Source organism: Chiloscyllium plagiosum, unplaced genomic scaffold, assembly GCF_037043375.1.
Source record: "Chiloscyllium plagiosum isolate Xiang-an unplaced genomic scaffold, Cpla_swu_hap1 HiC_scaffold_7, whole genome shotgun sequence".
Taxonomy (NCBI): Eukaryota; Metazoa; Chordata; class Chondrichthyes; order Orectolobiformes; family Hemiscylliidae; genus Chiloscyllium; species Chiloscyllium plagiosum.
Window position 1 is genome coordinate 108,380,037 of NW_028270145.1, and position 72,089 is coordinate 108,452,125.

The following is a 72,089-nucleotide window of genomic DNA, read 5'->3' on the forward strand; positions in this document are numbered from 1 at the left end:
AGGTGGGACCTGAAGGGGAGGAGGCAGTGTTTTTGGTGGACACGGGAGCGGCACGGTCATCCCTAAGTTTTAGACCTACTGGTGTTAAATTGACCAATAAGAATCTCAGGGTTTCTGGAGTAAAAGGCGAAGAATTCTTAGTGCCTATTTTTGAGCCAACGCTAATTAGAGTAAATAATGAGGAAGTGACAGGACAATTATTGTATATTCCCGACATTGGAAGTAATCTATTAGGTAGGGATTTGATTATCTTGTTAGACTTAAAAATTGGGGTGGAAAATAGTGCAGTGACCGTAAAGATGGCCATGTTAACACCTAGCGATGAAAAACAAATCAGCCCTGATGTATGGGCAAGACCGGGTAATACAGGGCATCTAACTATTACTCCGATGGTAATTACGTTGATTCAGGAGAATAAGACAGTTCGGGTTAGACAATACCCCATCTTACTGGAAGGTCGTAAAGATCTGCAACCAGTTATAGATTCTTTGTTAAAAACCGGATTGTTAGAACCCTGTATGTCACCCTTTAATACCCCAATACTGCCTGTCCACAAACCAAACGGAACCTATCGATTAGTGCAGGATCTCAGAGCATTGAACCGATTGGTTCGAACACGACACCCAGTAGTCCCCAATCTGTACACTTTGCTAGGCAAGATACCGTGTGACCTCTGCTGGTTTAGTGTAATACATTTAAAGGATGCATTCTGGGCCTGCCCTCTGGCTCCAGAAAGCTGTGACATGTTTGCCTTTGAGTGGGAAAACCCATACACTGGTAGAAAGCAACAATTCCGATGGACAGTACTTCCCAGGGATTCACAGAATCACCTAATCTATTTAGGCAAGTACTGGAACAGGTCCTGGAACAACTTGAGATGCCTAAAGGGAATCACTGTTACAATATGTGGACGACCTACTTGTGTCAGGATGAAAGAGAGATGACGTGAGCTTGGCCACCAATAGGCTGTTTAATTTCCTAGGGCAACAAGGTTTAAGAGTATCTAGGAATAAATTGCAATACGTAGAGAAAGAAGTGAAATATTTAGGGCACCTTGTTAGCGAGGGTACTAGGCGAATTAACCCCGAGAGAATTAAAGGGATAGTAGAACTACCCCTCCCGACCACCAAACGAGAATTACAGAAGTTCTTGGGGCTAGTGGGCTATTGTAGATTATGGATAGAAGGAGACGCCCAGAAAACGAAAGGGTTATATTATAAATTGTCAGAATCTGAACATGAAAGACTACACTGGACAGAAGAGGAAAAGGAAGGGTTACATGAGTTAAAGCGTAGTTTAATACTAGCTCCGGTGCTGGCCCTTCCTTCCCTCGAGAAACCATTTCACCTTTTAGTGACAGTAAATGATGGAGCAGCCTTAGGAGTGTTAACCCAGAAGGGAGCAGGAAGGAGGCAGCCCATAGCCTTCCTGTCCAAGATCTTGGATCCTGTCTCGAGGGGATGGCCTGAATGTACACAGGCAGTGGCAGCCATTGCCATACTGGTAGAGGACAGCCGTAAACTTACTTCTGGAGGGGCGCTAGTCGTTAGTACCCCCCATCAAGTTAGAACTGTGTTAAACCAAAAGGCAGGGACATGGTTGACAGACTCACGAATCTTGAAATACGAAGCCATCCTGATGGAGAGAGATGAACTCGTGTTAGCAACAGATACCTGTCTAAACCCAGCTACCTTCTTATGGAAGGGAGAACCTGTGGACAAATGAGAATTAGAACATGACTGTTTAGATATCATTAAGTATCAGACTAAGTTTAGACCAGATCTAAAAGATATTCCCTTGCATGATGGGGACAGACTGTTTATAGACGGGTCATCAAGAGTGGTACAAGGAAAAAGACACAATGGATATGCAGTAGTTGATGGTAACAAGAACCAAACAGTTGAGGCTGACCGGTTGCCTAACACATGGTCGGCCCAAACTTGTGAGTTGTATGCATTAAACGAAGCTTTAAAACAACTAGAAAATCAGGATGGGACAATTTACACTGACTCTAAGTATGCCTATGGGGTGGTCCATACCTTCGGAAAAATATGGCAAGATCGTGGACTAATCAATAGACGGGGAAAGGAATTAGTACACGAAGAGTTAATAGGACAAGTGTTGACAAGTTTGGAATTACCACGAGAAATAGCAATAGTTCATGTACTGGGGAACACTCTAGAAGCAAGAGGAAATAGGCTAGCAGACGAAGCTGCCAAAGAGGCAGCTATGAACCTTACAGTAACAAAAATACAGGTTCTCACACCCTTAGTGGAGTCTCCTTCCATGAACCCCGTGTACACGAAGGAAGAGGAAAAAGAATTCGAGGAGATAGGAGCCACTAAGACAAGTGAAGGAAGATGGAATCTCCTGGATGGGAGGGAAATGTTGAGTAAACCAGTCATGAGAAACATTCTAAATACCCTGCACCAAGGCAGTCATTGGGGCTCTCAATGACATAGTGTGACATAGTGTTAAGGAAGTACGGATGTAAAGGGATATGCACATTAGCCACGCAGGTATGCTCAGGATGCCCGATTTGCCAAAAGATTAATAAAAAGGTAACAAGAGGAGGCCAAAAAGGTGGAAGGAATCCCGGGGTAAGACCTTTTCAGAGCATACAGGTCGACTTTACAGAATTACCACCAGTAGGGAAACAAAAGTACTCATTAGTCATAGTAGACCACTTAACCGGGTGGGTGGAAGCTTTCCCAATGTCTTCAGCTACCTCAAAAGGAGTAGTGAAAACCCTCCTTGAACATATCATCCCACGATATGGAATAGTGGAAACTATAGATTCAGACCAAGGTACCCACTTTACTTCTAAGATCTTACAAAGGGGTAATAGCAGGATTAGAAATTTTGTGGGAATTCCATACTCCTTGGCACCCACCCTCCTCTGGACAGGTGGAAAGAATGAATCAAACCTTAAAGAAGCAATTATCAAAGTTAGTCCTAGAGACTTGATTACCATGGACTAAATGCTTACCTATTGCACTATTACGCATTCGGACGGCCCCGAGGCGTGATATTGGACTTTCTCCTTATGAAATTATGTTTGGGCTGCCATTCCTGGGAGGGAAGGGACAGTACCCACGGCCGAGTTTAATGACAAGTTTTTGAAAAACTATATTGTGGCACTTGGCTCTTCATTATCTGTTCTTAGGAATAAAGGCCTTTTGGTACAGACACCACCACTCGGGTTTGCAGTACATCGGATACGACCAGGTGATTGGTCCTGATAAAGACCTGGAAGGATACCAAACTACACCCGAGCTGGGAGGGACCATTCTTAACTCTCCTGACTACCGAAACAGCCATCCAAACTGCAGAAAAAGGGTGGAGTCATCACACTCATGTTAAGGGCCCCGTGGACGCTCCTTCCCCTTCGGCAGAGAGGCAAGCTCATCCTACAGACAACCCTCTGAAAGTCAAGCTGAGCAGGAAGACCGGACTGAAATAAGAGACTTTTAATAGTTGCTGCCATTGATTTTAAAATTTGCTGCTACTGATTGTAAGGGTTGCATGGACTCACTTCTCCCAGACGACTACAAAAGGGGGGAAGTTGGGAAGGAAGGTGGACAGAGGTAAGAGATGGATGGGTATTGGTATAGTGTTGTAATGATAGTCATACTGACGGTTCAAGGAGATGGGAAAAATCATTTTACTTCCCTATGCCAACATTATGCTGAACAAAAGGGACTTACCGACTGTTGGGTCTGTGCAGAGGTCCCTCACCATGGCGAATCAGGGATCTCCATCTCGGTAATACCACTTACCAGAAGCGAAGTTTATGATGCCCAACAATTTGACTGGGGCTCAACTAATACAAGGTGGAGATCCGAAAGGGATAATTATAATTTTGAGGGATGGTTCCCTCGACCCGCCCCTAAAACCCTGGGTCCTATTAATGGACTTAGCGTTCATCTGCCAACAGGAACAGTAAACGCCACTTGTTTCTGTAATCAGAATGATACTGCCCCCTTCCAGTTAGGAAAATCATCTTGCGTCTACACTAACTGAGCCACGGCCACGAACATTCCCCCATTATTAAACAGGACCTATTGGATATGCGGGTCCAAGGTATATCCCTATATGCCGGGCGAAAAGTATGTATGGAGTGGCGGTTGCACCGGCAGTAAATGTTGGGACAATCCAGTAAAAACTCAGACATTACCCACAGAAACAAAAAAGCTGGAGTGGCTGCTGTTACCCCGCTTATATACCCCCCCCCCCCCACCCCCACCAACTCCGGATAAAAAAACATGACACCCTGAAAAAGGAAAAGGGAATAAGCCGTAAAGTCTGAGCGGTCTCTGAATGGGACCGTTTCTGGTGGACATTATTCCCAAATTACGGCACTTCTAGGGCGGGGAGAGAAATACAGAAACTGGCAGCAGCCCTTAAAATATTGGTTAATGATACCGCTGACTCATTTAGAGAAACTGAGTCCCAAATAGTGGCCATAACCACCAAAACGATGGCCACGAGACTAACAGCATTACAGAATCGAATGGCTTTAGACTATATCTTGGCCGAAAAAGGGGGAACCTGTGCTTTAATCAGTAAAGAATGCTGCATTTTTATCCCAGACACCTCTTTCACGGTGGAAGAAAAGGCAGAGATAATAAGGAAAAAGATAAAAGATGTAAGAGAAATTAGGGATGAACTTCAGAAAGATAAAGGAACAGGATGGGGATGGGGTGACTGGGGACTGATGGGTTGGGAAAAGTGGTTAGTCAATCTAGCTATCTATGGATTATTGATATTAGTGGGTCTGGTCGTAGGGTTCAATGTCCTCAAGTGGATAATGAGCCGACTGATGATGTCCCTTGGGGAGGGGACTCAAGTACATCATCAGATGCTTTTACAATCAACAAGTGATGTGCAACAGAGGGAAAGTCAAAGAGACGAAAGGGGTAACGTGATACCGTGTATAAGATTGTGAACCTCTGCACCTTAGGGTGTAAAGAGGGCAGAAACTGCAAAAACAACAAGTTGCAAAAGAAAAGAAATGGGGGAGTTGTGAGAAATGGGGAAGGGTGTTGTTCTCGCAGGTGTAACAAAAAGGGTAGTGATCATAAGTTTAAGCATAGCACTGACAAACAAGTATAGAGGGCAGCTGCAGGCAAAGATCAGATTAGCAAACTGCTGGGAAAAACGAGTTTGGGCAGGCAGAAAAGCAGAACAATAGAAAACACTAGCACAGCAAGTGTTAATATAGTTACAAAACGGTTGCAGCCAACGGCCCAAGGAGATAGAAGTAGAATCTAATCAAGATAAGGAGAAGTCACGTAGGGGCAGTCAGGTCACAAGTTAGGCAGAGAACTAGGGTGATTGGGTAATGTAGGAGTCGGGAGAGGTTACCTCACGCAGCTCAAAGGTATAACTGTATACTTGCTTCAATGCTCATTGCTCATTTGCTTTAGCATTTGATGCCCTTTCTTGCAAGATCATAAAATAAATTGTCTTGTTTCCAGTTTTTGGTGGTCTTGGCTAATTTTGTTAAGTTTGTTTCTAACAAAAGGGTTTTTACAAATACATTACAGACAAAAGGGTAACTAGGAAGAGAATAGGGCCCCCTCAAAGATCAGGCAAACGTGAGGACTGCAGATGCTGGAAATCAGAGTCTAGATTAGAGTGTACAAATTTAAAAATCACACAACACCAGGTTATAGTCCAACAGGTTTAATTGGAAGCACACTAGCTTTCAGAGCGTCGCTCCTTCATCAGTTTAGATTAGAGTGATGCTGGAAAAGCACAGCAGGTCAGGAAGCATCCGAGGAGCAGGAAAATCGATGTTTCGGGCAAACGCCCTTCATCAGGAATGAAGGCAGGGAGCCTCTGGGGTGGAGAGGTAAATGGGAGGGGGGTAGAGGTGGGGAGAAGGTAGCTAAGAGTACAATAGGTGGAAGGGGCTGGGGTTGGAGGTGATAGGTCAGAGAGGAGGGTGGAGGAAGGTAGCAAAGAGTACAGTAGGTGAATGGGGGTGGGGATGGAGGTGATAGATCAGAGAGGAGGGTGGAGGAAGGTAGCAAAGAGTACAGTAGGTGAATGGGGGTGGGGATGGAGGTGATAGATCAGAGAGGAGGGTGGGGGGAAGTAGCAAAGAGTACAGTAGGTGAATGGGGATGGAGGTGATAGGTCATGTGGAGGGTGGAGTAGATAGGTAGGACAGGTCATGGGGACAGTGCCGAGCTGGAAGGTTGGAACGGGGGTAAGGTGGGGGGAGGGGAAATGGGGCATAGTTGAAGAGCTTCAGGACAGAGGAGATGACCTGGGGGTTGCAGTGAGAGAGAGACTCACTGAGATTCTTGTGGAGAGAGGAGGAGAACTTCTTCAAGGTCGGCATCCTTGCAAGAGGATTCGCAGTAAGGTTAAAATCAACTAGGTAAAAGTGATGACTGCAGATGTTGGAAATCAGAGTCTAGACTAGAGTACTCAAAGATCAGCAAGGCTGCCTTTGTGTGGAGCCACAGGAGATGGGGGAGCTACTAAACAAGTATTTTGCATCAGTATTTACTATGGAAAAGGACATGAAAGATATAGAATGTAGGGAAATAGATGGTGACATCTTGCAAAATGTCGATGTTACAGAGGAGGACGTGCTGGGTGTCTTAAAACACAAAAAAGTGGATAAATCCCCAGGACCTGATCGTGTGTACCCTAGAATTCAGTGGGAAGCCAGGGAAGTGATTGCTGGGCCTCTTGCTGAGATATTTGTATCATCGATAGTCACAGGTGAGGTGCCGGAAGACTGGAGGTTGGCAAACGTGGTGCCACTGTTTAAGAAGGGAGGTAAGGACAAGCCAGGGAACTATTGACAGGTGAGCCTGACATCAGTTGTGGGCAAGTTGTTGGAGGAAATCCTGAGGGACAGGATGTACATATATTTGGAAAGTCAAGGACTGATTAAGGATAGTCAACATGGCATTGTGCGTGGGAAGTCATGTCTCACAAACTTGATTGAGTTTTTTGAAGTAACAAAGAGGATTGATGAGGGCAGAGCAGTAGATGTGATCTATATGGACTTTAGTAAGGCATTCGACAAGGTTCCCCACGGAAGACTGGTTAGTAAGGTTAGATCTCATCGAATACAGGGAGAACTAGCCATTTGGATACAGAACTGGCTCAAAGGTAGAAGACAGAGGGTGATGGTGGAGGGTTGTTTTTCAGACTGGAGGCCTGTGACCAGTGGAGTGCCACAAGGATCGGTGCTGGGTCCACTACTTTTTGTCATTTATATAAATGATTTGGATGCGAGCATAAGATGTACAGTTAGTAAGTTTGCAGATGACACCAAAATTGGAGGTGTTGTGGACAGTGAAGAAGGTTACCTCAGATTATGACTTGATCAGATTGGCCAATGGTCTGAGGAGTGGCAGATGGAGTTTAATTTAGAAAAATGCGAGGTGCTGCATTTTGCGAAAGCAAATCTTAGCAGGACTTATACACTTAATGGTAAGGTCCTAGGGAGTGTTGCTGATCAAAGAGACCTTGGAGTGCAGGTTCATAGCTCCTTGAAAGTAGAGTCGCAGGTAGATAGGATAATGAAGAAGGTGTTTGGCATACTTTCCTTTATTGGTCAGAGTATTGAGTACAGGAGTTGGGAGGTCATGTTGCGGCTGTATAGGACATTGGTTTGGCCACTTTTGGAATACTGCATGGAATTCTGGTCTCCTTCCTATCGGAAGGATGTTGTGAAACTTGAAAGGGTTCAGAAAAGATTTACAAAGATGTTGCCAGGGTTGGAGGATTTGAGCTATAGGGAGAGGTTGAATAGGCTGGGGCTGTTTTCCCTGGAGCGTCGGAGGCTAAGGGGTGACCTTTTAGAGGTTTACAAAATTATGAGGGGCTTGGGTAGGGTAATTAGGCAAAGTCTTTTCCCTGGGGTTGGGGAGTCCAGAACTAGAGGGCATAGGTTTAGGGTGAAAGGGGAAAGATAAAAGAGACCTAAGGGGTAACATTTTCATGCAGAGGGTGTTGCGTGTATGGAATGAGCTGCCAGAGGATGTGGTGGAGGCTGGTACAATTGTAACTTTTAAGAGGCATTTGGATGGGTATATGAATAGGAAGGGTTTAGAGGGATATGGGCCGGGTGCTGGAAGTTGGGACTAGATTGGGTTGGGATATCTGGCTGGCATGGATAGGTTGGACTGAAGGGTCTGTTTCCGTGCTGTACATCTCTATGACTCTATGACACTAGTTGGTATAAAGTCAGAAGTCACATGACACTGGGTTATAAGTCCAACAGTTTTTTTTGAAATCACAAGCTTTCAAAGCGCTGCTCCTTCATCAGGTGAAATTTTACAAAACACCGAAAGGTGAAAATTTTCACCTGAAGAAGGGGCAGCACTCTGAAAACTTGTGATTTCAAACAAACCTGTTGGACTATATCTGGTGTTGTGTGACTTCTGACTTTGTCCACCCCAGTCCAACATGGGCACCTCCACATCATCACGAGTTGGTGTGTCAGTAACTCGGGATCACAGCTTCAAGTTTGGCAACAAGAGAGCTCGGAGTGAGATGAGGAGAAACGTCTTTACTCAGAGAGTTGTTCGAATTTAAAATGCATTGTGTGGGAGAGTGCTGGAGGTCGATTCTATCGGAGGATTGAAGAGAGAGCTGGATATGTATTAAAAGGGATGAATTCAGAGGGCTGGACAGTGGACTAGCTGGTTAGCTTTTTCAGGAACCGGTACAGACACGATGGATCGAATGGCCACCTTCTGTATTGGAAAATGTTATAATTCTATAAGCAGGACATTACATCTGACTTTAAATCCTGCCAGTTCTATTCCAGAGTAATTCTTCTCGACCAATTATCACAAAAAATGATTATCTTTTATGGCAAAATTTTAAATTTTTCTCCAGATGGAATCTGTCTTGGTTAAAACTTGCAGAAAGGCCTTGTTCAAGATCATCTGAATGCACCAGTTTTGTCCGTGTTAGTTCATAGTGCCCCAGCTGGGAAACAGCTTCACCAAGAGACCGTGGTTTCGCTTTTATTCTGATACCTCCCCCATCCCGGAGGGGTACAAAGTTAAAAATCACACAATACCAAGTTATAGTCCAACAGGTTTAATTGGAAGCACACTAGCTTTTGGAGCGACGCTCCTTCATCAGGTGATAGTGGAGGGCTCAATCCTAACACACAGAATTTATAGCAAAAATTTACAGTGTGATGTAACTGAAATTATACATTGAAGAATTGATTGTCTGTTAAGCCTTTCATCTGTTAGAATACAGTGATAGTTTCACTTCTTTCATGTGTAAATCACAAAACCTTTTTTTTTAAAAGTTGCATTCTCGGGTTAGCTGTTAACAATGGTGATAGCTAGACAATATGTTGAAGGTGTTGGCCCCCCTCTGTTCTCTGTCTATGCCATGATGTTTAGATTGATTCTAATCTAAAAAGTGAGATCTGGGCATCCTTGCCTGCAACGTAGGCCTGGTACATTGGGGAAACCGAGCAAAGGCTACGACAACGGATGAATGGGCACCGCACAACAATCAACAGGCAGGAGGGTTCCCTCCCAGTCGGGAAAAAATTCAGTGGTCCAGGATCTTCAGCCTCGGACCTTCGGGTGACCATCCTCCAAGGTGGACTTCGGGACAGGCAGCAGAGGAAAGTGGCCGAGCAGAGGCTGATAGCTAAGTTTGATACCCATAGGGAGGGCCTCAACAGGGACCTTGGGTTCATGTCACATTACAGGTGACCATCATTGCACTACACACACACACACTCTAACACACACACACAGGCACTCCTTTTCACACATACAGATGGACACACATACACACAGGTTGGACTATTACCTGGTGTTGTGTGATTTTTAACTTTGTACACCCCAGTTCAACACCGGAATCTCCGAATCCCGGAGGGGGAAAGCCATTTGTTCGCATCCTGCTCACAATCCGGATTGAGGAACCTCACCCTCCCTGTCCCTGCAACATCGCGAATCAATGCACAGATTTCCCAGCGGCTGCAGGGGCTCTCCCCCGGGCTCTCTCTCTCTCTGTCCCCCACACCCCCCCCCCCCCCCCCCCACTCGGAGATGGGGCTCTCTCTCTCTCCCCCCCCCTCCCCACCGGAGGTGGGGCTCTCTCTCCCCCCCCCCCCCCGGAGATGGGGCTCTCTCTCTCTTCCCCCCCCCCTCCCCCCCGGAGATGGGGCTCTCTCTCCCCCCCCCCCCCCCCCCGGAGGTGGGGCTCTCTCTCTCCCCCCCCCCGTGGATAGGGTTCTTCCGCCCCGAGATGGGGCTGCTCCAGGTTTTAGGTTTGACTCTCTCTCTCTCTGCTCTCACCGCCCCTGGGGATCGGTGAGTAAACTGTCCGAGAGACTTCACTCAGGTTTGGAAGCAGTTCTGTCCTAACCCTCCCCTCCCCTCCCTCTAATCCTCCCCTCCCCTCCCTCTAATCCTCCCCTCCCCTCCCTCTAATCCTCTTCTCCCCTCCCCTCCCTCTAATCCTCCCCTCCCCTCCCTCTAATCCTCCCCTCCCCTCCCTCTAATCCTCCCCTCTCCTCCCTCTAATCCTCCCCTCCCCTCCCTCTAATCCTCCCCTCCCTCCCCAATCCTCCTCTCCCCTCCCCTCCCTCTAATCCCCCCCTCCCCTCCCTCTAATCCTCCCCTGTCCTCCCTCTAATCCTCCCCTCCCCTCCCTCTAATCCTCCCCTCCCTCCCCAATCCTCCTCTCCCCTCCCCTCCCTCTAATCTTCCCCTCCCCTCCCTCTAATCCTCCACCTCCCCTCCCTCCAATCCTTTCCCTCCGCCCCTCATCCTCCTATCCCCTCTCCCTAATCATCCCCTCCTCTCCCTCTAACCCCAGTCTCCCTTCTTTCTATTTATTCCTCCCTTCTCTCTATTTAATCCTCCCTTTCTCATCCTCCCCCTCCGTAATTCTCTCTTCCCTCCTCCCCCCATCTCCTCTCTCTTTCCCTTCCTCCCCTCCCTCATGTTTACCCACTCCCCTTCCTTCTAGTCTTCTTTCTCTCCCTGTCTTACTGTGTCTACCTCTCTTTCTGAATCTTCCCTATCACCTCTTCCTCCAGCGGTCTCCCCCTCTCCCATTCTGAGTTCTCCAGCATCACATTGTTCAATGTTGGCTGGAGGTAGATGTTTCAATCCCTCTCACTTTTTAGTTTTGGCCTTTTGTCTTTTTCTTTAGGATATGGAGGTGCTCGTGTTGGACTGGGGTGGACAAAGTCAGAAGTCACATGACACCAGGTCATAGTCCAACAGCTTTATTTGAAATCACAAACTTGCAAAACGATGTTCCTTTGTCGGGTGAAGTGAATTGACTTCATGTGATGAAATAGTAGTGCTCCAAAAGCTTGTGATTTCAAATTCTTTTTTTCAGTTATTTCTCTGTCCAATCTCTTTTTTAGTTTATCTGCACAGCTCCTCACTCTATTTCCCCATAGGTTGACATACAATACGTTGATCTCTGTCACCTCTCTCTCGCTCTCTCTCTCACTCTCTCCATTTCGCTCGCCCTCATTCTCTCCAATAACTCTCCCTCACTCTTTCCATTCTTTCTCTCCATTACTCTTCATTCTCTCTTGATTCTCAGTCTCAATTTCTCTCTCACTCATTCTCTCCATTCTCTCTCTGTCTCTATCTCTCTTTCCCTTACTCTCTCAATTCTCTCCCTCTCTCCTTTCCATTTTCTTTCCATTTTCCTCTCTCTCTAGTTCTCCCTCCCTCACCATTGGGTGAGAAGGTCTTCTATCGAGAGGATACATTCCGCTCTGGCTCCGAGTTCAGGGATCAGGGTTCTCCTGTGGTCATATCCACCTGCATTAGGATACAAGTTGGTGAGGACTTCAAATTCCCACAGAGTATGAGCACATCCCAGTTTTTTGCTTTACTCTGTAGAGCTGTTAGTCAGTACACTTAAGAGTTGGTGACACCTGGTTGAGGTGCCCTTAATTTTCTCTGGCCTGTTAAAATCACAGGAGAGTGAGTCCTGTTATTGTACACTTTGTGATACCTTGCTCTGGTGGACAGGATCTGGGTCTTAAAGTTTATTTTCAAAGATGTGATTATATCTGAGAGAGAACTCACCAGCCAATGAAAAGCCAAGCAGACGTTCATACTACCATTTTCCATTTAATGCTATATCACCTGATGTCCCAACAGCTCTCCCTAAGGGCATTGTGGGTCAGCCTACAGCACATGGACTGTAGCGGTTCAAGAAGGCAGCTCACTCCCACCTTCGTGCAGGAGAATCAATGTTTCGGGCATAAGCCCTTCATCAGGAATGTGCATATTGACCAATTAAGTATTTTTGAAGTGTAGTGACTGTTATAATGATCACTTTCCATTAAGTGTGTTACTAATGTTGAAATGAAGGGCTTCCTGATGTACTCGGTCACCACACAATTGATTATGGACACAGAGAGATGCACAGATTTCTCTGCTTCCTGGAAAACCAGGGTTGACAATCAGGTTAGAGATTACAAACTTCAAATACTCTTCTCCTTTGTTGACTGAAGGTTGAGCTTGAATATTGAAGACTATGGTGAATCTCATCATCTCTGTGTCTTTTATTCACGGACAGAATGAGGGTGTCACTGGCTGGGTCAGTATTTATTGCCTGCCCCGAGTTGCCCCCTTGAGAAGATGGTGGTGAGCTACCTTCCTGAACTGCTGTAGTCCATGTGCTGTGGGTTGACCCGCAATGCTATTAGGGAGGGAATTCCAGGATTTTGACTGAAGAAACGGTGATATGTTTCCAAGTAAGAATGGGGAGTTGCTTGGAGAAGAACTGGAAAGTGGTGGTGTTCCCATGTATCTGCTGCCCTTGTTCTTCCAGATGGAGGTGGTCATGGTTGTAGAGGTAGTGAATTTCTGAATGTATCTTGTAGTTAGTACCCACTGCTGCTAATGAGTGTCATTGTGGATGTTTGTGGATGTGGTGCCAATCAAGCGGGCTGCTTTGTCCTGGATGGTGTCAAGCTGTTTGAGTGTTGTTGGAGCTGCACCCATCCAGGCAAGTGGGGAGTATTCCATCACACCCCTGACTTGTGTCTTGTACATGGTGAAGAATGAGGAAGTGAATTACTCACTGCAGGGTTCCTGGCCTCTAACCTGCTCTTGTAGCACTCTATTCCTGATCAATGGCGGCCCCAGGATGTTGAGATGTCTTCATCAAGAGGAGGCTCCCAAGATATGGAACAATTTCCCAGGGTGTTGTACTGTTCCTTAACCTTACATCTGTGCCCCTTTGTCATTGAACCCTCTATTAAGTAGAAAATGTACTCCTGTTGATCCTAACGTTTTAGACCTCAATCTGGATCTCCTCAGTCTTCTGTGCACCAAGGTGAACAACCCCAGCCTATCTGCTCTCTCTTCATAGCTGAATCACTCGAGCTTAGTGCAGAGGAGATTCACCAGGATGTTGCCTATCTCTAGTGCAATCACATCCTTCCTATAGTGTGGCGATCAGAACTCCACACAGTAATTGAATTGTGGCCAGACTAATGCTCAGTAGAGTTCCATAACAAATTCCCAAATTTCTTACTCTATGCCGTGACCAGTAAAAGCAATAAATAAGTTATCAGAATCAATTATTGAGGCGATATCAGGTGCTATGTCTTAAAGAATGCTGTAGGTAACATTGGAGCTCCATTGCTTTTGCTAATTCAATGGGTGTGGGCATTACTGGTGGGGACATCTCCTGTCCCTTGAACTGAATGACTTACCAAGCCATTTCAGAGCCAACCAGGTTAGTATGAATCAGGAATCATAGAATCCCTGCAATGTGGGGGCAGGCTACTTGGCCCATCGAGTCTACAACAACCCTCCGAAGAGCATCCCAAAAAAGATCCAGCCCCTAACCTGCCCCAGTAACCCCACATAACCCATGACTAAACCCTCCCCCTCCTCCAACTTACATAGTCCTAGACACTTTGGGGCAATTTTGCATGATCAACCCACTAGCAGCTCAGTGGTTAGCACTGCTGCCTCACAGCGCTACCATGATGCCAAGGGGTCTGAGTAGTCTGGCAGTCATTTCCAAGATGTCTTTGATGTAGGGTTTCTGAATGTGTTTGTGAATGAACCCAACTGCCTGGCACTGTGAGGCAGCAGTGCTAACCATTGTGCTATCATGTGGAGCTTAGAATCGGACAACAAACTTTCTTCCCTCAAGAGCATCCATGATCTTGATGGATTTACACAACAGTTCACCATTTAGCTCGGTTTTAACTCAAGATTTCGCCATTTAATTCATATTTTACCAAAATGGGATTTGAACTCACATCCCCATCTGCTGTGCCATCGGCCCCCTTTAAGTTCCAAGTAGATGAAAGCATAGCTATCAGTTGTGCAGCGATGAAAAGACATTGGCCTTCAACATTAACTTGGTAGTAGGGTTGTTACAATGGGTGACTTAAACTTTCCCAATATTGATTGGAACCTCCTTCGAGCAGAAGATTTGAATGGAGCTGTTTTTGTAAGGTGTGTTCAGGAGGGTTTCCTAACTCAGTATGTTGACAGGCCGACGAGGGGAGAGGCCATTCTAGACTTGGTACTCGGAAACGAGCCGGGGCAGGTATCAGATCTTGTGGTGGGAGAGCATTTTAGTGATAGTGACCACAACTGCCTCACATTCTACATAGCTATGGAGAAGGAGAGGATTAGGCAAAATGGGAGGATATTTAATTGGGGAAGAGGAAACTATGATGCAATTAGACATGAGTTAGGAAGCATGGATTGGGAGCAATTGTTCCATGGTAAAGGCACTATAGACATGTGGAGACTGTTTAAGGAACAGTTGTTGCGAGTGATGAATAAATATGTCCCTCTAAGACAGCAAGAAGGGGTAAGATAAAGGAACCTTGGATGACGAGAGCGGTGGAGCGTCTCGTCAAAAGGAAGATGGTAGCTTACATAAGGTGAAGGAAGCTAGGGTCTAGCTCAGCTCTAGAGGATTACAGGCAGGTGAGGAAGGAGCTCAAGAATGGTCTGAGGAGAGCCAGGAGGGGGCACGAGAAAGGCTTGGGAGAACACAAAGGCATTTTACACTTATGTGAGGAATAAGAGAATGATCAAAGAAAGAATAGGGCCGATCAGGGATAGCATAGGGAACTTGTATGTGGAGTCTGAGGAGGTAGGGGAAGCCCTAAATGAGTTTTTTGCTTCTGTCTTTACGAAAGAAATGAACTTTGTAGTGAATGAAACCTTTGAAGAGTGTGCATGCTGAGATGGATAGAGATAGAGGAAGCTGATGTGCTGAAAATTTTGTCAAACATTAAAATTGACAAGTCGCCAGGCCTGGACAAGATTTGTCCTCGGCTGCTTTGGGAAACGAGAAATGCGATTGCTTCGCCACTTGCGAAGATCTTTGCATCCTCGCTCTCCACTGCAGTCATACCTGAGGACTGGAGAGAGGCAAATGTAATTCCTCTCTTCAAGAAAGGAAATAGGGAAATCCCCGGCAATTACAGACCAGTAAGTCTCACGTCTGTCATCTGCAAGGTGTTAGAAAGGATTCTGAGGCATAGGATTTATGACCATCTGGAAGAGCATGGCTTGATTAAATGCAGTCAACACGACTTTGTGAGGGGCAGGTCATGCCTCACAAACCTTATTGAGTTCTTTGAGGATGTGACTAGAAAGGTTGATGAGGGTCGAACTGTGGATGTGGTGTATATGGACTTCAGCAAGGCATTTGATAAGGTTCCCCATCGTAGGCTCGTTCAGAAGGTCAGGAGGAATGGGATACAGGGGAACTTAGTTGTCTGGATACAGAATTGGCTGGTCAACAGAAGACAGCGAGTTATAGTAGAAGGAAAATATTCTGCCTGGAAGTCATTGGTGAGTGGTGTTCCACAGGGCTCTGTCCTTGGGCCTCTACTGTTTGTAATTTTTATTAATGACTTGGATGAGGGGATTGAAGGATGGGTCAGCAAGTTTGCAGACGACACAAAGGTTGGAGGTGTCATTGACAGTATAGACGGCTGTTGTAGGCTGCAGCGGGACATTGACAGGATGCAGAGATGGGCTGAGAGGTGGCAGATGGAGTTCAACCTGGATAAATGCGAGGTGATGCATTTTGGAAGGTCGAATTTGAAAACTGAGTACAGGATTAAGGATAGGATTCTTGGCAGTGTGGAGGAACAGAGGGATCTTGGTGTGCAGGTACATAGATCCCGTAAAATGGTCACCCATGTGGACAGGTTTGTTAAGAAAGCATATGGTGTTTTGGCTTTCATTAACAGGGGGATTGAGTTTAAGAGTTATGAGATCTTGTTGCAGCTCTATAAAACTTTGGTTAGACCGCACTTGGAATACTGCGTCCAGTTCTGGTCGCTCTATTATAGGAAAGATGTGGACGCTTTGGAGAGGGTTCAGAGGAGGTTTACCAGGATGCTGCCTGGAATAGAGGGCTTATCTTATAAAAGAGAGGTTGACTGAGCTCGGACTTTTTTCATTGGAGATAAGGAGGAGAGGGGACCTAATTAAGGTATACAAGATAATGAGAGGCATAGATAGAGATGATAGCCAGAGACTTTTTCCCAGGGCAGAAATGGCTAATACGAGAGGTCATAGTTTTAAGCTGGTTGGAGGAAAGTATAGAGGGGATGTCAGAGGCGGGTTCTTTGCACAGAGAGTTGCGAGAGCATGGAATGCGTTGTCAGCAGCAGTTGTGGAAGCGAGGTTATTAGGGACATTTAAGAGACTGCTAGACGTGCATATGGTCACAGAAATTTGAGGGTTCGTACATTAGGTTTACCTTACATGAGGATCAGTGGTCGGCACAACATCGTGGGCTGAAGGGCCTGTTCTGTGCTGTACTGTTCTATGTTCTATGTTCTCTCTCCACGGAGTAGTGCTTCCCAAATATTGTCACACTGCAACCCCAGCTCAAACCTTGAATATGGTCCAGACCCTTTGGTAAAAACGGAGAGGTGGGATGGGTGGGGAAGTGAGAACCTAAGGGAGCAAGGGGGACTCTCGGTCCACAGTGGCCATTGCTGCCTCAGAATTCACAGCATCAACCCTTCAGCTAATTACTCCGCTTGGGGACCTGATCCCAACTCTGGCGAGTTGAGTCATTAGAGTCTCACAGCATGAAAACAGTTCTACCAGTCCATGCCCAGCATGTCCCCAAACCAAACTAGTCCCACCTGCCTGTGTTTGGCCCATATCCCTTCATGCCTTTCCTATTCATGTAGTTACTTTTTAAACGTTGTAACTGTACCTGCATCTATCACTTCCTCTGGTGGCTCATTCCACACACAAACCACTCTCTGTGTAAAAAAGGTTGCCCCCTCATTTCCCTTTTAAATCTTTCTCCTCTCACCTTCAAAATATATCCCCTCGTTTTGAACTCCCCCACCCGAGGGAAAAGGCCATTACCTATGCCCCTCATGATTTTATAAACCTCTCTCAGGTCACCCCTCACCCTCCTACAACCCAGTGAAAAAAGCCCTGGCCTTTCCGGTCTACTTTGTACATCTCAAACCTTCACTTCCGGCAACATCCGGAAAATCTTTTCTCAACCCTCCCCAGTTTAATAATATCCTTCATATAACTGTGCGACCAGAACCGGACACAGTATTCCAGAAGGAGCCTTACCAACATCCTGTATAACCTCAACATGACATCCCAACTCATATACTCAAAGGTCTGAGCAATGAAGACAAGTGTGCTAAATGCATTTTTAACCATCCTGCCTACATGCAATGCAACATTAAAAGAATTATGTTCCTGAACCCCTAGGTCTTCCTGTTCTGCAATATTACTCAGGACTCTGTCATTAACTGTAGATGTCGTGTCCTTGCAGCACCTCACATTTACCCAAATTAAACTCCATCTGCCACTCCTCAGCCCATTGACGCAACTGATCAAGACCTCTTTGGAATCTTATAGACCCTTCTTCACTGTCCACTATACCATCAATTTTGGTGTCATCTGCAAACGTTCTAACCATGCTTCCTAAATTCTCATCCAAATTGTTTATATAAATGACAAACAAAAGTCGATCCAGAGCCAATCCCTGCAGAACATCACTGGTCACAGAGTCTCCAGTCCACCAACAACACGCCACCACCACCCTCTGTGATAGATCTGCTGAGTAATTGCAGTGTTTACTGGTTTAAAACTCAAGGAGACAGCTTTGGAGGATCAGTGAAAGTTCAGGGGGTTGGCGATTTCCTAAATTAGGAGGCACAAAGGACTTGGAATCAACAGCGAGAAACATAGATCTGAAGCATTGTAGGACTGAGCACCAGTGTCAGCCAGCAAGCACAGGTGGGTGAACAGGACGTGATATGGGTTACTTTAATGAATTAACATTGCACTGTTAGTTCAAGGATGATTGTTTCATTCTTTTGTGGAATACAGGTGTCACTGTCACATCCAGCATTTGTTGCCCCATCCCTGAACTGAGAGGCTTACTTGATCACTCCAGTGGGTAGTTAAGGGTCAGCTGTCGATCTGGAGCTACGTATAGGCCAGAATTTTTTTTCCTAAAGGGCATTTATGCAGAAGGTGGATTTTCTTTGGGAAAGCAACTCTTAGCAGGATTTATACACTTACTGGTAATGTCCGAGGGAGTGTTGCTGAACAAAGAGACCTTGGAGTGCAGGTTCATAGCTCCTTGAAAGTGGAGTCGCAGGTAGATAGGATAGTGAAGAAGGTATTTGGTATGCTTTCCTTTATTGGTCAGAGTATTGAGTACAGGAGTTGGGAGGTCATGTTGCACCTGTACAGGACATTGGTTAGGCCTCTGTTGGAATATTGCGTGCAATCCCGGTCTCCTTCCTATCGGAAAGATGTTGCGAAACTTGAAAGGGTTCAGATAAGATTTACAAGGATGTTGCCAGGGTTGGAGGATTTGAGCTATAGGGAGAGGCTGAACAGGCTGGGGCTGTTTTCCCTGGAGCATCGGAGGCTGAGGGATGACCTTATAGAGGTTTACAAAATTATGAGGGGCATGGATAGGGTAAATAGGCAAAGTCTTTCCCCTGGGTTCGGGGAGTCCAGAACTAGAGGGCATAGGTTTAGGGTGAGAGGGGAAAGATATAAAAGAGACCTACGGGGCAACTTTTTCACACAGAGGGTGGTACGTGTATGGAATGAGCTGCCAGAGGAAGTGGTGGAGGCTGGTAGAATTGCAACATTTAAGAGGCATTTGGATGGGTATATGAATAGGAAGGGTTTGGAGGGATATGGGCCGGGTGCTGGCAGGTGGGACTAGATTGGGTTGGGATATCTAGTCGGCATGGATGGGTTGGACTGAAGGGTCTGTTTCCGTGCTGTACATCTCTATGATTCTATCACTGAGACTCTCATTATCTTAATCGATGGAGTTTAAGTTCTACCAGCTGCCGTGATGGGGTTTGAACCCATGCCCCCCACAACATTAACCCAGGCCATTGCCTGGAGGAAAAATGCCTCATCTTTGATCTTGGGACCCTCTAACCACACGGGATCAATGTGAATTTCACCAGTTTCCTCATCTCCCCTTCCCCCACCTTATCCCAGATCCAACCCTCCCACTCGGCACCACCCTCTTGAACTGTCCTACCCGTCCGTCTTTCTTCCCACCTATCTGCTCCACCCTCCCCACTGACCTATCACCATCAAACCCACCTCCATCTACCTATCGCATTCCCAGCTACCTTCCACCCCCCTCCCCCACAGTCCCACTCCCTCCCATTTATCTCTCTGCCTCTTGGGCACCTCCAACCCCATTTCTGATGAAGAGCTCATGCTCAAAACGTCGACTCTCCTGCTCCTTGGATGCTGCCTGACTGGCTTTTCCAGCGCCACACTTTTTGACTTTGGACTAACCAGAACGACCATGGTGTCACAAAGCCACCAGTAAGTTGTCTGTTCCTCTCACCCTTATCCCTCTCTGGAAGGATTGCCCTCCTGGGTTCTCGGCTTGTTTTCAGTTGCCTGCGTTTGTCTATTTCTGAGGACACAGGCAGCTAAAGCAAGTCTGGAAAGCGTGAGGGAAGGTCACTGGAGCCTGACGGAAACCCTACACCAGCGATGCATGGTAACAGTGAGGCAGCCGCACCCAGCGAGAGGGGCAGGGACAGCGCACCCGGCAGTGGGATGCAAGGCTTCAGGTAGGGGGTTGGTAGATTATGAATTGCCTGGAAAGTGTGCAGAATTACCATTCAGGGTGCAGAGAAGAATGCAAGAAATTGCATTTATTAGATTAGATTACATTACAGTGTGGAAACAGGCCCTTCGGCCCAACAAGTTCACACCGACCCGCTGAATCGCAACCCACCCATACCCCTACATTTACCCCTTACCTAACACTACAGGCAATTTAGCATGGCCAATTCCGGGAACAGTGATTAGCACTGCTGCCTCACAGCGCCAGAGACCCGGGTTCAATTCCCGCCTCAGGTGACTGTCTGTGTGGAGTTTGCACGTTCTCCCCGTATCTGTGTGGGTTTCCTCCGGGTGCTCCAGTTTCCTCCCACAGTCCGAAAATGTGCAGGTCAGGTGAGGGGTAAACGTAGGGGTATGGTGGGTTGTGCTTCGGCGGGGCAGTGTGGACTTGTTGGGCCGAAGGGCCTGTTTCCACACTGTAATGTAATCTAATCACACAATCAAGAGGCTAGATGACTCTTCAAGAACCTATTCACCTCTGCCTTAAGAATGTAATGCCCCCTTCTTTGCTACTCTCTTGACCAAGACTCTGAGAGAACAGATTTTCCTCACCTCACTCTTGAGCTTTTAGTTTTAAACTGGGTCCCTCCAGTTCCTGTCATTCCCCTTTAGGTAGGATGTAGTACTGAAGACAGTTCCCGGAAGGTTGACTGTATTAATTACAGAGATGAAAGGCTTGTCTTATGAGGAGAGATTGAGCATTTTCGGTCTATACTTGCTCGAGTTCAGAAAGGTGAGAAGAGATTTAATTGACGTATTCAGATGCGAAAGGGAATGGACAAACTAGATATTGAGCAGAGCAATCTAGTAGAATGAGAGATCACAGTTTTAGGATAAGGGGTTGCAGATTTCCATCAGAGATGAGGAGAAATTACTTCTCTCAAGGTGTTGTGAATTTGTGGGATTCACTTCCTAACCCTAACTCTAACCCTTTCCATAGCACTCTTTCACCAGTGATAGTTCTTATATTTATTTCTTCTCCTTTTGCCCTTTGAATATTTAGTGATCATGGGATGTTATTAGTGTCTTCTAGTGCAAAGACTGATGCAAAATATTTAATTGACCCCCTTTGCCATTTCCTAGCTCCCCATTATGATTTTCCTAACCTTATTCTGTAAGGGACTAATGTTCACTTTGGCTCCTCGCTTCCTATTGGTACATTTAAAGAAGCTCTTGCTCACGGTTTGAATGTTACTTGCAAGTGTACACTCAAGGTTCATTTTCATCCCCTCTGTTATTTATTTTCATTTTCTTTTGTTGTTTCTTAAAACTTTCCCAGTGCCCTGGCTTGCAACTAATATGGGCCACATTTTTGTTTTGCTTTAAATCTGATGCTATCCTTAACTTGCTTGGTTAACCATGGTTGGCTTATCCCCTTCCTAGAATCCTACTTGTTCACTGGAATATGTCTTCGCTATGGGACATGAACTATTTTCTTAAAAGTTTCCCATTGTCCTTCTGCATCTTTGCTGCTAAACTCCTTTCCCTACAGCACAGTATGCTCCAGCCAGCTCCATCCTAAAATTTTTATCATCGCCCTCATTTAAGCTATGGTTCCAACACCAGGTCCTCCCCCTCAAACTGAAAGCTACCATATTATGTCTCTGTTTCCTGCTGGATCTTTAACTCTGAGATAAATTATTAAATCTGCCTCAATAGATTAGATTCCCTACAGCATGGAAACAGGCCCTTCAGCCCAACAAGTCCACACTGACCCTCAGAAGAGTAACCCATCCAGACCCATTTCCCTCTGACTAATGCACCTAACACTATGGGCAATGTATCATGGCTAATTCACCTGACCTGCACATCTTTGGACTGTGGGAGGAAACCCACACAGACACAGACATTTGCCCAAGGCTGGAATTGAACCTGGGACCCTGGTGCTGTGAGACAGCAGTCCTAACCACTGAGCCAATACACATCACTGGCCTCCAGCCACCCTGATACTCACAGTTATAAAGCAAACCATATTTTGTTTTGCTGTTTGTAATGTATGATTTAGAGTCATAGCGTCATACAGCATGGAAACAGACCCTTTGGTCCAACCAGTCTATGCTGAACATAATCCCAAACTAAACTAGGCCCATCTGCCTGCTCCTGGCCCATATCCCTTCAAACCCTTTCCTATTCATGTGTTTACCTGAGTATCTTTTAAACATTGTAACAGTCTCCACGTCCACCACTTCCTCAGGAAGTTCATTCCACATACGAACCATCCTCTGCGCAAAAACATTTGCCCCTCATGTTTTTTTTTAAATCTCTCTCCTCCCACTTTAAAGATATCCCCTCTAGTGTTGAAATCCACTATCCTAGGGAAAAGACACCTTGGATTAACCCTATCTATACCCTTCATGATTTTATAAACCTCTACAAGGTCACCTCTCAATCTCCTACACTCCAGTGAGAAACGTCCCAGCCTTTCCTTATAACTCAAACCTTCCACACCTCGCAGCATCTTGGTAAATCTCTTCTGAACCCGCTCTATCTTAATAATATCCTTCCTATAACTGGATGACCAGAACTGGACACAGCACTCCAAAAGCACCCTCGCTAATGTTCTATATACAACCTCATCAAGATTTCCCTACCTCTCTACTCTTGTTCTGTTTTCAAATTTTGTTTGTTGTTTCTCCCTGCAGACTTTCAGCGCGTTGACTTTTTTTGTCAGCGCCTCGACATTTTTTGAAAAAAAAGGTCACTGTTGGCACCATGTCATGTTTCCTTGTGTTAAATGGATGAGGTTTGTTTGAGGAGCTCATGCTGGTTTATTTATAGATAAAACTGGGGTAAACCACAGTTACATCCAAACTCTGGGATGCTGCACCATAGAGTGACTGTGGCCTCTGGTTATGTGATGACATCCTGGACTTTTGCTTATTTGTATGTTGGGCTCTTAAAGTGACACCCTTCTTTGTCGGTAACGCTATAACCAAGATCCAATAAAGCTTCAGTAAAACATTTTTACTTTTGTGATCCTTTCAGCTTGCAATAAATGACAACATTCCTTCCTAATCACTGCTGTAGCTTCATATTAACTTTTTGGGATTCCTGTGCCAAGACAGTCCTAATGTACCACCAAGTGCAAGTTCTTGCACTGTCAGTTTTTTATTCTAAAAAATCTTTATTTTAACGTATTTCCTAATCAACCTGTACAGTGATATTGTGACATTTCTCGAACAGGTGGATGGGCAAAACGTGTCAGCACAGGCTTGGAGGACCGAAGGGCCTGTTTCTGTGCTGTATTGTTCTTTGGGATTTGAATCCAGGCCTCTTGGCTCAAAGGTAGGGATACTACCACTGCACCATAATAACCCTCTTTCTATACTGTTCGCTGTTAGTGATCTTGTTGATAGCTCTGTAAGATTATTAGACTATCTTGTCCAAACCTTTACCACTCAATCAATGCCATCACATCAGATTAATCGATCATTTAGTTCCCTGTCCATGGTGAGCTCAGTGGTGGCTGCTTCAGATTCATTAGCTGTGAATACGTTGGCACTTGCTGCTATCATGAATTGATAAATACAAAGCTTTCCTTTAATAGCAACCTATTCTATGAGGTCCTGTCCTGAGACTGTAAAGGGAATGATTTACCTTAAAGTTTTCTCATCATCCTCCCCAATATATTCAGTCTGACTGGGACACACTGGGGAACAGCAGCACAGTAATAATGTCACGATAGGTAATAATCTGGAGTCTCAAACTAATGAGATGTGAGTTCAGATTGCACTGGGCTGAAGGAATTTGAATGCAATGGATTCTGGAATAAAATTCCATTTTGAAACCATAGATTGGTGTAAAAGTCCTCCTGGCTCCTTCAGGATAGGAAACCATCAGCTGTATCCCAGTCTGATGTAGGTACAAGTTCAGTGTGGTTCGTCTTTAGCTTCAGTTTCAGATTATTCTAATGCTCTGGGTGTAAGAAGTGCCATAGTGTTGTTCAAGTTACAGCATGTTAAAGGGCAGATTGAATTGAAGTGAGAGGATTTGTTAGAATAAATAAAGAGAAACTATTTCCACCAGCAACAGGGTTGCTGAGCAGAAAAAAAAGATTTCAGGTGATTGGCAAAACAGCTAGATGAGGAGAAATATTTTATGTTGTGAATTATTGTGATTCACAATGCGCTGCCTAAAAGGGTGGTGAAAGTAGAAACATAGAAAATAGGTGCAGGAGTAGGCCATTCGGCCCTTCGAGGTAAAAACAAGGACTGCAGATGCTGGAAACCAGAGTCTAGATTAGAATGGTGCTGGGAAAGCACAGCAGGTCAGACAGCATCCGAGGAGCAGGAAAATCGATGTTTCAGGCAAAAGCCCTTCGAGCCAGCACCACCATTCAATATGATCATGGAATCTCAATATCCCCTTGATCCCATTAGCCACAAGGGCCATGTCCAGCTCCCTCTTGAATCTATCTAATGAACTGACCCCCAACAGAGAGATTTCCACAGGTTCACAACTCCTCGAGTGAAGACATTTTTCCTCATCTCAGTCCTGAATGGCTTACCCCTTATTTAATAACACTCAAAAGGGGTTTAGATCTATGGTTAAAAGGAAGAACGTTGTAGTACAATGGGTAAGACGTGTATTCTGTGTCATTCTGTGACCTACCTCACCTAATGTGAAACGTACAGCTGTGTATCATTCAGCATCTTCTTTATCAATGGAATCTCCCCCCCCGCCCCAGCCAGAGTGGTTCAGCTGCCTACTTCAACAAGGTGGGTCAGATAGGCACAGGTGGGTGCTGGGCCCAGTGGGGAATGGAAACTCACCCTTCATTTGTTGTGTTTGTTCAGCTGCAGCACAGGGGGCTCCTACTGTGCCTGCCTTTAAGTTCATCAGTGTATTGTGCACAGTACACAATCCCATTCAGATCAGCTCGGCTTCTGTGAAAACCCCTTGGCGTTTAGTTTCATCGAATAGTTTGGGTTCATTTATTTATTTACTTCAAAAGGAAAACCCCAGGACCAATATCCTGTTGTCAGCTTTAAAATTATAGGTATTGTTGCAATAATTCATCAACTTGCTGCCTTGTTCTTACACTGTGTCCAAGTGCAGTCACGTTTGGTTCAATTCTAGTACCATAATGAATTTGACTTGAAATTGACAAAACTGTATGGGTAAACACCATGAAAAATAAAAGGCTGCCTGAGTCTATTTTTACAATATACACAAAGCATGTCTGCAGCTGTTCCCTGACAGACACCAGCTCAATACAGAAAAAAAATCTGCAAGAGAAACTGATTCTCATTCAGATAAAGGGGATGCTTTGTTTTGATTTTGTCTGTGTGTGTGTGTGTGACTTTCAACCAATGACTGAAACAGAACAGAGCAGGACAGGATGGTCAGGGTGTGGGCGAGGGGCACAGAAATGCAGTGAAATTGGAATAGGAGGTGAGTGCGGCACCAGTTTTGCGGCAGAAGACAAGCTCCATACTTTCCAGTATTGCAAGTGAGCAGCTTGTCTCTAATCTGCTAAACTGCTGGATTCATACAGATGTACAGACCAGAAATAGACCCTTCCACCCAAACTATCCATGTCAGCCAGATATCCCAAATAAATCTAAATAAATAAATTTGCCAGTATTTGGTCTGTATCCCTCTAAACCCTTTCTATTCATGTACCCATCCAGATGCATCTTAAATGGTGTAATCGTACCCACCTCTATCACTTCCTGTGGCAGCTCATTCTCTGTGTAAAACGTTGCCCCTTTAGGTTCCTTTTAAATCTTCCTCTTCTCACGTTAAACCTACGCCCTCTAGTTTTGGACTGTCCTACCCTGGGAAAAAAAAAGACATTGGCTATTCACCCTAACCATGCCCCTCATGATTTGATAAATTTCTATAAGTCGCCCCTCAGCCTCCGACAGTCCAGAAAAAATAACTCCAGCCTATTCAGCCTCTTCTTATGCCTCAAAGTTTCCAATCTGGAAACATCCTTGTCAATCTTTTCTGCACCCTTTTAAGTTTAACATTTGTGGGTCCTGTTTTTTCACCTACCCCAAGTGAATGCCTGAAATACGTCATTATTATCTTTGTGGCTGAGCGCAGGTTAATGTTTTCACTTTGGTAGTGTATTAATGGGCCGCACGGTGGCTCAGTGGTTAGCACTGCAGCCTCACAGTGCCAGGTTCAATTCTCACCTCGGGTGACTGTCTGTGTGCAGTTTGCACATTCTCCCTGTGTCTGCGAGGGTTTCCTCCGGGTGCTCCGGTTTCCTCCTGCAGGCCAGGTGAATTGGCCATGTTAAATTGCGCATAGTGTTAGGTGCTTTAGTCAGAGGGAAATAGGTCTGGGTGGGTTACTCTTTGGAGGTTCGGTGTGGACTTTTTGGGCTGAAGGGCCTGTCCCCACACTGTAGGGAATATTTGAATAAATAACTGGATGAATTTCAGCAAAACCTGGTACATTGACACAGTATGGCATAAGGATGAACTGATCCTTCCTGGAATGATAGTCAATCAGATTGGGTCTGTACCTTAGAAGAATGAGAGGTAGAGATAATCTTATTGAAATATATTAGCCCCTGAAGGGATTTGATTGTGTGGATTCCTGGTGTGAGGAAGTCTGTACTCAGTTATGAACTGCAGCAGTTCAAGAAGGGATGGACAAAAAATGTCCATGTGTGAATGAAAAGAAGCTGAGGTGAGGAGGAGAAAGATTGACCGAGGAGCACGTGAATGAGTGATTTATAAAAGATAATGTTAATTCATGGATTCAGTGCAACAAATCGTACTGTTTTTAACTTTGAGAGTAACATCTTGAAATAAGTGGGTCACAAACAAACTAAATGTGATGATTCTGAGGAACCAAAGGTGATACAAAGAAGAGAGTTAATGAGAAGGTGAAAAAGATATCCCAGCATTAAAGGCAGTCAGAGAAGGTTCACAAGACTAATCCCAAGGATGGAGGGACCTTCTTATTAGGAAAGATTGAAAAGGTTAGTCCTGTTCTCAGGCAAAAATTAGGACTGAAGATCAGAGTCAAGATTAGAGTGGTGCTGGAAAAGCACAGCAGGTCAGGCAGAATCCAAGAAGCAGGAAAATTGACGTTTCAGGCAAAAGCCTTTTATCAAGGGCTTTTGCCAAAAATGTTGATTTTCTTGCTCCTCGGATCTGCCTGACCTGCTGTGCTTTTCCAGCACCACTCTAATCTTAGCCCTGTTCTCACTGGAGTTTAGTGGAATGGGAGAATACAAGATTCTTAGGGGACCTAGCAGGGTAGATGTGGAAAAAAGTTGCTTCCCCTATGGGACAGTCTAGGCCTAGAGGACATGATCTCAGAATAAGAGGTTGCACATTTATGGCAGAATTTCTTTATTCAGAGGGTAATGAATCTGTAGAATTTTTACTGGAAACAAAAAATGCTGGAGATCACAGCAGGTCAAGCAGCATCCCTGGAGAGAGAGCAAACAAACGTATTGAGTCTAGATAACGGTGGCACAGTGGTTAGCACTGCTGCCTCACAGCGCCAGAGACCCGGGTTCAATTCCTGCCTCAGGCGACCGTCTGTGTGGAGTTTGCCCATTCTCCCCGTGTCTGTGTGGGTTTCCTCTCTCAGTCCAAAAATGTGCAGGTTAGGTGAATTGGCCATGCTAAATTGCCTGTAGTGTTAGGTGAAGGGGTAAATGTAGGGGAATGGATCTGGGTGGTTTGCGCTTCGGCGGGTCGGTGTGGACTTGTTGGGCCGAAGGGCCTGGTTCCACACTGTAACTAATCTAATAACTCTTGATCAGAGCTGTGGATTTTTCTACTGCAGAAGGACGTTGAAGCCGAGATAGATAGATATGTAATCGGTTTGAGAACCAAGGATTATGAGTTGGAGTGGAGTTGAAGATTATAAAATCAGCTGTGATTTCATTGAATGTGAAGCAGACTCGATGGGCTGAATGGCCTGCTCCTACATTTTATCATGAACAAAGGGATGTTTGAAAAGCATAAGTAAAGCAAGCTGACGTTGTCAGAGGAGGACCGCAAAAAGATATTTAAAATTTAAAAATCCAACTTGTCTGCAAATTTATCATTAAAAAGTGTAACATTGAAGTGCGAGTAAAAATTCCCAAAAGGCGTAGATAATGATTTACAGAAATGTACAGAGTGGGAATGCCTATAGGCATTCCTCATTTCAGGCTGAAGAAAAGACCGTCAGAAAACTCAATGTCCTTCAGAAAATTAAACAGGTAACATCCTGAATTAATTCAAATCAAATTGGGAGATGAAAGGGAATAATTAGATAAATCGACAAGGTAGAAAGGGCAGGATCTGCTGGGATACATTCAAGAATCTTGGGGGAAATTGGAAAGGAAAATGGCCGTGGAACTGAGCATCGGAAATACATTGAGGTGCCTCAGAATGGAACATATTATATCGGGCGGGAGTTACATCGTTTGTACTTCCTAAATCTTCCAATTTCAAATATTTTGCCCTTTAGCTGTACACCCAATCAGGAATTTACATCGTAAAAATTAAGTTTCGTACAACGGCGTTGAATGAAACATGCTATGTGAGGGCTAGTTAATTTCTATTCCCCCCTCACTTCCCTCCAAGGCCCCAAGGGATCCTTCCATATCTGTCAGAAATTCACCTGCACCTCCACACACATCATTTACTGCATCCCGCTGCATCCGATGTGACCTCCTATACATTGGGGAGACAGGCCACCTACTTGCGGAACGTTTCACAGAACACCTCTGGGACACCTGCACCAACCAACCCAACTGCCCCATGTCTGAATGCTTTAACTCCCCCTCCCACTCCCACTCCACCAAGGACACGCAGGTCCTTAGCCTCCTCCATCGCCAGACCATGGCAACACGACGCCTTGGAGGAAGAGCACCTCATCTTCTGCCTAGGAACCCTCCAACCACAAGGGATGACTGTAGATTTCTCCAGCTTCCTCATTTTCCCCTCCCCCCACCTTTTCTCAGTCCCAATCCTCAGACTCAGCACTGCCTTCCTAACATGCAATCTTCTTCCTGACCTCCCCGCCCCCACGCCCTCTCCGGCCTATCACCCTCACCTTGACCTCCTTCCATCTATGGTATTCCCAACGCCCCTTCCTCAAGTCCCTCCTCCCTACCTTTTATCTTAGCCTGCTTGGCACACTTTCCTCATTCCTGAAGAAGGGCTTATGCCCGAAACGTCGATTCTCCTGTTCCTTGGATGCTGCCTGACCTGCTGCGCTTTTCCAGCAACACATTTTTAAGCTCTGATCTCCAGCATCTGCAGTCCTCACTTTCTCCTAGTTAATTTCTATTGCCCATTTTAAAAATGTTGTCAATAAACTGTATTTTGGGAAGTAAACATAAATTATAACCTTGTTCTTCTGTCTCTGCAGATATTCTGTTTTGTTTCAGATTTCCAGTACCGACAACATTTTGATTTTGCATCAAGCTGGTGTTAAATGTGTTAAACTAGCGAAGAGGGAGCAGGCTAACAGACCAGTGCTGTCGAGACTCATATTGGTCTCCAAACACTACATTTTTCCTTTCCCCAAGAGAATAAAATAACTAGAAAAGTGTTACTACAAAGGCTAGAAGGGAGAGGTTATCGATGGTTCGATTCCCTGAAACGTGGGCTACCGACTGCAATGCATTAGACACTGAACACACCCGTGAGCTGCAAAACGGTGAGGCGTCATCTAAATGCAAGCTTTCCTTCCGTTCCAGGGTCAATGCACGTCGGCATCCAGATTATCCTGCCATTTTCATTCTCGTTTCATTTTGTACAGTGCAAACTCAACTTTGAAGGGAAGCCTTTTTGTTAGTAACCCTATCAGGGATAGGGGAGAACTGCCCTCACAGAAAGTGAATGTTAACTGTTCAATTGGAACTGCCCCTGGATACTTATCCCAGAAGATCAGAAAAAAATAGGGAGTGGGGCAGGCTATTCGGCCCTTCCAGCCTATTCTAACATTCATTAGGATCGTGCCTGTCTTTAATATCCCATTTGCAATAAATGCGAAACCACAGAACTGGAAATCAGAAATAAAACCAGGAATTGCTGGAAAAACTCAGCAGGTCTGGCAGCATCTGTGCGGAATTAACATTTCGGGCCGAGTGGCCGTTCTGGAGAAGGGTCAGACCAGCTGGCTTTTTCCAGCAATTTCTGTTTCTCTTCCACAAATAATTATTTTACTGTTTCAGAGATAAATCCAGAGCGTGCTGCCAGGGAGATCTCAAACAATACCACACCAAGCAATCAATTTATAAAGAAATATTGATCGGAAAAGATAACAGTTTTGCGATTACAAATCATTATTAATTTCGTGTAAACCAACGGTCTGCTGCACACCTGACAAAATAAAACCTCACAGGGTACGTGGAAATGTTTCCAAAAACAACAGAGTTAACTAAATAATGCTGAGATGTACACAGCACGTAGGGTGGTGGTAAAATTAATAAGGACCCTATTTCCTGGACATTGTAATGTCCTAACGGTCTGTGCCCTGTGCAAACCGCAATATTTGAGCATCACACAAAACAGCTTGTTTGTAAAATCGAAATATTTGCGGCGGGTTTAGTTACTGAACGAAAGAAAATGAAATTACTGAAATGATTTTCTGTTCTTCCTATTTTGGAGTAGCTTCCTAACAGGAGCTACAAATCTTCTCAAAACTCGCTAATAAGAGTTTGAATAAAATTGACTGAAATTAATAATTATGTAATTATACAGAGCACCACCGCTAACAAGAGATAAGATTCATTCAGAAGCCTTTTTTTATTATTAAACCATTGTTTGAGAAGATTTAAATTGTTTAGATTTAATTGAGCTTCTGTCTGGAATTGACTCCCGGTGAACGGACGCTGGGAGGGAAACGGGCGAAATGGAAACGAAAGGTTATGCCAACAGGCCCGCAGAATGGAGGGTGGAAGTTAGTGCGATCGGGGAAAGGATCTCTCCCACCATTCACCGGAGTGAAGACGATTTGTTTTAATTTGATATCCGCCCCTGTCGCTTCAAGACAAGGGGAACCCGTCCCGAATGAGACGCCAGTTGCTGAAGTGTAAGGCTAGACTGAGATATCAGAATTAAATACATTCTTCTGACGGTATTTCCGTTTGCAATTGGAATTCATTGCGGTATACTCCCGAGAAGTAGGTGAGACAAACGACAGCGGGATATGTGGCTGCTATTATCTAAGCATTTAAGTAATCGTTAGGACGCACAATTGCTGAAAAGATTTTGGTCCTACACTCGTCGGGACAATTTGCAAAAACGACTGAAGTGAAACAGCATGCGGCAGTATTTCAGACCTATCCATTGGGCTGCTTTATGAAATTGTCCCTGGGCAACTCTGTCTTGCTGTACCTGTTTAAAGATAAACAAAACGTGCATTTACGTGGCGCCCATTCCGTGTTAAAAATGGCTAACATTAAAGTAGTTCACTGGAGCGCTACCAAACGAATTCTGACACCAAAGACACACATGGAGGAGAGGTAACCGCAAGGCAATAAGGTAGGCTTTGAGGGAGTGCCTCACAGAAGAGAATTTCAGAGTTCAGGGAGACTTGCCAGTATTGGAGAGATTAAAATCCAGGGTTAAAGGTATAGTAAGTCCCACATTAGATGGTCCTGTTATACACCGTCCGCGAGTGAGTGAATTGGATTCAGTCTGTTGTCATCCTCCTTGGACAGTCTGGAAAGTAGTTAGCAGTGACAGGCTCTATTTTCAGCCAGGAGGTTACTTTTGTTAGAACATCAATTTACTGGACCTTGTTAGATTGTGGGGATTATTGAAGTCAGTCTAATAACTGACATCAACTTTGGTGTCATTTCAGTAGGCGGGCATCTTGAGAGAAAACAGAACCATTCATAACACTCACAAACAGAATGGTCAAACATTTGATGAGTTTACAAACATTGAAAACGTACCTAAATCATGGGGTCAGGAGTCGGCCACTCAGCCCTTCAATCATGCTCCACTTGATTAAATTGTTGCCTGCAGGCAGCGCAATCCCATTGAGCTCCTGAGAAAGGGTCACCGGACCTGAAATGTTAACCCCGATTCCTGCTCACAGATGCTGCTAACCATTTAGGAGGGGGAGTCTCAGGCCTTGCACCCTCCTTTCAGGTGAAGAGGAACATTCAGAATTCCTTCCTTAAACTGTAAAAATTCAGAAGGGAGACATGTTGTTGAAGTCCCCTCCCCCACACCCGGGAGTTTAAATTGTTGTGGCCGTTTGAAATTTGGTTATCTTGAGTTTGTCCTGATATACGCCTGACAACTTACCTCTCTCTTCAGATGGATTCAAAGCCTCCACTGCTCAGTGACAATTTTAAAGTGATGTCGCATTGTTTCTGACCTCCCCTACAAGATGAAATCTTTTTTTCTACACCCACCGCTCTCAACTCTTTTGAACACAAGCAAGCACACAAGCAAGTTTACTCCTCGATTCCCTAGAGTCAAGTGAAGATAAACTAAATGTACAAAACAATTTGAGCCACTAAGCAGAAAAGGATTGCTTCAAACGCGGCTGTTATTTTTGCAGTTGGCCAGATCCATTAACTGGTGATCAATGTTAATCATTGTATCTAATTTGTACCAAATTATACTTCAACTGCAGCCCACTTCAGTGCAGTAGGATACATAGACCTGGTGCCAGTATTTAGCCCGGGGGAATGTTTCAGACTTCAGTTTTCAATTGCACACATTTCCAGGATTTTCACAGAAACTTTTGGGAATAAAATGCTGTCACATTTCCTGAAAACGTGAACTCACTTGTCTTACGGTTATGGCGTAAACAGCTGTTAACGTGCATTGACGTATTACCCCATAAGTAAGTCAGTCTCCCGGGATCGCTATCAGAGAGAATGTTGGTACGGAGCTGCACACTGGGATATTGAAGGTTAAGAGGTATATCTAGAATCCACAGAGTGTGGAAATAGGCCATTTGGCCTAACAAGTCCATACCGAAGAGCCCTAATTTATGATGTACCTAATTTACACATTCCTGAGCATTGTGGTTAATCCATCACCTTTGGGAGGAAACCCACATAGACAGTCACCCGAGGGTGGGATTGAACCCGGGTCCCTGGCGCTGTGAGGTAGTAGTACTAACCACTGAGCCATCTGGTTCTAGTAAGGAAACCAGCCGTGGCCACTATTGTAAAGGAGAATCGCCGAAGGTTCCAGGTGGAGGGTGGATGGGACTGTTTGGAGGCAGGACGTGGAGAGATTAAGGAGACGGAGAGGCAGTAATGATCATGGGGGGATTAGAGCAGGAGACTGAGAGGTTAAATTTTGAACCATGGCTGACCAGCAGAGAGTGAGCCCAGAGATGCCGAGTGTATCGGACTTAAAACCGTTTGGACAGGGTTAAGAAAACTTTGGATGATCTGAAACTTAGGGAGGTAAAAACAATGACTGCAGATGTTGCCTGAACTGCTGTGCTCTTCCAGCACCACTAATCCATGAAAGTTATGGAGGGTAACCGAATGTGACCTGGTAACTTGTTACCTGTCCTTAATTGCCCTCGAACTGAGTGGCTCGCTCGGGCCATTGCAGAGGGGATTTAAGAGTCAACCACATTGCTGTGGGGTCAGGAGTCACATGTAGGCCAGCCCAGGTAAGGATGGCTGATGAGTGAAGCTATGCTGGGAACCAGATTCTGGATTAGTGGTGCTGGAAGAGCACAGCAGTTCAGGCAGCATCCAAGGAGCAGCGAAATCGACGTTTCGGGTAAAAGCCCTTCATCAGGAATCAACCAAGTGACACTTTCACCACCACTGGGACTAATTATTCCAGTTTTAGAATCTAAACAGCTGGGGGGTGGGATTTGAACTTGTTTTGCTGTAATGCATTGGGTCCCTGGAATCCAGTGAGATTGGGCGCCACCTTTCTAAATGGACAAAGTTAAAGATCACACAACACCAGGTTATAGTCCAACAGGTGTAATTGGAAGCGCTAGCTTTCGGAGCACTGTGACAACCCCCTGATGAAGGAGCAGCGCTTCGAAAGCTAGTGCTTCCAAATAAACCTGTTGGACTATAACCTGGTGTTGTGTGATTTTTAACTTTTAACTTGACCATGCTGATTGGCCTAGTGGGTAAGTGGTAGTTGGGTTTACTCCCCAAGAGGGTGAGGTTTTTTTTCCCCCATTTTAAACCAGTGAAGGAGCAGCCGGGAGTGGGAGGAACAAGTGAACAGCTCCCGAAGTTTTTGGAGGAGCTGATTATTTCCAGAGGGTACATCTGGTTTATTTGCCCTGACCGTCAGGCCCTCGTAATCAAGAGGTGAGCTGAAGTAAGTCCGTACCTTTCTGGCTCATTTGCCTTTGGATCTTGGTTTGTTTCCCCAGGTTCAGGGACCCGGAATAGAGTCAATATTGGGAGGGAGAAGCCGGGACACGCGAGGCTGTTGACTGAGTGTTTTTACCAGCGGGAAGTGCAACCGTGCTTAAACGCCACACTTCAGAGCTCCATAGAAACCGGGCCAGGCCAACGAGAGTTTTATTAAAACGCGATGGAGTTTTGATAAGGGTTTAATTCTTCACTCGAGCCGAGTGATTGGGACTGGAGATTTTATTGCCGAGCCCGTCTCGCTGACAATGTTAAATTGCCGTTTTAATTAAAGCGAGCAGCGCCTCCGAATCTTTCAGGAAATTACTCTCTAATCATTGTTCTGCGCTTCTGATATGCGGACTGTTGCCTCGCAACTCTCTCCCGAGCTTTCCATTTCACACCAGGTCGCGAAGGGGAGGGTGAATCACTACTTTTAAAAAAAATATTAAAAGCGTCGCGGTCCGATTTGGGAGCCGCTGTTAATCCACGGCTCGGCATGAAACAAGCTGCAAACTGTGGATCGTCTCTGAACCCCTCTGGGTATAACCTGATGGTAAAGATGTACCTGCCAGGTACAAGTCTTCCTGTCTTTATTCCCTTCTCACTCCCCCCCCCCCATCTCTTCCTCACTCCCCCCCCCCCCCCCATCTCTCCCTCACTCCCCCCAACTCTCCCCAACTCTCCCTCATTCTGTAACCCACCCTCCTTCGTCCCTAACCACCCCTTGTCCCTCCTCTCAAATCCTGCCCTCCTTGTCAGAAACTCTCTTTATAATTCCCTTCTTTTACTGCATCCCTCCCTGTCCTGTTTCTCTATCTCGTTATCCCTATTTCTTTCTCTTGTTATTTAACTGTCTCTCTAAAGCATTTCTCTCTCTTTCCTCTCTATATTCCTATCTCTTATTCTTTGATTAACTCTCTCCTTGTCCATTTTCCCTCTTTCTCTTACCCCCCCCCCATTATTCCTATTTTTTCTCTTGCTCTGTTTAATTCTCTTTTTTTCTCTCTCTCTCTATCCTTCTCACTCTCCAAAGAAATCTCTGTTCACTGTTAATTCAAATTCTCATCCTATCTCAGTTTCCTCTCTTTACGTACCTCTGTCTGCTATTTTCAACTCTCCCTCTCTCTCATCTTTCCGGATTACTGCTTGTATCAGTCTCCCCTTCGCTGACAGCCCACTCTCTCTCCCTCTCGGGTTTGGATGGTAAGATCTCGCTGTCTCTGGTGCTCAATCCGCTGCTCCCTGGGTCCGGCTCCGCCTGGACCTCTCTCCTTCACTGCCTGGAAACTTTCCAATCTGTCTTTGCCTTGCCCCAGTTCCCTCTCTCTCTGTCTGTCTCTCTCTCTCTCTCTCTGTCTGTCTCCCTCCAACTCTGCGGGATCCCCCTCTCCTCTCGAGCCGATCTCACTCTGTCCCCGTGTCTCTGTCCGCTCTAGCCGTTTTATAAAGAAAAAGCTGCTTCTGCTGTCGGAAGTGAGTTTGCCGTCTTTTCCTGAACGTGTTTCCTGGAGTCTGGAAAGGCAAATTGCGGTGATAGAAAAGCAGAAAGAATTCGGTATAGGAGGGCGTGGGAGGGGAAGGCACATACATAGGAAAAAAAAACCCAGTCCGGCTTTTGTTATATTTTAATAACACAATATTGTTGAAAATCTTTAGAGGAAAGATTTTGGGGAAACGATTAATTAACAATTGTCTGTGAATACAGATATTCTTAAGGGCGAGGGTAATATTTGGGTGATATTTAATATAAGATTTTTCATGATATATAATTTTTCTCTCTCTCTCTCTTCTCCAGATGCGGGTCATGACAATATCCTGAAGGAAGGCAAACATGGGACCTGGGGGACTCTGACCCCCGGTGTACAGAAAGGTAAAACTTCCCAAATTATTTCGTAGCTGGAGAGGCTGAGCCATCGGAGCGCTCCCTCTGCCTGGGAAATAACCTCACCGCTGGGCTGGCACCTGGGTTAACAGCAATAATTCAGGACTATAGTGAGAAGCAGCATTCACAATGAGGCAGATTTGAAAGTGTGGTGCTGGAAAAGCACAGCATCCGAGGAGCAGGAGAATCGACGTTTCGGGCATAAGCCCTTCATCAGGAATTCCTGATTTTGATCTCCAGCATCTGCAGTCTACAATGAGGCAGAGGGTTACTCACAGGGGTGAAAGGAAGGACGACAGTCCGGATTAGAACCCTTGACGTTGGAAGTATCCTCCACACTGAGGCCAGAATTATTGAATTGAAATTGAATTTGAATTTATTGTCACGTGTACCGAGGGACAGTGAAAAGCTTTGTCTTGTGAGCAATACAGGCAGGTCACAGAGTTAAGTAGCATAGATAGTAAATAATAGGTAAACAGCAGCAAAACCAAAAATACAGGTACAGGCGAATGTTAAGAGCTTGTGAGTCCATTCAGTATTCTAACAACAGTAGGGTAGAAACTGTTTCAAAACTGGCTGGTCATAGAATCATAGAGATGTACAGCATGGATACAGACCCTTCGCTCCAACCCGGAGAAAGTGAGGACTGCAGATCAGAGTTGAAAAATGTGCTGCTGGAAAAACACAGCAGGCCAGGCATCATCCGAGGAGCAGGAGAATCGACGTTTTGGGCATAAGCCCTTCTTCAGTCCAACCCGTGCATGCCGACCAGATATCCCAACCCAATCTAGTCCCACCTGCTAGCACCCGGCCCATATCCCTCCAAACCCTTCCTATTCATAAACCCATCCAAATGCCTTGTGCGTGTGTTCAGGCTTCTGTTCTTAGGATTAGTTAGGGTTGTCAGAAATAGTGAAGGTAGGATTATATTCCATGCCCCATATTCTAGGATTGGTTAAAGTTAACCAAACCAGTCACTAATCAGGTGACCAAAGCAGAAATAGGAACAAAATAATTAGAAGCTGGAAATGTTCAACAGCATGTGCAAAGAGTTAATGTTTTAAGGTTTTTTAAAATTCAGATGTGGGACATGGAGCATCTCAGACTGGGCCAGCATTTATCGCTGTCCTTATTTGCTCTTCAGAGGGTGGTGCTGAGCTGCCAACTTTAAACTGTTGCAGTCCACCTGCTGTGGATTGATCCACGGTGTCCTCAAGGACAGAATTCCAGGCTTTTAACCCAGCGATACTGAAGGAATGGTGATATATGAAGTTACACCTGGAACTCTGTGTGTAGTTTTGGTCTCCTTATCTGATAAATGATATTTTTACTCTAGAGGGTGTGTGGTTAAGATTGATTCCTGGGATGGCAGGACTGATATATTGACTGAGTTAGGATCATACTCATTGGAGTTTAGAGAAAAATCTCATAATAAAAAAAAAGAACAGGACTAGACTGGGTAGATGTAGGAATTATGCTCCCAAAGGTGGGGAGTTTAGGATGGTGAGTCCTATTTTAAAGGTAAGTGGTAAACCTTTTAGGACTGAGATGAGGAGAAATTTCTTCACCCAGAGAGAGGTGAGCCTGTGGAATTCTCTGCCACAGAAAGCAATTGAGGCCAAAACATTTTGTGCTTTCAAGAATATGATGTGGATATATGATGTAGAGATGCTGGTGTTAGACTGGGGTGGACAAAGTTTAAAAATCCCACAACACCAGGTTATAGTCCAACAGGTTTATTTGGAAGCACTAGCTTTCAGAGCGACGCTCCTTCAAGTGGTTGTGGAGTATAAGATCGTAAGATACAAAATTTATAGCAAAGGTTTACAGTGGATATAGTTCTCGTACCTAAAGAGATCAAGGCACATAGGGGGAGGGTAAGATTAATGTATTGAACTCCATGATCAGTCGTGATCATTTTGGAGAAAGTGAGGACTGCGGATGCTGGAGATCAGAACCAACAAGTATGGTGCTGGAAAAGCACAGGCGGTCAGGCAGCATCTGAGGAGCAGGAGCGTCAACGCTTTGAGCATAAGCTCTTCATCATTTTGAATGGTGGAGCAGGCTCAAAGGGTCTACTCCTCTGATATATTTCCAAGTCAGGACTTAGAGTAGAATTATGTGTGAAAGGAGGCCATTCACCCCATCATTTCCACACTGACCCTCCAAAGAGATCTCACCCAGATCCATGCCAACTCGCATTTCCCATGACCAATCCACCGTAATCGGCACATCTTTGGACAGTGCGAGGAAACCCACGCAGACACCGAGAGAATGTGCCACCTCCACACAGACTGAGGGTGGAATCAAATCCAGGCCCCTGGTGTTCAGAGACAGCAGTGCTAACCAATGAGCCACCGTGTTGACTTGGAGGGAACCTTGAAAGTGTTTCCTTGAATCTGCTACCTTTGTCCTTCTAGATTGTAATAGTCATGGGTTTGGAAGGTACTGTCTCAGAATCTTTGAATTTCAGCAGTGCATCTTGTAGATAGTGCACACTGCTGCTGCTGAACATCGATAGAGTGGATGCTTTTGGATGTGGTGTCAATCAAGCAACTGTTTTGTCCTGGATGGTGCCATGCTTCTTGGAACTGCACCCATACAGGGCAAGTGGGGAGTATTCCCTCAGACTCCTGACTTGTGCCTTGTTGATAGTGGACAGGCTTTGGGAGTCAGGAGGTGAGTTATTTGCTGCACTATTTTGTGATCTGCGCTTAGAACATAGAACATTACAACACACTACAGGCCCTTCAGTCCTCGATGTTGCACTGACCTGTACAACCAATCTGAAGCCTATTTATTCTACACTATTTCATCTTCATCCATACATTTATTCAATGACTATTTAAATGCCCTTGAAGTTGGTAAGTCTACTACCAGGTCCTTGACCTCCTCCATCGGCAGACACTGGCCACACGATGCCTGGAGGAAGAGCGCCTCATCTTCCACCTAGGAACCCTCCAACCACACGGGATGAATGTAGATTTCTCCAGCTTCCTCATTTCCGTTCTCCCCCCACCCCCCCACCTCCCCCACCTGGATTCAGCACCACCCTCTTCTTACTGACCTCTCTGGCCTATCACCCTCACCCTCATCTCCTTCCACCTATCGTATTCCTAGCGCCCCTCCCCCAAATTCTCTCCCCCCCCCCCCCTTTTATCTCAGCCTGCTTGTCACACCAGCCTCATTCTTGAAGAAGGGCATATAGCTGAAACGTCGATTCTCCTGCTCCTCGGATGCTGCCTGGCCTGCTGTTTTTCCAGCACCACACTTTTCAACTCTGGTCTCCAGCATCTGCAGTCCTTACTTTCTCCTAAGTCTACTACTGCTGCAGGCAGTGCGTTCCATGCCCCTACTAAAGAGTAAAGAAACTTCCTCTGACATCTGTCCTATATCTATCTTGTAGCCATTGTATTTATATGGTGAGTCCAGTTCAGTTTCTGGTCGATTAAACCCCCAGATTGGTGATAGAGGGAGATTCAGTGATACCATTGAATGTCCAGAAGTGATAGTTAGATTCTCTTTTGTTGGAGATGGTCATTGGCATTTGTGTGGCATAAATGCTATTTGCTGCTTTTTCAGCCTAAGCCTGGATATTGTCCAGATTAGATTCCCTTCAGGGTGAAAACAGACCCTTTGGCCCAACAGGTCCATGCTGACCCTCTGAAGAGTAACCCACCCAGACCCATCGCCCTCTGATTAATGCACCTAACACTATGGGCAATTTAGAATGGCCAATCCACCTGACCTGCACATCTTTGGATTGCGGGAGGAAACCCAAGCAGACACGGAGAGAATGTCTCTGTGGAGTTTGCACAGTCACCCGAGGCTGGAATTGAACCCGGGTCACTGGTGCTGTGAGGTAGTAGTGCTAACCACTGAGCCACCCCAGATCTTGCTGCATGTTGTTATTATTATTATTATTATTATTATTACTATTATTATTATTATTAATTATTATTATTATTATTTCTGATTTCCCAAATCATTTTTATTTCACAAAACATTGAATACTGAGAAGTTGGCATTCTGAAAGTAAAACAGAAAAGCTGATATACTTGGTATCTGTGAGGAAAGAAACCGAGTCAGAGTTTGAGGTTAATGATCTTTCATTCATGCAAAGGTTAGTGTTAGTTAGTGTTATCACGAATGGTTGTTACTAGGAGTAGAGCACAGCAGTGGTATTGTGGTATAATAGGCCTCGTAATCTTGAACCCCAGGCTAACATTCTGGGGGCAAAAGAGAAAATGCTGAAAAATCTCAGCAGGTCTGGCAGCATCTGTAAGGAGAGCAAAGAGCTGACGTTTCAAGTCAAAGTTTTGACAAAGGGTCGTTTAGACTCAAAACGTCAGCTCTTTTCTCTCCTTACAGATGCTGCCAGACCTGCTGAGATTTTTCAGCATTTTCTCTTCTGTTTTCAGATTCCAGCATCCGCAGTAATTTGCTTTTAATTCTGGGGGTGTGAGTTCAAATCTGATCACGGCAGATGATGAAATTTGGAATTAATAAAATTTAGAACTAAAAGTTAGTATGCTGTCAGAGGTGGTGGTGGAGGCTGGTACATTTAAAGGGTACATGAATAAGATGGGATTAGAGGGATATGCAAGAAATGTTTGACAAATGGGACTAGATTAATTTGGGACATACAGTCAGTGTGGATGAGTTGAACTGAAAAGTCTGTTTCTTTGCTTTACATCGCTATGACTATGTAGTCATTATTCATAGATATAGTGGCCCACCAAAACCCTATATTAAGGAAGGCTCTTTAGATGTAGTGATAGTGTCCCTACCTCTGAGTCAGCATGCCTTGGTTCAAGTTCTATCTGCTGCAGAGGTGTGTAATACAATCTCTGAACAGGTTGATGAGGACAACTATCAAGCAATGGAGAGAATAGTAAGGCCTGACTGTCCTGAGGGATGAAGGAGGTTTGTGTAGTTAGGTGGCTGTTTTTGACTGGCGCAGTCTTGATGGGCCAAAGGGCCTTTTCTGTACTGGAGAAATCCATGAACAACAACAGTACAAAAGGAGAAATCTCCTTCTAAATCAAAGTTGCATAAAGAATGGAAAAGAAAAACAAAAAAAAATCGCACTGAAAGGAAGTGTTAAGATAAAAAGAGAAACGGTAAAATAAAAGGATAAATAAAAGCAATAAAAATGCTTGAGGAGCTTAGCAGGTCTGGCAGGAAACGTGGAGATAGTGAGGGCTGCAGTTGCTGGAAATTCAGAGTTGATAAAGTGTGGAGTTGGGAAATGACAACAGGTCAAGCAGCATCAAAGAGCAGGAGAGTCTATGTTTAGGGTCAGGACCCTTCAACAAGACTCACTAAACATGAAAAGAGAACCATTTTGAGTCCATTCAGTGTTTGCTGGAACAAGCTTCATTTGGATTGGGCTGAGTAAAGGTTATCGGGTAGAGTTAGCTGTGGCAATAGGGGTATTTGACAGTGACAGTCACCGCATAATCCTGGACTTTAAAAATATTGAGAGGATTTTGACAGCACCAAAGAAAGGTGCAGTACTAAATGGGGGATCTGAGGGTTCTAAGTCTGACTGTACAATGAAGCCTTGGCTGTCAGGGTTTTGCACTAACTTAGAGTCATAGAATTGTACAGCACAGAAACAGACACTTCCAATTGCAAAAATAACCCTCCACCATTACCCTTTACCTTCTATTTGTAAGCCAATGTTGGATCCAGTTTGCAAACTTGCCTTGGATCCCATGGGCTCTTACCTTTTTTGGACCAGCCTTCCATGTGGGACCTTGTCAAAGCCTTACTGAAGTCGATGTAAATTACATCATCTGCACTTCCTCATCAATAATATTTAATCACCTCTTCAAAAATCCTCAATGAATTTAGTCAGACAGGATCTCCCTTTAACAAATCCATGTTGACTATCCCAGATCTAGTATTAATTAATCCTATCCTTCAGAATTATTTCCAATAATTTCCCTACCACTTTACATTTTGTAACTAATAGAGAAAGCACAATAGACAATCAGGTGATAATTAGAAGTTCTGATTAAAAAGATAGTGTCTGAGTGAGGAAAGGTATGAGATACAGGACGAGTAACAGTGAGAGGATGAGAGTGTGGATTATTTTCAGCAAAGGAGATTAAGGATAAATAAAGCAGAATAGTCAGAGTAATGCAAGCAGAAAGAATAAGGCAGAAATGAAGGTTTGAAGACACTGAACGAGGGAAAGGAAGGGTGGGAAATAACAGGAAGTAAAGTGAATGCGGACATCAGCAGTGACAGCTCAGACCAGAACCACCAAGGGAGATTATTGAAGAGAGTGTGGAAGGGGAAAGAAATGTAATGATGAAGCCATCGACCTGAAAGGTCAATTCTTTATTTTTACAGCTGGTATTCAGTATTGGCTTGTTTTTATTATTCTAATTTTCTAGCATCTGCAATATTTTGCTTTTGAATAATTTTAAAAGCTTTTTGTTCCTGTTCAAAATTCAATTCATTCTTTTTAAATCAAAATTGATCAAATTGAGATGTGGAAATGCATTCTAGGACAAGTGTAAGCGTGACAAAATAATTTGTTAGGAAAACCCAAGTGTGTGAATGTGTTTCTCAAAAAGTATTTTTACGTTTATCGAATAGAGTAACAGAGCATGGAAACAGACCCTTCAGCCCAACTCATCCATGCTGACAAGTTTCCCCAACTAAACTAGTCCCATCTCCCTGCATTTGACCCATATCATGCTAAATCTTTCCAATTCATGTTGCTGTCCAAATGTCTTTTAGATATTGCAACTGCACCCCCATCTGTCACTTCCTCTGGCAATTCATTCCACATATGAACCATCCTCTATGTGAAAAAGTTGCCTTTCTGGTCCTTTTTAAATCTTTCTCCGCTCACCTTAAAAATATGCCCCCTAGTTTTGAATTCACTTACCCCAAGGAGAAGGCCTTTGCTAATCATCTTATCTAAGCCTCTCATGATTTTATAAACCTTTCATTCTCCTACACTCCAGTAAAAAAAATCCCCAGCCTATCCAACCTCTCCTTATAACTTAAGCCCTCCATTCCTGGCAACATCCTGATAAATCTTTTCTGAACCCTCTCCAATTTAATAATATCCTTCCTATAGCAGGGCAACTGGAAATGCACCCAGTTTTCCAAAAGTGGCCTCACCAGCATCCTGTATGATCTCAACATGACGTCCCAACTCCTGTACTCCAGGGTCTGAGCAACGAAAGCTAAACGCCTTCTTAACCACTCTGTCCACCAATTTTCAAAGAGCTGTGTACCTGAAATCCTAGGTCTCTGCTCGACAACATTACCCAGGGCCCTATCATAAACTGTATTGGTTCTGCCCCAAAATGCAATACCTTACATGTTTAATTTGGATAAATGAATCTACCACTCCTCAGCTCAGTGGCCCAATTGATCACGATCCCTTTGTAATCTTAGAGAATCTTTTTCAACTGTACCTTGGAGATAGTGGGGACTGCAGATGCTGATAAGTCAAAGTTGAAGTGTGGAGCTGGATAAAGTACAGGAGGTCAAGCAGCATCAGAGGACCACAGCAGGTCTTGATGAAAGGTCCCAACCTGAAATGTCAACTCTCCTGCTCTGATGCTGCTTGACCTTCTATGCTTTATCCAGCTCCATACTTTATTGACACTGTCAACTGTATCACCGATTTTGGTGTCGCCTGCAAACTTAACATAGAACATAGAACAATACAGCACAGAACAGGCCCTTCGGCCCACGATGTTGTGCCGAACATTTGTCCTAGCTTAAGCACCCATCCATGTACCTATCCAATTGCCGCTTAAAGGTCACCAAAGATTCTGACTCTACCACTCCCACAGGCAGCGCATTCCATGCCCCCACCACTCTCTGGGTAAAGAACCCACCCCTGACATCTCTCCTATACCTTCCACCCTTCACCTTAAATTTATGTCCCCTTGTAACACTCTGTTGTACCCAGGGAAAAAGTTTCTGACTGTCTACTCTATCTATTCCTCTGATCATCTTATAAACCTCTATCAAGTCACCCCTCATCCTTCGCCGTTCCAATGAGAAAAGGCCTAGCACTCTCAACCTATCCTCGTACGACCTATTCTCCATTCCAGGCAACATCCTGGTAAATCTTCTCTGCACCCTCTCCAAAGCTTCCACATCTTTCCTAAAGTGAGGCGACCAGAACTGCACACAGTACTCCAAATGTGGCCTAACCAAAGTCCTGTACAGTTGCAACATCACTTCACGACTCTTGAATTCAGTCCCTCTGCTAATGAACGCTAATACACCATAGGCCTTCTTACAAGCTCTATCCACCTGAGTGGCAACTTTCAAAGACCTATGAACATAGACCCCAAGATCCCTCTGTTCCTCCACCTCACTAAGAACCCTACCGTTAACCCTGTATTCCGCATTCTTATTTGTCTTTCCAAAATGGACAACCTCACACTTGGCAGGGTTGAACTCCATCTGCCACTCCTCAGCCCAGCTCTGCATCATATCTAAGTTCCTTTGCAGCCGACAACAGCCCTCCTCACTATCCACAACTCTACCAATCTTCGTATCATCTGCAAATTTACTGACCCACCCTTCGACTCCCTCATCCAAGTCATTAATAAAAATTACGAACAGCAGAGGACCCAGAACTGATCCCTGCGGAACTCCACTTGTAACTGGGCTCCAGGCTGAATATTTACGATCTACCACCACTCTCTGACTTCGACCGGTTAGCCAGTTTTCTATCCAATTGGCCAAATTTCCCTCTATCCCATGCCTCCTGACTTTCCGCATAAGCCTACCATGGGGAATCTTATCAAATGCCTTACTAAAAACCATGTATACTACATCCACTGCTCTACCCTCATCCACATGCTTGGTCACCTCCTCAAAGAATTCAATCAGACTTGTAAGGCAAGACCTACCCTTCACAAATCTGTGCTGGCTGTCCCTAATCAAGCAGTGTCTTTCCAGATACTCATAAATCCTATCCCTCAGTACCCTTTCCATTACTTTACCTACCACCGAAGTAAGACTAACTGGCCTGTAATTCCTGGGGTTATCCCTATTCCTTTTTTTGAACAGGGGCAGAACATTCGCCACTCTCCAGTCCCCTGGTACCACCCCCGTTGACAGTGAAGATGAAAAGATCATTGCCAACGGTACTGCAATTTCCTCTCTTGCTTCCCACATAATCCTAGGATATATCCCATCAGGCCCGGGGGACTTGTCTATCCTCAAGTTGTTCAAAATGTCCAACACATCTTCCTTCCTAACATGTATCTCCTCTAGCTTACCAGTCCGTTTCACACTCTCCTCTTCAACAATACGGTTCCTCTCATTCGTAAATACTGAAGAAAAGTACTCATTCAAGACCTCTCCTATCTCTTCCGACTCAATACACAGTCTCCCACTACTGTCCTTGATTGGACCTACCCTCATTCTCATCATTCTCATGTTTCTCACATACGCATAAAATGCCTTTGGGTTATCCTTGATCCTATCCGCCAGAGATTTTTCATGCCCTCTCTTGGCTCTCCTAATCCCTTTCTTCTGGTCCCTTCTGGCTATCCTGTATCCCTCCACTGCTCTGTCTGAACCCTGTTTCCTCAACCTTATGTAAGCCTCCTTCTTCCTCTTTACAAGACATTCAACCTCCCTCGTCAACCAAGGTTCCCTCACACGACCATCTCTTTCCTGCCTGACCGGTACATACATATCAAGGACACGTCGTATCTGTTCCTTGAAAAAGTTCCACATTTCCACGACATCCTTCCCCGACAGCCTATGCTCCCAACTTATGCTCCTCAGATCCTGTCTTACAGCATCGTAATTACCCTTCCCCCAATTGTAAAACCTACCCTGTTGCACGCACCTATCTCTCTCCATAACCAAGGTGAAAGTCACAGAATTGTGGTCACCATCACCAAAATGTTCACCCACTAACAAGCCCATCACTTGTCCCGGTTCATTACCGAGTACCAAATCCAAAATGGCCTCCCCTCTGGTCGGACAATCTACATACTGAGTTAGAAAAGCTTCCTGGACACACTGCACAAACACCGCCCCATCCAATCTACTTGATCTAAAGAGCTTCCAATCAATATTTGGGAAGTTGAAATCGCCCATGACTACTACCCTGTGGCTTCTGCACCTTTCCAAAATCTGTTTCCCAATCTGTTTCTCCACATCTCTGCTGCTATTGGGGGGCCTATTGTAAACACCCAACAAGGTGACTGCACCTTTCCTATTTCTGACTTCAGCCCATACTACCTCTAAAGGCAGATCCCCCTCGAACTGCCTTTCTGCAGCTGTTACACCATTTCTAATTAGCAACACCACCCCCTCTCCTTTTTTACCACCCTCCCTAATCTTACTGAAACATCTGTAACCAGGAACCTCCAACAACCATTCCTGTCCCTCTTCTATCCACGTTTCCGTGATGGCCACAACATCGTAGTCCCAGGTACCTATCCACGCCTTAAGTTCACCGACCTTATTTCTGATACTCCTTGCGTTGAAGTATACGCACTTGAACCCATCTCTGTGTCAGCAAGTATTCCCTGTCAGTGCTACCTTCATCACAGCCTCCCCACACACTTGGACATCCTGACAAACAGCTAGCCTACTTGCTGGACTACAAGTCCGGATCCCATCCCCCTTACTAACCATTCCTCCTAAATTCTCATCAAATTGTTTATATAAATGACAAACTAAAGTGGACCCAGCACTGATCCTTGCGGAACACCACTGGTACCAGACCTCCAGTCCGAAAAACAACCCTCCACCACCTCCCTCGTTTTGGTTATATCCTTAGTAGGAGGCTGTCAGAGGTGTGTGAGCTACAAAGCATCTCTTTCCTTTCTTTTGTCATCCTTGCAAGTACTTGCTGTTGGTTTAAGTACAACATAAGTACTCACCGAATAAAGCTTTTGAAATGGATCTCTATTTTGTTCTGCTAACTGAGCTAAGTGAAAAACAATCAGTATGTTTTTTTTTTACTCTGGGGTCTGTTTCCTGAATTTCATGAGGAGAAAGTGAGGACTGCAGATGCTGGAGATCAGAGCTGAAAATGTGTTGCTGGAAAAGCGCAGCAGGTCAGGCAGCATCCAGGGAACAGGAGAATCGACGTTTCGGGCAAAAGCCCTTCTTCCTGAATTTCATTGCAACCTGGAGCTTTTAAAGGGCAGTTGGGAGAGTCAGTTCTTTAAGCTGCCACTTATAACTACTTCTTTGATTTAAGATTTATCCAAATATCATATCCATGTGTCAAGTTTTGTCTATTAATAGTTCGGTAAGCACTTTGGGGTAGCTTAGTAACTTTTATAAGGGCTATATAAATCCAAATTGTTCTTGTCAGAGTCAAGGAAATAAGATTTCCAAAACTGCTGCAGTTAAGTTTAATTGTGTTTCGTGTGGCATCACGGGAATGGGGTTAAAGTTGCTGGAGCAGGGTTTGGCCATTATGCTCCTGAGGGGGTGAGGCATATTTGGAGATGTCACAATTTACCACTTATTCCTTGGCAAATTTAATGGTATTAATTGCTAGACTTATCCAAAGAGAAGTAATATTCTAGGTGCCAGATTTAAAATGTCCGAAAAACAACCAAATGGTATAATTTGAATTCATTAAAAAATCAGGCTTAAAGATGATTGTGAAACCCATTGTCGATTGTAAAACCCCATTAGAACATCTGATATAGGAGCCATTTGGCCCAGTGAGTGTGTTCTGTCATTTGAGCATGGCTGATCCATTTGTCAAACCCAATTGCCCGCCTGCTCCCTCTAACCCTTGATCCCCTTACAAATCAAAAACCAAATTGCAAAGATTCAGAGGAACTCCGAGAACCTACCTCTTATTCCAAGGAAATGTAAGGAATCTTATTGGTAATGAAGTGGAAACTTTTGTATTTTTTTACATTGTTTTCTTTAATATTTATGGTTCCTTCTAGACTGCTGATTGTGTAAGACGTAAAACATGAAATGTTTCCCTACAGACAGTAAATGTCCTTCACAATTCAAAGCATTGCCACTGTAACATATTGTAGAAATGCAAAATCAAGCAATTGCCTTCAATAAAGTTGTATATTTCCACCTTTTATTCTCTGAACTCTGAAGTGAGCAGTATCATCTGAACTGAAAGGAGCTAATTTAATTCGGAGAAATGAAGGAACTGTTAACTTTGAAATGAAAACAGAAATTGCTGGAAAATCTCTGAGGTCTGGCAGCATCTGTGAAGAGAAATCAGAGTTAACGTTTTGGGTCTGGTGAGCCTTCCTCAGAACTGGAACTTCAACTTTTATTAGTCATAGAGATGGGCAGCACAGAAACAGATTCTGGATCAGTGGTGCTGGAAGAGCACAGCAATTCAGGCAGCATCCGAGGACAGGCAAAATCGACGTTTCGGGCAAAAGCCCTTCATCAGGAATAAAGGCAGAGAGCCTGAAGCTTGGAGAGATAAGCTAGAGGAGGGTGGGGGTGGGATAGAGTAGCATAGAGTACAATAGGTCAGTGGGGAAGGAGATGAAGGTGATAGGTCAGGGAGGAGAGGGTGGAGTGGATAGGTGGAAAAGGAGCTGGGCAGGTCGGACAAGTCCGGACAAGTCAGGGGATCGTGTTGCTGGAGGTTAGAAACTAGGATGAGGTGGGGGAAGGGGAAATGAGGAAACTGTTGAAATCCACATTGATGCCCTGGGGTTGAAGTGTTCCGAGGCGGAAGATGAGGCGTTCTTCTTCCATGCGTCTGGTGGTGAGGAAGCGGCGGTGGAGGAGGCCCAGCACCTCCATATCCTCGGCAGAGTGGGAGGGGGAGTTGAAATGTTGAGCCACGGGGCGGTGTGGTTGATTGGTGCGGGTGTCTCGGAGATGTTCCCTAAAGCGCTCTGCTAGGAGGCGCCCAGTCTCCCCAATGTAGAGGAGACCGCATCGGGAGCAACGGATACAATAAATGATATTAGTGGATGTGCAGGTAAAACTTTGATGGATGTGGAAGGCTCCTTTAGGGCCTTGGATGGAGGTGAGGGAGGAGGTGTGGGCACAGGTTTTACAGTTCCTGCGGTGGCAGGGGAAAGACCCAACTCGTCCATGCTGACCAGATATCCTAAATTAATCTAGTCCCATTTGCCAACACTTGCCCCCCAATCCCTCTAAACCCTTCCTATCCATATAATCATCCAAATGCCTTTTAAATGCTGTTATTGTACCAGCCTCCACCACTTCCTCTGGCAGCTCATTCCATACACACATCACCCTCTGCGTGAAAAAATTGCCCCTTAGGTCCCTTTTAAATCTTTCCCCTCTCACCTTAAACCTATGCCCTCTAGTTTTGGACTCACCAACGCAGTGAAAAGACCTTGTCTATTAATCCTATCCATGCTGCTCATGATTTTATAAATCTATATCATTCTTTCAGATTAACCCTCAGCCTCCGACGCTCCAGGGAAAATAGCCCCACCCTGTCCAGCATCGCCTTGTTGACCAAACTCCCCAACCCTGGCAACATCTTTGTAAATCTTTTCTGGGCCCGTTCAGGTTTCACAACATCCTTGCTATAGGAAGTAGATCAGAATTGCATGCAATATTCCAAAAGTGTCCTGTACAGCTGCAACATGACCTTCCAACTCCTGTACTCAATGTTCTGTCTGATAAAAGAAAACATACCAAATGCCTTCTCCGCTATCTTATCTATCTGCGACTCAATTTTCAAGGAATTACGAACCTGCACTCCAAGGTCTCTTTATTCAGCAACACTCCCCATAACCTTACCATTAAGTGTTTAAGTCCTGCTAAGATTTGCCTTTCCAAAATGCAGCACCTCGCATTTATCAAAATGAAACTCCATCTGCCACACCTCAGCCCATTGGCCCATCTGATCAGGGTCCTGTTGAACTCTAAGGTTGTTGTGCACTACATCTCCAATCTGGTGTTATCTGCAAACTTACTAACCAAAGCTCCTATGTTCACATCCAAAACATTTATGTAAATGACACAAAGTAGTGGACCCAGCACTGATCCTTGTGGCACTCCACTGGTCACAGGCCTCCCAATCTGAAAAACAACCCTCCACCACCACCCTCTGTCTTCTACCTTTGAGCCAGTTCTGTATCCAAATGGCTTGTTCTCCCTGTATCCCATGAGATCTAACCTTGCTAACCATTGGGAACTTTGTTGAAAAGCTTACTGAAGTCCACATGGATCACATTCACACTCTGCCCTCACCAATCCTCTTTTTTACTTCTGGATTGAGTACTCTAGAACCATACTCATTGGAATTTAGAAGAAGGAGAGGGGATCTTACCGAAACATGGAAAGTTATGAAGGGATTCGATAAGACTGAAGGAGGGAGATTGCTTCCCACTTCCAGTGGAAACATAGCCTCAAAATAAGGGGGAGCAGGTTTAGGACTGAGTTGAGGAGGAACTTTTTCACTCAGAGGGTTGTGAAACTGTGGAATTCCCTGCCCAGTGAAGCAGTCGAGGCTACCTCGCAGAATGTTTTTAAGGCAAAGGTAGATTTTTGAACAGTAAAGGAATTAAGGGTTACGGTGAGAGGGCAGGTAAGTGGAGCTGAGTCCATGAAATGATCAGCTATGATCTTGAATAGCGGAGCAGGCTCCAGGCACTAGATGGCCCACTCCTGCTCCCATGTCTTATGAATGGTCTTGAGTACAAGGATAGAGATATGATTATTTCATTTTTTTTTTTGCTAAAGCTGCTGTGTTCTTGCAGGTAGTGGCCAAATCCAGCTGTGGCAGTTCCTCTTGGAGCTGTTGTCCGATGGCTCCAACGTCAACTGCATCACGTGGGAAGGTGCCAATGGCGAATTCAAGCTCATTGATCCAGACGAGGTTGCCAGGAGGTGGGGGGAGAGGAAGAGCAAGCCCAACATGAACTACGACAAGCTGAGCCGGGCGCTTCGGTATTACTACGACAAGAACATCATGACCAAAGTCCATGGCAAGCGCTACGCCTACAAGTTCGACTTCCACGGCTTGGCTCAGGTCTGCCAGCCCTCTGCCGCCGAGCACACGTTGTACAAGTTCCAGAGCAACTTGGCTCACCTCCCTTTCTCGGGCATCCCCAAACTCAACCTCGTGACGTCCAACGTCTCCCCCTCAGGATTCTCCTATTGGCCAGGCTCCGGTCCCGCCCTCTACCCCGGCCACGGCCTGCAGCCCCCAACCCATTTCAGTCCGGTCGGCGGGTCTCACCTCGGCAGCATTGGCAACATCGCTGGCATCAACAACATGAACAACCACTATCATTGAGGGGGAGGTTCATGTTTCGCAGGGTGTGGGTCACCAGGCTGCCAGAAAAGCCCCATTTTTGCACCAGACCAATTAAATCCTGATCAAATCCCAAAATGCAAAGCAGAGATCTCTCACACACACACACACACACACACACAATTAGCAGCTTGCAAACTGAGACCCCAACAAGGCAGAGCTGTCTCTCGTCAGTGACAACACCACTTGGCAATCCCAGTATTCGGTTTCTGCATCACTTGGAGCCTCTCTTAGAGTCACAGACTGAAAGAGCAAAGACAGAGGCCATTTGGCCCATTGGCTGTGCTACTGCTCTTTGATAGACATTTCCAGTGATGCCCTTGCTAACCCCACAATTGCATTCCCCTCCCCGTATATATCGGACGCTATTTTAAATGTGACTACTGAATCTGCTTTCTTTCAGGCAGGACATTCTGCATCATAACATTTGACTGCATGAATAAAATTCACTCCCGATCCCCAGTGACTCTCAAATCTGCGTCCTCTGGTCACTGACCTTCCTATAAATAGAAATGTTTTTTTCTTAGCAATTCTAATGGAATACTTCAACCAAAATCTCCTAAATTTACTTTGTAGTAGGGAGAATCACTGTGGTTTCTCTAGTCAACCCATTGTAATCACAGAGGTCCCTCATCCCCAGAATTAGAGACACGAATGATGTTCTAAAACATGGACACGCCAAGTGAGGCTCGTTTTGAAATGTCTTCCTTATTTTTGGTTTAAGAAAGCCAATGGCTGCTGATGTTTCTCACTCTGGGGAGAACGGGGTTTGATCCCCCTTACGTCACTGCTCTCCAGGTTAATCGCTTGGCTTCACAACCTTGGTGTGGTAATGCTCAAAAAGAAATTTACACAAACGCGTCCTTTAAATTCCTGAAGCTTGAGCATCAACGCCGATGTTGGTGACCAAAGACTTAATGCTATCCTGCAAAATCCCACTGTTTTGACATGGCTGGTGTGGGAGGGGTTGACCATGTGGATTAACCCCTGTTGTTAGACTGGCAGTGCTGAACCTGACACTGACATGGCTGCTACTACTGGTGTAAATATGTATACACTTATTCTGACCATGTCCTAGTGACTTTTGATGATTCAGAATACCTTTCTGGACATTTTATTCCTCTAAATGTTTGACTGCTGTTGGCAAAAAAAATGTGCTTTCAAAAGAGCCATCTACTTGGGGGGGGGGGGGGTGGGGGGCGGGGGTTAGTGTTTAGCTATGGTAATGTAAAATGGAGAAAAAACAGGAGATTGGCACTAGGTAATCACACCAGGATAGGCATAATGGGCCAAATGGCCTCTTTCTGCACCATAACAGGTCTGTGGTTTCTGTTAAAATAGGTCAGAACAAATCAAAAGCCGGTTTGTTGCTCTCACTCCGTTTCCTCTATTGTTTGCTGCCATCCTTTCTTGTAATCCTACCACAAGGTCTACTCCACCTCGAGGAGTTGCTCATTTCCGAGTGTTTTAAATATTCTTTATCCTTTCAGTCATTGTCTTTCTAACCTCATACCTGATTGAGAAAAATCAGTGAGGTTAGATTAGATTCCCTACGGTGCGGAAGCAGGCCCTTCGGCCCAACCAGTCCACACAGACCCTCTGAAGAGTAACCCACCCAGACCCATTTCCCCTCTGACTAATGCGCCTAACACTGTGGGCAATTTAGCATGGCCAATTCACCTGCTCTGCACATCTTTGGACTGTGGGAGGAAACCGGAGCAGCCAGAGGCAACTCATGCAGACACGGAAAAATGTGCAAACTCCACACAGACAGTCACCCAAGAATGGAATCAAACCTGGGACACTGGTGCTATGAGGCAGCAGTGCTAACCACTGAGTCACCAGGCCCGCCCCCTCATTCTGAGTCCCTGTGGTTTGGCTGTAGATAGGGCCTGAGGCCTAAATGCTATGAAGTCTTAGCCTTATTTTATGGAGGTTGGTGACTTTAGATCACCTATGGGCTATCTCTCCAGGCAGCTCACCTCAGGAAGCACAGATGAAGGTTAGCTGGTGCAGTATTGGCCAAGGCCTGCGATTGTGGAGGGGGGGGGAGGGAGGAAAGAGTCTGGGAGGGGAAAGATACAATGGGGGGAGATACTTAGCAAGTGTCCTCTCTGTCCTGAGCTATGGTGCCATGGTGGGAAAATTGTCTCACCAACATGCAAAACAAATATAAAAGCAAAAATGCCCATGTCCAGAGGAACCTCAATTTTCCGAAAGACACGGGCGGGGTGTATTTTGTTCTGATAATTAAATGTTCGGATAATTGAATGGTGGATAACACAGTTTAGCCAAGCATTGGGACCTTGTGATCTTGTTTGGATAATCCAAAATTTGAATAATTGAATGCTGGATAATTGAGATTCCTCTGTAGATCTGTCCCTGTGATGCAGGGGTGAACTTTGATTATATCCCCTGAATCTCCTATAGGGGGGCCCCTCCTCTGATCTTACAATTTCTATTGGATAAATGCTTCTTGATATGTGATGTCAATACGTTTAACTCCTAGATTAAGTTAGATATTAAGTTATGACGCTCCTCTGGAACAGGTAGGATTTCTGGTCTAGAGATGGAGTCTTTACCATTGAACCACAGAGTACCTGGGCTGTAATGAAAGTTAACTGAGCTCAAGAAGGGAAAGTTTCCATTTCCAAATGCCCCCATCTCTGGGGAAAACTGAAGTTATTGGGAGCAAGAATATTTTGACGATGTAGCTGGTCAAATGCTGCTTTGACAACAAGGGCAGACTCTTCCCCTCAAGTCTTGAATTCATTGTTTTTGTTCATTTTTGGACAATGACTGTAATGAGTTTTAGAGCTACATAGTCCTGACAATACTAAAACTATCTAGGAGAAAGTGAGGATTGCAGATGCTGGCGATCAGAGTCTGGAATGTGGTGCTGGAAAAGCACTGCAGGTCAGGCAGCATCCGAGGAGCAGGAGAGTCGATTCCTGACGAAGGGCTGATGCCCGAAATGTTGATTCTCCTGCTCCTCGGATGCTGTTTTTCCAATACCACACTCTTGAATATTAAAACCAAGGCCTGGTGACCAGATTATTACTGTGTATAAGCTGCTTCTGAGCAAGGCAAAGCGCCTCAGTCCAACACTTTGCCTCAGTGTTACCAGTAGACTTCTCGAGTGGTAGGTTTCCAGACTGGATCTGTCCTGATTTTTTGGGGCTGGATATGCTGGGTCATTTTGCCAAAGCAATGCCCAGTTGTGTCACCTGTAGTAGGAAGGGCTGGGCTTCATTATGGAGCACAAGTATTCAGTACTATCGGTGGAATATTGCTGGCTCTTCAGCATCCAGTAGACATTTCTTGATATCACAAGGAGCGAATTGAAGACTGACCTCTGTGATACTGGGACCTCAGGTGGAGGCTGGGATGGATGACCACTTGGTGTTTCTTGTTGAAGAGTAATGCTTGTAAATATTTAACTGCCTACCATTACTCTTATTTGGTTTTAGCAGGACTGCAGTTTTGGGCTGATCTGTTAGTTGGAGGATCACTGAGCTCTCTCTGTGGCACTTTACGTCCACTATTTGGCTTATCTGCAGTCCTGTGTTGGAATCAGTTTGGCACCTCAATATTAAGAAGCTTAGTGCTGTTCCTAGTATGCTATCCCGAGTATATCATTGAACCAGTTTTATTCCCTTGCTAGATGGTACCTGAGAGTGAGGGTTTGGTCCATGAGATTGATCCAATCTGATGGGTCATCAGCCTTTTTGATTTGATTTGATTTATTATTGTTGCATGCAGCCAAGTACGATGAAAAGTTTTGTTTTGCGTGCAGGCAGATCATACCACACAAAGATTGAACAGAGCCAGGGATACAAGGTTACAGCTGCAAAGAAGGTGCACAAAAGCAAAATCAACATTAGATTTGAAATTTGACAGGTCCATTCAGAAGTCTGATAGCAGTGGGGAGGAAGATGTTCTTGAACCTGTTGGTACGTGTGATTAAGCTTTTGTATCTTCTGCTGGATGGAAGAGATTATAACGGGGTGGGTGGGGGGTTCTTTAATGAAGTTGGCTGCTGTTTCTGAGGTAATGAGAAGTGTAGGTGGAGCCAATGGGTGGAAGGTTGGCTTGTGTGATGGACTGGGCTGTGTTCACAGCTCTCTGTAATTTCTTAGTCCGAGGCAGATCAGTTGCCGTACCAAGGCATGGTAATGCTTTCTATGGTACTTACATAAAGGTTGGTGTGGGTGCTTATAGACACCCCGAATTTCCTTAGCCTGCTGTCGAAGAAGAGGCATTGTTGTGGCTTCTTGACCGTTGCATTATGAATGTCCAGCTTTCAACTCCCCCTCCCACTCTGCCAAGGATATGGAGGTGCTGGGCCTCCTCCACCGCCGCTCCCTTACCACCAGACGCCTGGAAGAAGAACGCCTCATCTTCCGCCTCGGAACACTTCAACCCCAGGGCATCAATGTGGATTTCAACAGTTTCCTCATTTCCCCTTCCCCCACCTCATCCTAGCTTCTAACCTCCAGCAACTCGATCCCCTGACTTGTCCGACCTGCCCAGCTCCTTTTCCACCTATCCACTCCACCCTCTCCTCCCTGACCTATCACCTTCATCTCCTTCCCCACTGACCTATTGTACTCTATGCCACTCTCTCCCCACCCCCACCCTCCTCTAGCTTATCTCTCCACGCTTCAGGCTCTCTGCCTTTATTCCTGATGAAGGGCTTTTGCCCGAAACGTCGATTTTGCCTGTCTTCGGATGCTGCCTGAATTGCTGTGCTCTTCCAGCACCACTGATCCAGAATCTGGTTTCCAGCATCTGCAGTCATTGTTTTTACCTCTCTAATCAGTTTGAAGCCTATCCTATTTAACATAGTGGGGCCCCACACAACACAATAGAGCTGCATTAAATACACCTGCCACAAGGTGGCCTATTTCTCCAATCTGTCAACATCTTCCTGACTGACAGGTTGACTTGAGGGGTATGACACCTTCAGGCTGGACTTTGGCTACTCTGTGGGACTCTTCCACCAATTGTGCTGCAAGTCTTGAGACAATTGTTTTGTGGGGGACATCTGGGCTGGGTGCACCTTTGTCATAGGGATGTACAGCATGGAAACAGACCCTTTGGCCCCATTCATCTTGAATGTGCACTTAGCCCAAAGACAAGGGGTTCACCTGTCTTATTGATTAATTTATTTACATTGTTTTATTCAGTTTGCTACAATGGAGTAGCTTATTAAGCCATGCCAAAACGCAATTAGGGATCTATCACATTGCTTTGAGTCTGTAGTCACTTATAATCTGAACCAAGAAAACTAACTCAGTAGCTAAAGAGATCAAAGCAGGAACAGGTCATTGAATTGGATGATCACCATTATTATATTGAACAGCAGAGCAGGTTTGAAGGGCCGAATAGCCTACTCCAGCTCCTATTTATTTTTTTTTGTAAAACCGTGAACAGTTGGGCATAAAGGAACCAACAAACGTTTACAATAAGCCATCAGGTGTGTGGTCATTATTATGAGACCATGAACTCTGTCCTTAATTTTAAATTTTTGTCTCTTCTACTCCCCCACCCCGTTCCCCACTCAATCAAATATGTTTTCACGGTTTTGCTTTAGTCACGGCTCATCTTTATTCTGTCATTAGCACGTACGTTAGATCACGGTGGCCCGGTGGTTAACACTGCTGCCTCACATCGTCAGGGGCCTAGGTTCAATTCCAGCCTCTGGCAACTGTCTGTGTGAAATTTGCACATACTTCCTGTCTCTGCATGGGTTTCCTCTGGGTGCTCTGGTTTCCTCCCGCAGGCCAGGTGAATTGGCCATGCAAAATTGCCCATAGTGTTAGATGCATTAGTCAGAGGGAAATGGGTCTGGGCGGGTTACTCTTCAGGAGGTTGGTGTGGACTTGTTGGGCCGAAGGGCCTGTTTCCGCACTGTAGGGAATATTGTGACTTCCCTACAACAATTTTAAGAAAAATCATTCACAGGATGTGTGCATCACCGGCTGGTCCAGCATTTATTACCTGTCCCCAGTTGCCCTTTGAGAAGATGGGGCTGAGCTGCTTTCTCGAGCTGTAGGTTGACCCACAATGGCATTAGAGAAGGAATTTCAGGATTTTGACTCAGCGACAGTGAAGGAATGGCAATATTTTTCTAAACCAGAATGGTGAGTGACTTGGAGGGGAACTTTCAAGTGGTGGTGTTCCCATGTGCTTGCTGCTTTTGTCCTTCTGTATGGTAGACATTGTGGGTTTGGAAGATGCTGTCTATGGAGCCTTGGTGAACTTCTGCAGTGCTTCTCTAGATAGTACTGGAGCGAGTGACTATTTGTGGATGTGGTGCCAATCAAATGGGCTGCTTTGTCCTGGATGGTGTTGAGCTTCTTGAGTGTTGTTGGAGCTGCACACATCCAGGCGATTGGAGAGTATTCCATCACAATCCTGACTTGTGCCTTGTAGATGATAGACAGGCTTTGAGAAGTCAGGAGGTGAGTTACTTACTGCAATATTCCCAGCCTCTGATCTGCTGTTGCTAGCCACAGTGTTTACATAGCTAATCTAGTTTTGTTTCTGCTCAATGGTAACCTCCAGGCTGGTGATAGTGAGGGCTTCAGTGATGGTCAGCCATCATGGGTGAGCATCCCCATTTCTGACCTAATGATGGAGGGAGGGTCATTGATGAAGCAGAAGACAGTTGGGCCTAGGTCACTACTCTGAGGAGCTCCTCAGAGGTGTCCTGGAGTTGAGATGACTCCAACAACCACAGCCATCTTCCTATGTATAACTCCAACCAGCAGAGCTCTCTGATACCCACTGATCCCAGTTTTGCTAGGGCTCCTTGATGCCATACTCAGTCAAATGCGACCTTATTGTTGAGGGCTGTCCCTCCCCTCATCTCTGGAATTCAACTCTTTTTTTTGTCCATATTTGAACCAAGGCTGTAATGAGGTCAGGAGCTGGGTGACCCTGGGGGAACCCAAACTGGGCGTCACTGAGCAGGTTATTGCTGAGCAGGTGTTGCTTGATAGCACTGTCGATGACCCCTTCTATCACTTTACTGATGGCTGGGTGTAGATTGACGGGGTGGTAATTGGCCGGGTTGGATTTCTTCTGCTTTTTATGTGCAGGACATACCTGGCTAATTTTCCACATTGTTGGGTAGATGTCAGTGTTGTAATGGTACTGGAACAGCCTAGCTAGGGGAGCGACAAGTTTTGGTGCACAAATCTTCAGTACAATTCCCGGAATGTTGTTGGGCCAGAGCTTTTGCAGTATCCAGTGTCTCTAACCGTTTCTGGATATCCTGCGTCATCGGAGAAGGCGGAGATGGATCATCCACTCAGCACATCTGACTGAAGATCGCTGTGAAAGCTTCAGCCTTATCCATTGCCCTGATGTGTTGGACTCTTCCGTCATCAAGGATGGGGATATTTGTGGAGCTGCCTCTTCCAGTGAGTTGCTTAATGTTTCCACCAGCATTCCCAAATGGATATGGCAGGACTGCAGAGCTTGCATCTGATCCATTGGCTGTGGGATCACTTAGCTCTGTCTATCACTTGCTGTTTTTGCTGTTAGCATGCAAGTAGTCCTGTTCGGTGGCTTCACCAGGTTGACACCTCATCTTTAGTGATATTGTGCTGGTGCTGCTCCTGGCGTATCTTCTTGCACACTTCATTTAATGAACCAAGATAAATAAGACTTTTTTTTTGTCAAAAGTTCTTCATCTTGCTTTCATCAGGACAATTTGCAAGAAATGTTCAATAAAAACATGTATAAATGATCTTTTTCCTTTTGCATTGCTACTCTTGCTAATTGACCTGATGAATGTAAGATGGAAAACTTCAACAAAATGTGTATTTTTGCAATAACACCCAATATCTGAATTCCCTCTCCTTCTGTCTTTTATTCAGCAACACCTTGATCCCCAATAAACCTTAAACTTTCCTTCAAATGCATTTCTGTTCTACTGAACCCCTCCTCACTTTTCACCAGCATAAACCCCTGGATTTTTCTGCCTCTCCTCAGTTCTGAAGGAGAGTCATATCAGACTCAAGACATGAATTGTGTTTCTGTGTCCACAGATGCTGCCAGATCTGCTGAGGTTCTCCAGTACCCCGTTTCTAATGAATATCACTACTTTTAACGTTGTGTTCTATATTCAAATGATGATCTGATTTTAAATTTGCTGCTATTTGGGTTTTAAAGTCATGATACCAGATGTTTGTTAGCTTGGGTTACCAACCCAAAGACCGTAACCAATATTCCATATTTCCACTGCTCAAGGACAGAGTGTGACTGTAAAAGATCTAAATATAGAAAATAGCTGCAGCAGTAGGCTATTCGGCCCTTCGAGCCTCCACCACCATTCATTATGATCATGGCTGATCATGCTATCTCAATATCCCATTCCTGATTTCTCCCCATACCCCTGATCCCTTTAGCCACAAGGGCCACATTCAGCCCCCTCTTGAATGTATCTAACAAACAGGCCCAACAGCTTCCTGGTGGAAAGAATTCCACAGGATCACAACTCTGAGTGAAGAAATTCTTCTTTATCTCAGTCCTGAATGGCTTATGCATTATTCTTAATCAGTGACCCCTTGTTCTGGACGTCCCCAACATTGGGAACATTCTTCCCCCATCTAGCCTGTCCTGTCCCATCAGGATTTTATATGTTACTATGAGATCCCCGTCTCATTCTTTTTAATTCCAGTGAATAGAAGACCAATAATAGAGTCATCGAGTCATAGAGATGTACAGCATGGAAACAGACCCTTCAGTCCATCCCGTCCATGCTGACCAGATATCCCAACCCAATCTAGTCTCACCTGCCAGCACCCAGCCCATATCCCTCTAAACCCTTCCTCTTCATATACCCATCCAGATGCATCTTAAATGTTGGAATTGTACCAGCCTCCACCACATCCTCTGGCAGCTCATTCCATACACGTACCAACCTCTGTGTGAAAAAGTTGCCCCTTAGGTCTCTTTTATATCTTTTCCCTCTCACCCTAAACCTAGTTCTGGACTCCCCAACCCCAGGGGAAAGGCTTTGCCTATTTATCCTATCCATGCCCCTCATAATTTTGTAAACCTCTATAAAGTCACCCCTCAGCCTCCGACGCTCCAGGGAAAACAGCCCCAGCCTGTTCAGCCTCTCCCTATAGCTCAAATCCTCCAACCCTGGCAACATCCTTGTAAACCTTTTCTGAACCCTTTCAAGTTTCACAACATCTTTCCGAGTCGATCCAGTCTTTCCTCACATGTCGAGGTCAGTCACCGTCAAGACTCACACACGCATGAGGAATCGGCAAAAGTGGGTACTGCAGATGCTGGAGATTAGAGTCAAGATCAGAATGGTGCTGGAAAAGTACAGCAGGTCAGGCAGCATCCGAGGAGCTGGAAAATCGATGTTTCGAGCAAAAGCTCCTCAGATGCTGCCTGACGTGCTGTGCTTTTCCAGCACCACTCTGATCTTGACACGTGAGGAATAGCCAATTGAGCAAAATAGCATAGAGCCTGTAGGTGTATATCTCGCCAAGAGCTGGCAAATTTAGAAGTGAGATAGGTAAAGGGATAGATTGCTCCCAATTTTGCTACAAGGGTGGGAACAAATTATGTCCAAGTTGATTCTGGATCTCAGTGTGCAACAGCTTGCCATTGAAACCCTGAAAAGTTCCTCAGTTCAGTTTCGATACAATATTACTGATTTAACCAATGCAGAATTTCCTAACCCTAGCCAACTTGTCACAACAATTCTGTTAAGTGCGTCAGTTATTTTAGAACGAGGTTAACATGGAGGTATGATCTAAGTTATTTGTACATATTGATGTTGTCTCGTGTGTTTGATTGACTGTTTGGAAATAAATGAAGTGACAATTTGTCAATGGCTTTTCTTTATTTGGATGCAAACCACCCCTCAGTTGCTTTGCCCAATGAGCAGTGGGGTTCAGTTAGACCCACTCACCCTGCACTTCTCCCAGCATTGGTTCACAGAATGATTCCAGCAAGGTGCTTTCAAATCCTGCTCCGGCTGGGGTTACCATAAAGGACTCTCCTTTCCGAGTTCTCCCCTCACCTGAGGCTTGGTGACCCACCAGTTAAGCCACCACCAGTCATCTCTCTCTGTAATAAGAGGGCAGCACTATGGTCCTTTTGGAATATGGTAACTTTACTATTACCTTCTCCCATGATCTTGCTACGTATTCCTTGTTTATCTAATCTCCTGTTGTAAACTCTTGTTCATTCTGCTTCCACCAGCCAACAGTGCTGCTTCACAAAGTACTAATTAAGAATTCTCTTCATCCTACCCTTTGGCTTTTTTGCCAATTATTTTAAATCCATACCTTCCGATTATTGACCATCCGGGTGATGGGAAAAATTACTCACTCTATTGAAACCTGTCATGGTTTTGAATGCCTCTATTAAATCTTCCCTCAAATTTCACTGCTCAATCCTAGCTTCCCCAGTCTCCTCTAATATCTGACGGCCTCTATTTTTGGCGCCAACTTGGTAAATCTCTTCAAGGTCGGAAGAGATTTCGGGAACGTGACAAAATAAAAGCTCCGGCTGTGGATAAAATCGATGGGATTCATGTCGAGTGAAGGCAGACTCCAATCATCTGATGTTCTTGAATGGCAAGTACACTCTATACAACTTCAACTCTCTACAATGGAGCCTTTAGTTCAGAGGATATGTCCAACTGAATGGACTGCTCCAACAGAGGCTAACTTAATTTGATAAGAAGGAATTCAGGGTAATAATGGAAGAGATGCTCTGTTGTGTTTTACAATATATTGGGTTGCCCTAAGAGACAATGAGTCCTTAGATTGAAAATTCAGAGATAAACAGGCCAATAGTTTGTTCTTATAATTTGCATTGTTTCTCCTTTCTAAACTAAGACAATAGGTTTTTTTCATTCATTCATGGGATGAGGGTGTGGCTGGCCAGGCCAGCATTTATTGCCCAGAGGACAGTTGAGAGTCAACCATGTTGCCATGGGTTTAGAGTCACCTGTAGGCCAGACTGGGTAAGGATGGCAATTTCAGTCTCTAAAGGATATGAGTGAACAAGTTGGGTTTTTCCTGACAATAGACAATGGATTTATGGTGATCATTGGACCCTTAATTCCAGATTTTTAAAAGGTTGGACTTAAATATCATCAATTACCCTGGTGGGATTTGAACCCAACATTATTTGCATTACTGGATTAAAGTCCCACGATAATGCCACTAGGACATTGCCTCTCAAGCTTTGCAAGGCAGCTGTAGAAGTATGATATAAATGCATGATTTTATCATTAATGTAGCTAAAAATAATTATTGAATGAAGCATTAGGGTCATAGAGCCAGAGAGATGTACAACGTGGAAACAGATCCTTCGGTCCAACCCGTCCATGCCGACCAGATATCCCAACCCAATCTAGTCCCACCTGCCAGCACCCGGCCCATATCCCTCCAAACCCTTCCTATTCATATACCTATCCAAATGCCTCTTAAATGTTGCAATTGTACCAGACTCCACCACTTCCTCTGGCAGCTCATTCTATACACGTACCACCCTCTGTGTGAAAACGTTGCCCCTTCGGGCTCTTTTATATCTTTCCCGTCTCACCCTAAACCTATGCCCTCTAGTTCTGGACTCCCCCACCGCAGGGAAAAGACTTTATCAATTTATCCTATCCATTCCCCTCATGATTTTATAAACCTCTATAAGGCCACCCCTCAGCCCCCGATGGTCCAGGGAAAACAGCCCCAGCCTATCCAACCACTCCCTATAGCTTAAATCCTCCAACCCTGGTAAATCAGAATTGCATGCAATATTCCAACGGTGGCCTAACCAATATCCTACAGCTGCAAATTACTTCCCAACTCCTTTACTCAATACTCTGACCAATGAAGGAAAGCATACCAAGCGCCTTCTTCACTATCCTATCTACCTGCGACTCCACCTTCAAGGAGCTATGAACCTGCACTCCAAGGTCTCTTTGTTCAGCAACACTCCCTAGGACCTTACCATTAAGTGTATAAGTCCTGCTAAGATTTGTTTTCCCAAAATTTTGCACCTCACATTTATCTGAATTAAACTCCATCTGCCACATCTCAGCCCATTGACTCATCTGATCAAGATCCTGTTGTACTCTGAGGTAACCTTCTTCGCTGTCCACTACACCTCCAATTTTGGTGTCATCTGCAAACTTACTAACTGTACCTCTTAAGCTCACATTGAAATAATTTATATAAATGACGAAAAGTAGTGGACCCAGCACCGATCCTTGTGGCACTTCACTGGTCAGAGGTCTCCAGTCTGAAAAATAACCCTTCATCACCACCACCCTCTGTCTTCTACCTTTGAGCCAGTTCTGTATCCAAATGGCTAGTTCTCCCTGTATTCCATGAGATTTAACCTTGCTAATCAGTCTCTCATGGGGGAGCCTTGTCGAGTGCCTTACTGAAGTCCATATAGGTCACGTCGACCGCTCTGTCCTCATCAATCCTCTTTGTTACTTCTTCAAAAAAATCAATCAAGTTTGTGAGACATGATTTCCTGAATACATAAAGTAGGATGTGGCTCAACTATGGGGGGTTTAAACTAACTCTGCAGGGGCATGGGAACCCAGACTGTAGCTTTAGGGTGCAGGACCTGGAGTGTAGGGAGGTTAGGAACATGGCATCAATTTCAAAGGAGGGTGCCTGTAAACAGGAAAGTGGTTTGAAGTGTGTATACTTCAATGCAAGAAGTATACGAAATAAGGTAGGTGAACATGCAGTGTGGGTTGGTACCTGGGACTTCGATGTTGTGGCTATTACGGAGACATGGGTAGAACAGGGACAGGATTGGCTGTTGCAGGTTCCAGGGTTTAAATGTTTTAGTAGGGTCAGAGGTGGGGGTAAAAGAGGGGGAGGTGTGGCATTGCTTGTCAAAGATAGTATTACAGCTGTGGAAAGGACGATGGATGAAGACTCGCCATCTGAGGTAGTTTGGGCTGAGGTTAGGAATAGGAAAGGTGAGCTCACCCTGTTAGGAGTTTTCTACAGGCCTCCTAATAGTCCTAGAGACGTAGAAGAAAGGATTGCGAGGATGATTCAGGAAAAGAGTGAAAGTAATAGGGTGGTTGTTATGGGGGACTTTAACTTTCCAGATATTGATTGGGAAAGCTATAGCTCAAGTTCGTTAGATGGGTCAGTGTTTGTCCAATGTGTGCAGGAGGGTTTCCTGACACAATATGTAGATAGGCCAACAAGAGCTGAGGCCATACTGGATTTGGTTCTGGGTAATGAACCAGGCCAGGTGTTAGAATTAGAGGTAGGTGAGCACTTTGGGGACAGTGACCACAATTCGGTGACTTTTACTCTAGTGATGGAGAGGGATAAGTGTGCACTACAGGGCAAGAGTTATAGCTGGGGGCAGGGAAATTATGATGCTGTGAGGCATGACTTAGGATGTGTGGCTTGGAAAAGTAAGCTTCAAGGCAAGGGCGTAATTGATATGTGGAGCTTGTTCAAGGAGCAACTATTGAGTGTCCTTGATAAGTATGTACCCGTCAGGCAGGGAGGAAAGGGTCGTATGAGGGAGCCGTGGTTTAATAAGGAATTGGAATCCCTTGTTAAATGGAAGAGGGCGGCCTATGTAAAGATGAGGCGTGAAGGTTCAATTGGGGCGATTGAGAGTTATAAGGTAGCCAGGAAGGACCTGAAGAGAGAGCTAAGAGCAGCAAGGAGGGGACATGAAAGGTCCTTAGTTGGTAAGATTAGGGAAAACCCTAAGGCTTTCTATAGGTATGTCAGGAATAAAAGAATGACTAGGGTAGGAATAGGTCCAGTCAAGGATAGTAGTGGGAAGTTGCGTGTGGAGGCTGAAGAGATTGGGGAGACACTGAATGAATACTTTTCGTCAGTATTCAATCAGGAACAGGACATTGTTGTCAATGTGAGTACTGAGTCACAATTAAGTAGAATGGATGGCTTTGAGGTATGTAGAGAAGAGGTGTTGGAAATTCTGGAAAGGGTGAAAATAGATAAGTCCCCTGGGCCTGATGGCATTTATCCTAGGATTCTCTGGGAAGCAAGGGAGGAGATTGCAGAGCCATTGGCCTTGATTTTTATGTCCTCGTTGTCTACAGGAGTAGTGCCAGAAGATTGGAGGCTAGCAAATGTGGTTCCCTTGTTCAAGAAGGGGAGTAGGGATAACCCGAGTAACTATAGGCCGGTGAGTCTCACTTCTGTTGTGGGCAAAATCTTAGAGAGAATTGTAAGGGATAGGATTTATGAACATCTGGATAGGAATAATGTGATCAAGGATAGTCAGCATGGTTTTGTGAAGGGCAGGGCGTGCCTCACAAACCTTATTGAATTCTTTGAGAAGGTGACTAAGGAGGTGGACGAGGGGAAAGCAGTAGATGTGGTGTATATGGATTTTAGTAAGGCGTTTGATAAGGTTCCCCATGGTAGAGTACTGCAAAAAATACGGAGGTATGGCATTGAGGGTGAGTTGGAGGTTTGGATTAGGAGTTGGCTGGCTGGAAGAAGACAGAGGGTAGGAGTTGATGGCAAAGGTTCATCTTGGAGTGCCGTCACTAGCGGTGTTCTGCAAGGATCTGTTTTGGGACCATTGCTGTTTGTCATTTTTATAAATGACCTGGAGGAGGGGTTAGAAGGTTGGGTGAGCAAGTTTGCGGATGATACGAAAGTCGGAGGAGTTGTAGACAGTGAGGAAGGATGTGGCAGGTTACAGCGGGATATAGATAAGCTGCAGAACTGGGCAGAAAGGTGGCAAATGGAGTTCAATGTAGCTAAGTGTGAGGTGATTCACTTTGGTAAGAGTAATAAAAGGATGGGGTACTGGGCTAATGGTCGGATACTTGGTAGTGTGGATGAGCAGAGGGATCTTGGTGTCCATGTACACAAATCTTTGAAAGTTGCCACCCAGGTAAATAGTGCTGTGAAGAATGCATATGGCGTACTGGCTTTTATTGGTAGATGAATTGAGTTCCGGAGTACGGAGGTCATGTTGCAGTTGTATAAGACTCTGGTGCGGCCGCATCTGGAGTATTGTGTGCAGTTTTGGTCGCCATACTATAGGAAGGATGTGGAGGCACTGGAACGGGTGCAGAGGAGGTTTACCAGGATGTTGCCTGGTATGGTAGAAAGATCGTATGAGGAAAGGCTGAGGCACTTGGGGTTGTTTTCATTGGAGAAAAGAAGGTTTAGGGGTGACTTGATAGAGGTGTACAAGATGATTAGGGGTTTAGATAGGGTTGACAGTGAGAATCTTTTTCCACGTATGGAGTCAGCTATTACAAGGGGGCATAGCTTTAAATTAAGGGGGGGTAGGTATAGGACAGATGTTAGGGGTAGGTTCTTTACTCAGCGAGTCGTGAGTTCATGGAATGCCCTGCCAGTAGCAGTGGTGGACTCTCCCTCATTATTGGCATTTAAGCGGGCATTGGATAGGCATATGGAGAATAGTGGGCTAGTGTAGGTTAGGTGGGCTTGGATCGGCGCAACATCGAGGGCCGAAGGGCCTGTACAGCGCTGTATCTTCTATGTTCTATGTTCTATGCTGGAGCATGCTGGGTCTCTGTGCTGCAGAAGCTGGAATTTCATTGGATGGCAGTAATCTCTCAATCCAACACGTCTGCAATTGATATTTCCATCACAAGTCTTTCAGCTCAGCGTTATTGAGCTAGACTGAGAGACTCCAACACATCACAGAGGGGAAAGGAGTTTTTGGGTAGCTTTATTTAGAAAATAGTCAAACATTTGGGTAAGGCACACAGGAAAGGGAAGTGTAAAATGGAGAGAATGAGAAGGACATCCCATGGGCTTGGGTCAGTCGATTGGGTAAGATATTCTCATTATTGGTGTAGTGTGGAGAAAGGCTGTGGAGAGCACAGCTATATTGAGGACTAGGGCATTGTGAATCAAAACCCCATCCATGGGGTGATGGTGAGTATCCGCAGAGGAGAAATGTAGCAAGAGCAAGGCACTCCATCATTGGGATTATAGTTACCATCCTTCATTATGAGAGGTTTCGAGTACAGGAGCAGGGATGTGTTATTGCACAGGGCACAGGTGAGGCCACACCTAGAATATTGTGTGCAATTTTGGTCTCCTTTTCTGAGGAAGGGTGCTTTTGGTCTTGAAGGAATGCAGCGAAGGTTTCCCAGGCTGATTCCGGAGATGGCGGGACTGACGTATGAGGAGAGATTGACCAGGTTAGGATTGTTTTCACTGGAGTTCAGATGAGTGAGGAGGGATCTCATAGAGACTTATACAATTCTAACAGGACTAGACAGGGTAGATGCAGGGAAGGCGTTCCTAATAGTGGCTTGTCCAGGGTCACACTCTGATGAGTCCTGGTGTACCATTTAAGATGGAGATGAGGAGACATTTCTTCACCAAAGAGTGGTGAGCCCGTGGATTTCATTACCAGAGGAAGGAGTTGATGCCGACGCATTGAATGTATTCAAGAGGTGGCTACATACAGCACTTGGGGTGAATGGGATCAAAGGTTATGGGGAGAAAGTAAGATTAGGCTATTGAGTTGGATGATCAGCCATGATCGTGATGAATGGCAGAGCAGGCTTGAAGGGCTGAATGGCCTCCTCCTGCTCCTATCTTCTGTGTTTAAGACCAAAAGACCATAAGACATAGGAGTGAAAGTAAGGCCATTCGGCCCATCGAGTCCACTCTGCTATTCAATCATGGCTGATAGGCATTTCAATTTCACTTACCCACATTCTCCCCGTAGCCCTTAATTCCTTGTGACATCAAGAATTTATCAATCTCTGCCTTGAAGACATTTAGCGTCCCGGCCTCCACTGCACTCTGCGGCAATGAATTCCACAGGCCCACCACTCTCTGGCTGAAGAAATGTCTCCGCATTTCTGTTCTGCATTTACCCCCTCTAATTTTAAGGCTGTGTTCACGGGTCCTAGTCTCCTCGCCTAACGGAAACAATTTCCTAGCGTCCACCCTTTCCAAGCCATGTATTATCTTGTAAGTTTCTATTAGATCTCCCCTTAATCTTCTAAATTCCAATGAATACAATCCCAGGATCCTCAGCTGTTCCTCGTATGTTAGACCTACCATTCCAGGGATCATCCGTGTGAATCTCCGCTGGACATGCTCCAGTGCCAGTATGTCCTTCCTGAGGTGTGGGGATCAAAACTGGACACAGTACTCCAAATGGGGCCTAACCAGAGCTTTATAAAGTCTCAGTAGCACAACAGTACTTTTATATTCCAACCCTCTTGAGATAAATCACAACATTGCATTCGCTTTCTTAATCACGGACTCAACCTGCATATTTACCTTTTGAGAATCCTCGACTAGCACTCCCAGATCCCTTTGTATTTTGGCTCTATGAATTTTCTCACCGTTTAGAAAGTAGTCCATGCTTGTGTTCTTTTTTCCAAAGTGCAAGACCTCGCATTTGCTCACATTGAATTCCATCAGCCATTTCCTGGACCACTCCTCCAAACTGTCTAGATCCTTCTGCAGCCTCCCCACTTCCTCAGTACTACCTGCCTGTCCACCTAACTTTGTATCATCGGCAAACTTCGCTAGAATGCCCCCAGTCCCTTCATCCAGATCATTAATATATAATGTGAACAGCTGCGGCCCCAACACTGAACCCTGCGGGACACCGCTTGTCACCGGCTGCCATTCCGAAAAAGAACCTTTTATCCCAACTCTCTGCCTTCTGTAAGACAGCCAATCCTCAATCCATACCAGTAGCTCACCTCAAACACCATGGGCCCTCACCTTGCTCAGCAGCATCCCGTGTGGCACCTTATCAAAGGCCTTTTGGAAGTCCAGATAGACCACATCCACTGGGTTTCCCTGGTCTAACCTACATGTCACCTCTTCAAAGAATTCCAACAGGTTTGTCAGGCACGACCTCCCCTTACTAAATCCATGTTGACTTGTTCTAATCTGACCCTGCTCTTCCAAGAATTTAGAAACCTCATCCTTAATGATGGATTCTAGAATTTTACCAACAACCGAGGTTAGGCTAATTGGCCTATAATTTTACATCTTTTGTCTTGATCCTTTCTTGAACAAGGTGGTTACAACAGAGATCTTCCAATCATCCGGGACTTTCCCTGACTCCAATGACTTTTGAAAGATCTCAACCAACGCCTCCGCTATTTCCTCAGCCACCTCCCTCAGAACTCTATGGAACCAGCCTAAATACAAAGAAAAAGAAATGATATTAGTGGCAAAGGAATAAATAATTATAGAGCAGGATTTGAAAAAGACGATTCAACATAAAGTGAGAGAAAATTCTAGAATTTAGGATCAAGGTAGCAGGAGGTATGGCTGCCAACAATAGGGATATGGAAGAGGCCAGGTTTTGAGGCCTACAAAGATCATGGCAGTTGCAGGGATGAAGATTATAGAGAGTAAAGAGGGCAAAAAGTACGGAAGGCTTTGAAAACAGCTGAGGCAATGTTAAATAAGATGCTTGCTAGCCTGTTAACCAATGCTCCTTGGTGAGTGGGAGGTAGGGTGATGGCTGAATGGGGATGGAATTTGAGTGGTTAGGAAATGGACAGTAGACTTTTGGATAGGTTTATGGAGATGGTAGACCAATCAGCAGTGATTGGAATAGGCAAAAGTGAGGACTGCAGATGCTGAAGATCAGAGTCAAGAGCGTGGTGCTGGAAAAGCACAGCAGGTCAGGGCAGCAACTGAGGAGCGGGAGAATCGACAATGCAGGCATAAGCCCTTCATCAAAAGCCCTTTCCTGATGCAGAGTTCTTGCCTGAAAAGTCGATTCTCCTGTCCCTCGGATGCTGCCTGACCTGCAGTGCTTTTCCAGCACCACACTCAGTGATTGGAAAAGTCAAGTCTCAAGGCAATTAAAGCAGAGGCTGGAGTCTTAGCAACCAGTGATTGATGCAGACATGACGTTATAGAGAAATGCTAAACATTCACCACTCCCCCCCCACTACCTGGACCGCACTCTCTGGCCTTTTCTGTGCCTTTGATTTCTTCAATGAGAACTATCAATGCCTTAATTCCTCTGTTCCTGTTGCCCAGTTGAACTGGTCTTGCTCTGAACTTGCTGCACTTTGTTCTCTCAGGCCCAACCCTGACTTTGTTATCAAACTTGCTGACAAGGTATAGCTCTGATGTTCTGGGCTGGGTATACCACCACCTTCTATAGTTTCATACAGTTCTGGGCAGAGCAGTTGCCGTACCAGGCTGTTATGCATCCAGACAGTCTGCTCTCAATGGTCCAGCTGTAGAAGTTGGAGAGGGTGCTTATGGAAATGCTGAATTTCCCGAGCTGTCTGAGGAAGAAGAGGTGTTGTTGTGCCTTCTTGACCATCGCATCTATGTGAGAAGTTGTCAGTTATCGTCACTCCGAGGAGCTTGACGCTCTCCACTCTATTGACCCCAGCTCCATTGATGTAGATGGGGGTATGTCCTCCTCTTTTCTTTCTGAAGTCAATGGTCAGCTCTTTAGTTTTGCCGACGTTGAGAAAGAGGTTGTTCTCACTGCACCATGTCACCAAGCCCCCTTTCTTCTTTCTGCATTCTGACTCGTTGTTAGATATCTGTCCTACTGCGGTGGTACATTTCCCAGTCAGGATGGAGAGTAGCTTAGAGGGGAACTTGTAGGTGGTGGCATCTGCTGCCCTTGTCCTTCAAGATGGTAGAATTTGTTAGTTTAGAAGGTGCTGTCTAAAGAGCATAGCGTGGGCTATTCAGCCCCTCCAATCTACTCTGCAGTTCTGGATGCTGGCTGATCTCCATCTTAACATTAAACTGCCACACCATCCCCATAACCCCCAATGTCATTGCTAACTAGAGACATATCTATCTCCATCTTGAACTGACTTCCCAATTGTTCTCTCACAGGCCTCCATGCAGGAGATTGCTAAATACAAATTAGATGCCATTATTATGCTCCTAAAATATGGGTTTGTGAATATATCTGATATTTAATCACCAGTGATTCACCTGTCGTGCTGTTCTCTAGATTCTGAGTATTCTCAACTAGATGTAAACATTGTGCCTCCAGAAAAGTCAGAGGTGATAATACTCCATTTCTGAATTTGGGCCTGAATTATACACAAGAGCCCATTGGGGGATTTGGGGTGAAGAATGTTCCCTTCAATGGCTTCATTCATTGGATTGTAAAGTTGATTGGTGTATTAGAATCATAGAGTCATAGAGATGTACAGCTTGGAAACAGACCCTTTGGTCCAATTTATCCATGCTGACCAGATGTACTAAACTTATCTAGTCCCATTTGCCAGTACTTGGCCCATATCCCTCTAAACCCTTCCTATTCATAAACCCATCCAACTGCCTTTTAAATGCTGTACCAGTCTCCACCACTTCCTCTGGCAGCTCATTCCATACACGTACCACGCTGTGCGTGAAAAATTTGCCCTTTAGGTCCCTTTCATATCTTTCCCCTCTCACCCTAAATCTACGCCCTCTAGTTATGGACTCCTCGACTCCAGGGAAAAGACCTTGTCTATTTACCCTATCCATGCCCCTCATGATTTAATATACC

At 45.1% G+C, this 72,089-nt stretch overlaps 1 protein-coding gene across 1 annotated transcript; it reads left to right on the plus strand.

Annotated features, from left to right (window-relative positions):
- Nucleotides 1-34,871: 34,871 nt before the first annotated feature.
- fev (FEV transcription factor, ETS family member) lies at nucleotides 34,872-52,736 on the plus strand. The gene is made up of 3 exons (XM_043694595.2): nucleotides 34,872-35,000; nucleotides 36,224-36,298; nucleotides 51,016-52,736. The coding sequence occupies exons 1-3, from the start codon at nucleotides 34,925-34,927 to the stop codon at nucleotides 51,552-51,554; spliced, it is 690 nt and encodes a 229-aa protein (XP_043550530.1). The 5' UTR covers nucleotides 34,872-34,924; the 3' UTR covers nucleotides 51,555-52,736.
- Nucleotides 52,737-72,089: the final 19,353 nt, after the last annotated feature.

What these genes read in the sequence shown, in the direction of transcription:
- fev (XM_043694595.2), top strand. Translation starts at nt 34,925, where the DNA reads ATGAAACAAGCTGCAAACTGTGGATCGTCTCTGAACCCCTCTGGGTAT. An exon ending in GGTAAAGATGTACCTGCCAG is followed by an intron (nt 35,001 to 36,223) that starts GTACAAGTCTTC and finishes TCTCTTCTCCAG; the next exon opens with ATGCGGGTCATGACAATATC. An exon ending in GACCCCCGGTGTACAGAAAG is followed by an intron (nt 36,299 to 51,015) that starts GTAAAACTTCCC and finishes GTGTTCTTGCAG; the next exon opens with GTAGTGGCCAAATCCAGCTG.